Raw genomic sequence first — 72,089 nt, 5'->3', positions numbered from 1 at the left:
TGCGAACTAGAGCAGTGGGTGGGTGCTGAATCCAGGGCTTGGGAGGACAGTGTGGCCAGATCCACTGTAGATTCTAGTGTGGCATTAAGCGCCTGGAAGGAACTACATGGAGTATGTTTCACCACTCCGATGATAAGCCCCTGTGAACATGCCCCCCCGACTGTTACTAGAACTTAACTACCACAATGGCACCTGAAGTGAGATGCGCATGGAGTCCAGGTTAGGCCCTCCTGCTGTCCCTTCCCCCTTACCACTCACACTCCCCCTCACGTTAAAATCTGCTTGCGATAAATCATTTGCCCAAACTTGGAGACAGTTGTTGTTGTTTTTATTTTGAAATGTTGATACTCTGTTATATGTTGCTGGCAGAATTACAAACAACAGTATGCTAATTATGACAATAAAGTTGTAATTATGACGAAATGCCAATAAAGAAATTTAAACATAAATACATGGAAGAGGAGGACATTCCCATCTCACAAGTCTAATCCTACAAAGATGAAACAGTGATGGCTATGAGAGCACAGCTACAACATATACTGATGTTGGGGTATGATTTAGATGTTATATCCAGTGTAGCCAAGCCTTTGACTTAACAAAGGAGAAAGAAGGATAGGAATACAATCATCAAATCTCACGAATTAAAGATATCAGCTAATTATCCCAAATCCAACATACAACAATTTGTGAAATGGATAGCCAGCATGATACCGCAGGAACCATTGAAGCAAGTCTGAGAACTAATTATAGTCATATGGAATCCAGGAGATTCGAGACATTAGCTAGCCAAAGGGGGCTCATTTAAGTTACCTGAGCTGTATGACATTCTGTTATTGCAAGAGACTTGGCCAGTGACAAATGCATATATGGATGGATACAGGGTGTGTCAGCAACTGGCAAATAAAGGCCCTTTAGGAAGACCAGGGGGTGGTGTGTTGGTGGACAATAAATGTCACGATTACTAGTCCCCCCGGTGGTAAACACTAACTTTATATCTGTAGATATACAGTTGACAATTGATGGCCTTAGTAGAAGAACATTGGTCATAAATATGTATAAACCCTGCAACGGCTCTGAGACGGAGGACACCATTGATGAGATACATACTCTGTTATCTGAATGGATATTTGATGTTAATACGGACACAATTTTATTTGCAGGTGATTTAAACACTTATTGTTTAGATGAGGAACTAAGGGAGACCACAGGGATACAAAGAATACATTCAGTGTTACAACCTGGGAAAATGAATAGTAGGGGGAATGCCTGGGCAACTGCCTTCAAAGATTGGGGCCTGATCATGTTAAATGTCACAACGCCCAGTGATATACCATGGAAAGTGATATGGACAAATGGCAAGAGGTATTCTACCCTAGATTATATTTCGGTTGATGCCGGTTTTACAGGCGAGATGTCTAAGATGAAGGTTGCACAGACAATACATAGTGACCATGCATTGATTACATTAAGACTGAGTGGGATGTTAATGTCAATGCCTCTAATTACTGAATCTCATGGACTGAAAGGAATATAAGGCACATGAAAGAATACACTTCAAAATGTAATTATATGAAGTGGGATGTTATTGAAAATAAATCCCATCACGAAATTGATATATGGATTGGTGAGTTAACCAATACTTGGGGTTCAGAAAGTTAGGTATGCTTACATGGAGACAAATGCAATCTACAAGAGCTATGATTCCGAGATTAGAGACACAAAGAGAGTAATGAGAAGTGTAGGGTGTCCTGACCCACGTTTAAGCTACCCTGCTACAACATTTGGTGCTGTGGGCTTAGGAAATTCAAGATGGCGGAAAACCCGCATGTGCGCCGAAATCCAGGAAAGCTGCGCAGTTGTGCGCACACCAAAATGGTTACCTAACTTGCCACCCACCAGGGTAAAGAAAGGTCTTTGTTAACAAAATCCACTTTTACTGATGTCAAAAAGTTGCTGAAATCGTGACTCATTGGACCACTTTAAAGATTCAACCCTTTTTGTGGGGTTCCACATAACCATCTTACTGTAAGGAGCCCCATCAAAACAATGTTAAGCAAGGATTTACTACCATGTAAGAACCATTCCTGTTTAGAATGCATTAATCCAAGAAAATCCCAAAAATGGGTGCAGTACCAGTACTCACCACTATCCAAAAGCCGGCGTTTTAAAACCCACTGTGTGTTTTTCTGAAGGCAAGCAAAATGCCTATTTCAAACCTTGCAACATGTGCAAAATATTCACTGAACACCAGCAGACATTTGGCAGAATGGAGTTTTGTGTGCCTACAAAATCTGGGAAATGAAGAGCCCAAAAACAATGCTTATAACAAAAATGCTATGGAGTCAGCAGCTTAAGCCTAACTGCAACTGGATTTAAAACCACCAAAATCGAAAATGTTAAATTAAATGAGTGACCTATGTTTGGTGTCACATGCCTTTGTAACTGTTGAAATGTCATAGTTTTGCACTTAGAATCAGCATTCTAGCTGCATGTGTAAAATTACAAGTTATTTTAAAAGCAACAAAAAGTTAGCTGAAGGTCTGGCTTAAGGAACTTGATTTTGCCTAGCAACGGATCCCATCAGGAGTGAAACTTGAGTCACAACTATGTTCCCAGGCCAATGTTCCTTTTGCTGCCCACACTAAGGATATGCCATCTATCTGATAATTGAATTTCCTGTGCTCTGCCAGAGAGTGAACAAAGCCCTCTCCACTCAGGCAAAGGTTTTTATTACAGACGTCGTAAAAAGTGGCTTCCTCCTGGAGAAGCTGGGAGGGGCACTGCCTGTGAGAAGCAAGCTGGCTTGGCAGAAACTGGAAAGACTGGTTTCTGTACCATGTGACCTGAAAAGACACACCCCTGCAGCAAGGATATGGTTTTATAAAAAGGGGGATAATTCATAGTGCGGACATGTGAAAATTTTATAAATGATACCATAATTCTTGTGATTTTTCTGCCCACAGTTTAAGACGTGGTAGGAACCGGTGGTATGTTCAGGGGGGTTTTAGCGGAAAAGTGGATATTACTCTAAATGTGTGCATGTTAAAAATCTGAAACTTCATCAGTTAATGTCCCTACCCCCTGCACACATGTATGTAAAGTTGGGTCCATGTCGGAAATTGAAAAAGCAGTTAAAAAGTCAATTATGTACACTCTTTGAATGCAAGCTCCGAGAATGAGCAGATTTGGACATAGACATGGCTAAATTCAGCCACACCATGTATATGTAATTTCAAACAACTGTGTAACTCTGAAGTATGGATTTTGATCATATATATATTTGGGTGCACAGATGATAAGGGAGGTTGTTTCAAGAGATCATAAAATGACATCAATCTGACTCACAGTTCAGTTTGCCAATCAAGCGGAGGAATGGAAGCCTGACCAATGACGAATGAGAGGGGCAAGTCTAGTGATGCAACACACACACCCATTCTCAAGAAACAGATAAAAGCAGAGAGTCAGGACACATAGAGACATTCAATTTCATCTGCCGCTGGAAGCCCTGCCGGAAAAATCCATACTTACCTCCATCAAACTCCAGAAAGCCAAACTAGAGACTTCAATCTATCCAGAGAGAAAGCAGTGCTGTGCCTAGCAGAGACCAGACCAGAGAGAAAGCAGTGCTGTGCCTAGCAGAGACCAGACCAGAGAGAAAGCAGTGCTGTGCCTAGCCGAGACCAGACCAGGCGCTGTGAGCAGAATCCGGAAAGACCTGACCAGACTGAAGATCGTGACCAAGTCGCTTTCCTGTTCAAAATCTCTTGTGAGTACTTAGCAAAACTCAGAACACATCTCTTAGTTTAAATTCATCTAATTCAATCTATTTAACCTAAGTAGAACTGCCTCCTATCTGTCACCTGTCATTTCTAGTAAAATTTGTCATTTTGAAAAAGTGTGCGTTTAAAATTTACAAAACCAAAAACGACCTTTACTAAATTACTCATATCTCCGCAACCGTTTGGGCTAGAGACTTGCAATAACTTTCATTTGGAAGCTGAGATCCCAGGCTTTCCTAGGACCCCAAAACGGTAGAGATAGTCCTTGCGGTTCCTTTGTAATAGCGCTCGGCGCATCCGCGAATTTTGCCGCGATTTGCAATTTCTTCACATGTAAAAAAACTGCTGCTGCCTGATTTCATTTGCCAGAAATTCGTTTAACCTGCTAACTATCCCTGCATCATTGCTAGTGTGAGCCTGGACTAATATTAACTAGATACCACTCATCCTGAACCTCTAAAAGGGAATTAAGAGCGTTTCCAGCATATTTCTCATTCATTGCTAGCACCTATCAAAGCATTTGCCTGTGTTTTCAAACTTCTGTTTAAGCTTGCTGGATTGAACTGAATTACAGTTGATTGCATTTCTGAGAACTGTGTGTTTTCCTTCCATTTCCTTGCCTTGCATCAAGGGGGGGAGGGGAGTAGCCAGAGAAAAGTGATTACATTGTTTGGTTGAAATCATATTGCGTATTTTCTGTACTGCATTCATTGAATATTGCATCCACCTGAGCCTACATAAGCATCCTCTACCACATTATACTTTTGTTCCTATTTACCAGTGTGCTACCTTATCCATTTCATGTCAACTCATTAGTGATTAAAGAAGTGTGCTAGTGCCAGATTCTCCGTTGTTAATATTTACCATATCAGATTAAGTGTGATATTCAATTATTAATTTATTAAAAAGTGTGATATATATTTTAATTTATCAAATAAACCTTTTAAACTTGCAAAACAGAATTACTTCTTGGCTCAGTGGGGTCAGGGGGATTCCAAGAGAGGGGTGTTATACAAGGGTAGTCATCCAGAACGCATGAACTGGACCTAAAGATATATCAATAAGGGTTTTCATTCAGTATTCTAGACTAGGCGTTAACTTGGCTGTAGTGCTGAATTGAATCCTCTTACAAAGTGGGGGCTCGAGCCGAGACGTTGGGTTAGATTTACCAGTTGTGCAGCTTAATACAGTGTGCTAACTGACGGGATACATACACCCGGTCGGATCACCACGCTGCATTACGCTGTGAAGCATTCCTCAAAAGGGACACTCCAAGAAAAGTTCTGTTCTGCAAAAATAAAATACTAACTTCTGTAAGTCAGGACAGAGACCAATCTCTAGAATGACGACCTTAGTAGACATGAAAATAGCCAGAGAGCACCTCTTGCATAAGCTATTTGTGAGAGGTGAATGGACCGAACAGGGCCAGGATGTGTGGTTGCAGGCCATCACACAACAGGTCACTGAAACAGGGTCAGATATATATAGAGATCAGGGTCCCTTACATGTGGCCCTGAGTGAACTATATATGGCTCCTAAAGCCAAAGAGGAACACAATAAGATCGCCAGGATAGCAGCATACCTGTACCTATATATGGGAGACATGCAGGATAGATGTGCTGAAAGCCAAAATCTGGCAAATAGGCAACAGATGGCATTACAGAAGGTCCAATCTGATCTGGACTCTTCTGAGCAGAGGCTGCAGAGGAGCCAGGAGTCAGAAAATGACAGCAGACTGTACATTACTAAAATAAAGGAGGATATGGATGTGCTGCAAAAGGAAAAGTCAGAACAGGATACTAGATTTCTGGCCCTGCAGAAGGAGCACCAAGACAGTTTGGACTCCTTACTGCAGAGCCAGAAAAAGCTGGAGCAACAGATCAATTTCAACAGGGCATGCACAGAGCAGGTAGCCACCCTGCAAATCCAACTAGACAGAGAGAAAGAGGAGAGCAATAAACTGATCCTGAAAGACCTGGATACCCAGGCAGAGTTTGATCAGGAGCGCCAGAAAGCTGGTGCCTTCCAAAGGCAAAGGGACGACCTGGCGGCACAAATGCAGGCTCTTAGTCAGGAAAGAGATGCCTTAGGCCAGGAAGTCTGCCATTTAAAAAGGAAAATGGAAGAAAATCACCTGGCCCACCAGGGACTGGGTGACCTCCAAAAAGAAAACCAGAACTTGCTAGAGCACACCAGGAGGGTGGAGGATGCTCTAGCAAGAAAGGAGCAGGCCAATAGGGACACAGCTCAGGAGGTAACCCTCCTGCAGCAAAGACTGGCCCAGTTCTCCAGGACCAACCAGGAAGCACAGAGGGAAAATGAGGCCCTCTGTCAACACAATGATAGGCTCCAACAGCAGGTAGCGATGCAGGAGAGACTGATAGAGTCGAGTAAGGCCTTAACTGAGGAACTGAAGGCACAAATGCAGGCTCTTGCATTGCAACAGGGAGCAGGGGCGGATAGAGATGAAGTTCGCTGGGAAATGGAAACTCCGGAGCATAACCTCAGGAGCCCTAGTACCAGAGGCCCTCATACCTCTCAGTCCCTGGACTCTGCCACCCCCATGTCCCCTGGCGCACATGAGCACAGGGCCACAGGGATGGCAGATTACTATCCAGCCAGAAGCATGGGGCTCATAGGCCAGTACCATCCAGGAATGGAGGGGTGGGCATCCGGGTATGGGCACCCAAGTACAATACAGTTCAGTGGGGAACCCCAGGAGAGTAGGCCCATTAAGGGCATCCTGAAAACCTCTGCCCAGTTAGGTCAGTGGAGGGGGTACCCATCAAATCCTGACAGCAAGGAGGAATCTGAAGACTCCTCTGAACTGCGCAGGACACAGGAGACCAGGTCCCCACATTCTGCCAGCCATTCCCAGGCTCGCAGAATCCGGGAAAACCTGGAAGAACAGACGGGAACCTCTGGGAGCAGTGCCTCTGAGTCCGACGAAGAATGGACAAGGGTTACCCGAACCAAAAAGGCCAATAAGGCAAAAAGGGCCTTGCTCAAGGACCCCTTAAAACAGATTAAGGCGATCAGGAGCGTCATCACGCCTTACCATAAGAACGCTAAGTATTCTGTTTGGGAGCACTTAGAGTTGTTTGAACAAATGATGGAGACTTTCCATTTGAAGGACAGCCAAAGCTGCATTCAATATGTAAAGTGGACCTTCTCCCCGGAATACTCCAGTTTCTTTGCGGGGCTGGAGGACCAAAATCATTTAAGATGGTCCACCTATAAGGCGGCCATCCTGAAACATTTTTCTGTTCACAGAAATCCTCAAGAGGCTCGCAAGGCAGCCTACAATTTGCAATGTGGGGAGGATCAGGCCCCACAAGAATTTGTGCAGGAGTTAAAGCGGGCTTTTGCACAGACCACAAGAAGGGTGCGCACGGATAGCCGTGAATTTATAAACACGTTTTTCCATGCCTTGCCCAAATATATCATGACCCAGCTCGTGAGGGATTTTCACGAGAAAAGATCTTTAGACTGGGTCATTGAACAGGCTACCCGCATCTATGAGGTGCAGAAGCCCATAGAAAATAAAAGCAATGCCCAGAAAAACCCCAAAGCCAACAGCACCCCTGCTGCTGCCAAGGTGGCAGAGGTAAAGGTCACCCCCGTTTTGGATTTGGAGATGGGGGGGCCTAAAAACCTACCTGCACCTAATAATGCTAGGCCCAGAAGGTCCTCGGGCCAGTCGCAGACAGGGAGCCAGGGAGGCAGCCCCACAAATGGGGTCCCTCGCTCTCCTGACTATGTAAGTCCTCGCTACAAAGGTAACAGACCCATCCTGGGTTATGTGTGGACTCCTCCAGCCCAAGGGGGGGGATCCAGACAAGCACCTAACCCAGGGAACTTCCCTCCAAACTTCCCACAGGAGTGCAGAAATTTACCAAACCCTGGGCAGAACTTTTTCCCCAGATATCCACCCGACTTCCAACCCCAAAATCATCCATCCTTCTTTCCTCAATTCCCTGAGCCCAGACCACTGAATCCGGGAGAGGGGAGGCCAAGGGTGGAGGGGTACCAAAATCTTCCCAACCAGGGGTACTACCAGAGGAGGGACAGCTACCCTTCCCGGGATCAGCCCAGGGGAGAAAACAGGGCCCCGTATCAGCCTGAGCGGGTTTCCCAGTTAGAGCGCCAGGTTCAAAACATGGCGCGGGATATGGGTCATATACTGAGGGCACAGCAGAACCCTCAGATCAGCATGCCGGCGCAGAACGCACCCAACTCTGGACCTGGTGCTCCAGAACAATGACGGGGGCAGCACCCCGATAAATCACCGGTTCCCAGGGAGGAGGCACAAAGGGAAGGGGGGTGTAAAGCCTTGGAGGAAGCTTCCTTCCTCACTTGTAAACAGCCCCTGGAAACCCAGGAACCGGAAACAAAATCTCTTGCCCCTGAAAGTCTGCCTCCTAAGGAGCAGAGGGGGGGTAGGAGAAACAAAAGACCCAAACAGACTCAGTTTGAGGAGGAGGTACAGATCTTCCAATTTGAGGGAGAGGGATCCTCAGAGGATCCTGGGAAAAGGATCTTCTCCTTCAGAGAGGGGGGAACTCCTCCCAAAGAAAAATGGGTCCCTAGGGATGCAAATCCAGACTGGGGAGATGTGGAGACTGAGCTACCGCCGCCCACCATCTCATCCCAGAACCAACAGCAAGAAAATCCCCTGGTTCAAACCCATCCTGGCGACTGCCTCCAAAAAGGGGGGGGCGGCCCAGAAACGGAGCCAGGGGAACCCACAATGGCTCTGATCTCCAGTTGCAAATTTTTTTTTCAGATTCCCAAGACTCTCCACAGAATTCTGCCCAAATCTCCTCGCTAGCGATGTCCAAAACCAGAAAATTAGCCCACCAGTTGTCCAAAAATGTACATTATCTGTGCCCCCTTGAGGAGAAGGAGGGAAGATATTATGCCCCGGTACAAGTACAGGGGCAGGGTACAATCTCAGCACTGGTGGACACTGGATCTCAAGCTACCCTTCTGTCCAGAAGGGCCTTTGACGAACTGAATGCAGGAAGGGGAGAGAATTACCAAATTCCTCTCACCTCTCTTCCTGGACACCTGCAGAACTTTGACGGGAAGGAAATTCCCGTCGAGGGGACGGCAGACTTGGACATTAAGATCGGGCGACATAAGTTGAAACACCCGGTCATAGTTGTGACCCCAGAGGGCACCCCTTGTTTACTAGGGAATGACCTCCTGAGAAGGTTGTCACCCCTAATAGATTGCGTAAACAAGGTCCTCTGGACTCAGACTAGCCGACCCATAAAATTAAAACAGAGTGTCAACCATGTTAGTTTAAACGGCACATGCCACATGGTTGAACAAAAATCTGACCAAGTAGAATTTCACTTCCAGAACAACCAAATTCCAGACGTGACGGTAATAGCAGTAGGACAACAGACTGGTGATGGGGGGTCCTCTCTATTTCTGAAAATCAACCTTCCTTCCAGTCTAAAGTGGTATTCCACGCTGGAAGGAAACACTCTGAAATTCTATACTAATCCACAATCAGAAACCCCCACTCCTATAGTCCAGAAAGATGTGAAATCAGCTCAAAGCCTGGCTGATATTCAGCAAATTGGAGAGCAGTTGTTCATCCCTGTTCAGTTAAATGATGGGAAGGACTCTGTTCTCGCTCGAGTGTGTGTGAACAACGGTAAGAGCTTCATCAGCGAAGCCATGTTCCGCCAACTCCCAAAAGATCCAGCCATTCCCACCTTCAAACTGATAGACAAATGGGAAATGGACCTGGAAGCACCTGACTCCAAACATCTCCTGCCAAGCAGGTGTATGCTCAAAATCTCCATTGGCAACAAGAGCATAGTCCATAATTGTTGGGTCGTGCGAGACGTCACTGCCGCCTTTTACTTAGGCAGTGACATTCTCAATCGCTTTGCCATTAGTTTGGACCTAATAAACTTCAAAGCTTGGTCCCGATTAGCGGATAATCCCATGGGCTTTGATGATCCAGAAAAAGCATTTAGGTCAGCTCAATTGCTACCTTATGCAGTTGAAATTCAGGTTAAAGAGGAAGTCACCATCCCAGAAAGGACCCGACAATTCTCCCTGGAAGTGAAAGTTAAAAGGGGACAAGAGTTGAAAAACCCTGATGCTTACATACATCTAAATGCTTCTCTCCAACAGCAAGGGTTGGGGGTAAACCCGACTCCATTAGTCAACATAGAACATGACCCCATTCTAATAGAGGTGGATAACAGCGACTTAAAGAGTATTACTCTAGCCGCAGGCACCATTATTGGAATGGCGGTTGATGACCGACATTTCTCCATTGATCTTGTAAATGAACTGTTAGGACCCATCCCCAAGGACTGTTTTGACAGTGACAGTGATGACAACGCAACACCAGACAGGATTTTTACCCGGCATGGGGGGAACTTCCTGGTGTACACTTCCTGCCCCTATGGTAAGGAAGATGTGACCTGTGACTTCAGGAGGGATGAGGTGATTTTCCAGGTCCATGAGGGCTGCCTTTCCCACCTGAAGCCTCCGGTCCAAATCAGCACTCTGACCAGGGACTTCTCCACCCAGCTGGAGGAGGCCGCGGAGATAGCCAAACCAGAAGTCTTTCCAGGCTTCAGGCAGATGGTGGAAGAGAGAGTCAACCTAGCTGATGCCTGTGTGACTCTGGAACAAAAGCAAAAGTTGAAACAAGTTTTCTTGGATTTCCAAGATCTCTTTGCGGTAGACTCATATGACTGTGGTCGCACCGACATCCACACCACAACAATCCCCACGGACCCTGGCATGACTCCAGTGTTTGTGAAGCAATATCGCTTGCCTCTCGCATCAATGGAGTCCCTTACTGAAATAATTAAGAACCTTGAGTCCCGGGGAATAATCCGTCCAGTCCACAGCACCTTCAATAATCCGGTGCTGGGAATATTGAAGCCAAACGGCCAGTGGAGACTCTGCGCTGACCTCAGGGAGCTCAACAAACGGGTCCACACTTCCCGATGGCCTCTTCCCTACATTGACCAAGGGCTGGCCCAGATTCAGGGGTCACAGGTATTCACTGCAATAGACCTGACCAATGGATACTGGACCGTGCCTGTCAGTAGGGAGGACCAATACAAGCTGGCTTTTACCTTTGGGGGCCAGCAGTACACATGGACCCGGACTCCCTTCGGATACCTTAACTCCGGTAATGAGTTCAATATTTTCCTACATAAGGCCATGCCCGACCTGGGTACGAGGGGTAACCTGGCTTATGTAGATGATGTCCTCATCAAAAGTTCATCTGTGGAGGAACACATAGCAGAGATCCGTTATTTTCTGACACAGTTGAGGGCCGCCGGAGCAAAACTTTCCTTTCAGAAAGCACAGTGGTGTAGAACCCGTGTTAATTTCTTGGGGCATGAGATTACTCCTCAGGGTCTTTGTCCCCAGGAAAAGAAAGTGGAAGCACTTCAGAAACTGAAAGACCCCACAACTCTGCGGGAACTAAGGAGCCTCCTTGGACTGACTAATTACAGCAGAAAGTTCATTGAGGGCTACGCAGAGATCACCAGACCCCTGATTCATCTCCTGAAGGGGGGGGTCAAGTGGGAATGGGGTCCAGAACAAGCCGAGGCAGTAAAACAACTCAAAAGAAGCCTCTCACAAGCGCCTTGCCTAGCTTACCCTGTCAGAAACAAGGAGTTCTTCCTGGAGACGGGGTTCTCTAATACGTGCTTGACGGCAGTATTATATCAAAAGCATGACAAGGTCAATAAAGTAATCTCCTATGCGAGCAAAACTTTATCCTCTGTGGAGGAAAAATTCAACGATTGTGAGAAGGCACTCCTGGCAACGGTGTGGGCATTGAAGAATTACCGCCCGTTTATCCAGGGGGAACACATCATAGTGGAGACTCCACACCAGCCTCTGCAATATCTCCAAAGTGACAGAATCCGGGCCGGAAATGTGAGTAATTCCCGAATTACTTCCTGGATTCTGTCAATGCAAGGCTTTCCTGTGGAGGTCAGATATGGCCAAAACAAGAAGAGTCCCCTCGCGCAAGGTCTGGCGACTTGCATGATTGTGCCAGAGAAAACTGTCTCGAGGACGAAAGTCTAAAAATAAAGGACAACATGGAGGCATACCTTAATTCCCCCCACAAAGTCTTTGAAGAAGACAAGTGTGAGGGAATGCCCACTGTGTATGTGGATGGATGCTCTTACCATGTCGACAACAACGGGGAGAAAGAACTGGTGGCCGGCGTAGGGAATGCATGGGTGAATGAGTCCCCAGAACCCTCCGCTGGATACAAAATTGGTCCCCGAAGTAGTCAGGTGGCAGAATTGATGGCTGTGCATCAGGCCATCCTCACTGCTGTCCAGCATCAACTCCACGAACTGGTCATAATCACAGATTCGGATTATGTACGGAACGGGTTCGTGGAGCACCTGGTTAATTGGAAGACCAGAGGCATGGTATGTGCTAACAACAAACCCTTGAAACATGGGAAGTTGATCCAAAACATTGATGATCTGGTCACCTCGAATGGGATGACCATCTATTGGAAGAAGATCAAGGGTCATTCCAAAGTAGAGGGACCAGACAAAACTGGAAATGACTTAGCTGATCAGCTGGCCAAAACCGGGGCCATCCAAGGGGATCTAATTGAGATTGAGTCCCTGTTGGGGGAAATCCAGGTCACTGCCATCACTAGGTCCCAGACAAATGCTCACAACGACCTCTCAATTGCACAATGGAGTAAGGAGACCCCTGATGCTGATTTGATTACTGCTCAGAAGGGGGATCCAATAATTGGTAAATTTTACCAGCACCTTGAGGACCCTGAGAACTTTCCCCTGACGGATACCGATTACATTGGGAAAGAGGACCTAAGAGTGTTGATGAAATGTCCCAAAATGTTCCGGATCCAAGACGGTTTGTTGGTAAGGAAATCCAAAGCTGGCCACGATCAGTGGGTGGTTCCTACCTCATTCCGAAGCCTGATGTTAAGTCACGCCCATGATGCGGCCACTGCCGGTCATAGGGGGTTTCACACAACATTGGAAATCCTAAGAGAGGTTGCATACTGGCCACACATGGGGCAGGACCTCGACCAGTACCTGAAGGGTTGCCTTGTGTGTGCACAATTTCAGCCATCATCCCTCACACACCGGGCGCCTTTACAAAAGAGGGGAATGACACTGCCATGGTCAGATTTACAAATCGACTTTGTAGGCCCTGTGATTCGCTCGGCTAGGGGGAATAAGTACATGTTGACCGTGACATGCTTGTTTACCAAGTGGGTGGAATGTCTCCCAGCCCCAAATTGCAAGGCAGAAACTGCAGCGGCCTTGATGATTAACCACATCTTTTCCCGTTTTGGTCTACCTCAAAGGATTGAGTCAGACAGAGGTAGCCACTTCACCAGTGAAGTAATGACAAAGATGTGGGAGATACTGGGGGTCAAGAGAAAGCTGCATATTGCTTATAGACCAGCTTCTTCTGGGGCAGTAGAGAGATATAACCGGACAATTGTGAGCATATTAAAGAAGTTTGTGGCAGATTCTGGGCCAAGTTGGGATATCCGATTACCTCTGGTCCTAATGGCCATCAGATCTACCCCTTCATCTGCAACCAAAATGTCACCATTTGAGTTGATGACTGGGCGCAAGATGGTGCTTCCGCAGCATTTGCTCTACAGGACCCAAGAGCAGACACTGATAAATGCCTCCACTACTCATGAGTATGTAGAGAATTTAAGGAAACACCTCCAACATGCTTTTGCTTATGCTCAGCGGAATCTAGAAAGATCGACTGATAGCATGAAGACCCATTATGACCTGAAAACTTCCAGGAAGGAATATCAGGTGGGAGACAGGGTCTATCTATACAACTTCCAAAGGAACCAGGCCAAGCAGCGCAAATTTTTGCCTACATGGAAGGGACCCTTTGAGATCGTCGATAAGATCTCCCCTGTGGCCTACAAGATCCGCATCCCCAAAGGTGGTTCGGCAGAGGGGGAAGACAAGTGGGTCCACATAAACCAGTTGAAATGTTGCCATCCCAGGCACACTCTGCAACAACTGGAGGAATCCTCTGGAATCCTAGCGGGTACTGTATCAGACTAATTCAGTTCCAATCATAAAACCTACCACATCTAGTCTCTAAAATATTGTGATTTACATGAAACTGTCTCTAGTGATGCTGGTTTTTTTTTCAAAATAAGAATGTAATATTTCGTTACGATGAAATGCATATGCTGCCCCACTATCTCAACAGTGGTGGAAAAAAAAATCGTCTATGAGTAGATATTGCCGCTCTTCCTTTATCATCCTAGGAGAGATGAAACCATGAAGGATGACCAAGAAGGACGATCCGGAGACCGGGAGCAAAGACACAACGGGCCCGGGGTACCGCCCAATCTTCCCATCAGGACCGGCGAGGAGAACTGATCGATCTGACCGGATGGAGAAGAAGATGCTGAACTGTGCCATCTACAGAAGAGGAAGAAGATTATGCGGACAGACCGGTGCGTGGGTCAAAACCCTTGGGCACGCGACTCCCCATCGACCCAAACTCAAAGTGCAGTCACGTGGGGGGGCTTGTAGGGTGTCCTGACCCACGTTTAAGCTACCCTGCTACAACATTTGGTGCTGTGGGCTTAGGAAATTCAAGATGGCGGAAAACCCACATGTGCGCCGAAATCCAGGAAAGCTGCGCAGTTGTGCGCACACCAAAATGGTTACCTAACTTGCCACCCACCAGGGTAAAGAAAGGTCTTTGTTAACAAAATCCACTTTTACTGATGTCAAAAAGTTGCTGAAATCGTGACTCATTGGACCACTTTAAAGATTCAACCCTTTTTGTGGGGTTCCACATAACCATCTTACTGTAAGGAGCCCCATCAAAACAATGTTAAGCAAGGATTTACTACCATGTAAGAACCATTCCTGTTTAGAATGCATTAATCCAAGAAAATCCCAAAAATGTGTGCAGTACCAGTACTCACCACTATCCAAAAGCCGGCGTTTTAAAACCCACTGTGTGTTTTTCTGAAGGCAAGCAAAATGCCTATTTCAAACCTTGCAACATGTGCAAAATATTCACTGAACACCAGCAGACATTTGGCAGAATGGAGTTTTGTGTGCCTACAAAATCTGGGAAATGAAGAGCCCAAAAACAATGCTTATAACAAAAATGCTATGGAGTCAGCAGCTTAAGCCTAACTGCAACTGGATTTAAAACCACCAAAATCGAAAATGTTAAATTAAATGAGTGACCTATGTTTGGTGTCACATGCCTTTGTAACTGTTGAAATGTCATAGTTTTGCACTTAGAATCAGCATTCTAGCTGCATGTGTAAAATTACAAGTTATTTTAAAAGCAACAAAAAGTTAGCTGAAGGTCTGGCTTAAGGAACTTGATTTTGCCTAGCAACGGATCCCATCAGGAGTGAAACTTGAGTCACAACTATGTTCCCAGGCCAATGTTCCTTTTGCTGCCCACACTAAGGATATGCCATCTATCTGATAATTGAATTTCCTGTGCTCTGCCAGAGAGTGAACAAAGCCCTCTCCACTCAGGCAAAGGTTTTTATTACAGACGTCGTAAAAAGTGGCTTCCTCCTGGAGAAGCTGGGAGGGGCACTGCCTGTGAGAAGCAAGCTGGCTTGGCAGAAACTGGAAAGACTGGTTTCTGTACCATGTGACCTGAAAAGACACACCCCTGCAGCAAGGATATGGTTTTATAAAAAGGGGGATAATTCATAGTGCGGACATGTGAAAATTTTATAAATGATACCATAATTCTTGTGATTTTTCTGCCCACAGTTTAAGACGTGGTAGGAACCGGTGGTATGTTCAGGGGGGTTTTAGCGGAAAAGTGGATATTACTCTAAATGTGTGCATGTTAAAAATCTGAAACTTCATCAGTTAATGTCCCTACCCCCTGCACACATGTATGTAAAGTTGGGTCCATTTCGGAAATTGAAAAAGCAGTTAAAAAGTCAATTATGTACACTCTTTGAATGCAAGCTCCGAGAATGAGCAGATTTGGACATAGACATGGCTAAATTCAGCCACACCATGTATATATAATTTCAAACAACTGTGTAACTCTGAAGTATGGATTTTGATCATATATATATTTGGGTGCACAGATGATAAGGGAGGTTGTTTCAAGAGATCATAAAATGACATCAATCTGACTCACAGTTCAGTTTGCCAATCAAGCGGAGGAATGGAAGCCTGACCAATGACGAATGAGAGGGGCAAGTCTAGTGATGCAACACACACACCCATTCTCAAGAAACAGATAAAAGCAGAGAGTCAGGACACATAGAGACATTCAATTTCATCTGCCGCTGGAAGCCCTGCCGGAAAAATCCATACTTACCTCCATCAAACTCCAGAAAGCCAAACTAGAGACTTCAATCTATCCAGAGAGAAAGCAGTGCTGTGCCTAGCAGAGACCAGACCAGAGAGAAAGCAGTGCTGTGCCTAGCAGAGACCAGACCAGAGAGAAAGCAGTGCTGTGCCTAGCCGAGACCAGACCAGGCGCTGTGAGCAGAATCCGGAAAGACCTGACCAGACTGAAGATCGTGACCAAGTCGCTTTCCTGTTCAAAATCTCTTGTGAGTACTTAGCAAAACTCAGAACACATCTCTTAGTTTAAATTCATCTAATTCAATCTATTTAACCTAAGTAGAACTGCCTCCAATCTGTCACCTGTCATTTCTAGTAAAATTTGTCATTTTGAAAAAGTGTGCGTTTAAAATTTACAAAACCAAAAACGACCTTTACTAAATTACTCATATCTCCGCAACCGTTTGGGCTAGAGACTTGCAATAACTTTCATTTGGAAGCTGAGATCCCAGGCTTTCCTAGGACCCCAAAACGGTAGAGATAGTCCTTGCGGTTCCTTTGTAATAGCGCTCGGCGCATCCGCGAATTTTGCCGCGATTTGCAATTTCTTCACATGTAAAAAAACTGCTGCTGCCTGATTTCATTTGCCAGAAATTCGTTTAACCTGCTAACTATCCCTGCATCATTGCTAGTGTGAGCCTGGACTAATATTAACTAGATACCACTCATCCTGAACCTCTAAAAGGGAATTAAGAGCGTTTCCAGCATATTTCTCATTCATTGCTAGCACCTATCAAAGCATTTGCCTGTGTTTTCAAACTTCTGTTTAAGCTTGCTGGATTGAACTGAATTACAGTTGATTGCATTTCTGAGAACTGTGTGTTTTCCTTCCATTTCCTTGCCTTGCATCAAGGGGGGGAGGGGAGTAGCCAGAGAAAAGTGATTACATTGTTTGGTTGAAATCATATTGCGTATTTTCTGTACTGCATTCATTGAATATTGCATCCACCTGAGCCTACATAAAGCATCCTCTACCACATTATACTTTTGTTCCTATTTACCAGTGTGCTACCTTATCCATTTCATGTCAACTCATTAGTGATTAAAGAAGTGTGCTAGTATATATTTTAATTTATCAAATAAACCTTTTAAACTTGCAAAACAGAATTACTTCTTGGCTCAGTGGGGTCAGGGGGATTCCAAGAGAGGGGTGTTATACAAGGGTAGTCATCCAGAACGCATGAACTGGACCTAAAGATATATCAATAAGGGTTTTCATTCAGTATTCTAGACTAGGCGTTAACTTGGCTGTAGTGCTGAATTGAATCCTCTTACAGAAGAGAGGTAAGATTGTTGGCAGGGTGTCCCTTAGATGAAGGTATTAAAATGGAACGAGTATAAGGTATTAAAAATCGGTACAGATATTGGGTGAGGAAAAGGTGGTACCATACAGTTAATTGTGCCTGGCAAAGCATCCAAAGGCAAGAACGGAGAAAGGATCATTAACCCCATATAAGAAAGAGAATGGCTATGTTATGTTAGCTTTGATGAGGCTCGTGATTATAAAGAGGTGCCAGATATAATGAAAAGCAAATGCAAATTGTTTACCTATGATGTGGACATTTTGTATGAGCTTATCAAAAAACTGAAAATGTCAAGGGCACCAGGGCCAAATAGTCTGGCTGATGTTGCTATTAAATCAGCGCCTGAATAATGGGCAGTAGTAACAAAAAAAAAAGTTAGATAAGGTCATTCAGACCATGCAAATCCCCAGCTCATGGTGCTCTTCTTTATCAATTCCAGTGTTTAAGGCATGTAATCACCGAGCCCCAGGTAATTACCATCTTCTCTTGATGACGGATGTAACAGCAAAGCTATTTGCCACAATACTGTTGAAGGCCGTGCAAGACGGGTCCAGTGGAAATCATGGCAGTAAAACTGGCAGGAAGCCACCAGACCCGTAAGGATTTACCACTGCCTAATTTGCCGGAATCACTGCAGGATTATGACTGCGGCATTCCAGAAAGTCAGGGGCTGGTAAATGTTAATCCCCATTCCCATTTGAGTCCCATAGAACTCAATGGAAATGGGGATCACGGAAGCACCGGCACCGTTAGTAATGGTTCTGGTGCTCCCGTGAAAGGCTGCAGGTGGGTGCCGTTCCACCTGTCAGGTCTGACCTGGCGGGCGCTACCGCACCCGCCCGCAGACTTGTAGTTTGCCGGTCCGGAAACGACAGGGCTGGTAAGTTAACCAGCACCGTTGTTTCCAGACTGGCAAACTTGTAATGAGGGCCAATGTATTGCTTATGGATTGCATTATAGGATGAGCTGTACAAAAAAATGGTGAACATGGTTTGTATGTGACATTTGTTGATCTGTGTGCCGCCTTTCACATGATAAATTGAGGCAAACTTTATACAAAAATGCCAAAATGGTGTGTACGGAGGGGCTACTCAATCTTGTGAGGAGGTTCTATACTAATACCAGTGTGAAGGTGCAGTTGAATGTTGGTGGAGCCTCCACTAAAACTAAATCTAACTGCCCACCTAAAAATGGAGGGAACCACATTGCCACTGTTTTGTATGCAGGGCTTTAGTGATTGCGAACAAAACTAAGGCTATGCAGTTTTGTAGCAGGAGGATACCTCATCCGATTTTGAGTTTAAGGGGAAATAAGCTGCACTATTTGGAGAAATATAAATATCTAGGAGTGACCTTTCAAGAAAGGAGTGGGTATGAGAACCTTGTAAGAGCTAGAAAAAGATTGGCACTCTCTTTTACAGGAAGGAATTCAAAATATGCCTGTGGTACAACTGGCTACATTATGGATGTAATAATCTGGCTATATAGAAAATGTTTGTCTCCATCTATGTTGTATGGCCTAGAGGTGCTCTCAGGCATAGACCTGAAATGAGTGAAACTTGTGAGGGCCGATTTTGGAGGAAATTGCTTTATTGACCTTCCTGTGTGCCTATCTCAATCATAAGACTTGAGGTAGGGTTGTTATCTTTGGAAGGACAGGTCACAGAAAAGAGGGCCCTATTATATACCAAGATTTTGAAAGACCCAAAAGGTACGATTCTTAGCGTGATGAGACCTTTCATAACTCAAAATGAAGTGGCAAAGGAGAAGACATTTTGGTTAGAGGCCCAGTGTATGAGACATGTGAAACACTTGGCAGGAACCTTGACTTGCACCTCGATTTAGTGTCCTTTAGTCAGAAGTGGAATAGAACACATAGAACATGGAATTGGAACATGAACTTTGAAAGACTAAGAACATTAAAAATGTTCTCTGAAATATTTGAGAGGATGCATTGATACCTAGCACCCAAGCAATATTTGATCATCTGCCCTTTTATGAAATTGAGGCGATTCATATTGTTGCTCTGTACATATCAATTGCCTGTCCTTAGCGAATAGGACCTAGATGAGAAATACAATTAAAACGTAGATCATGCTGCATGTGTCACATCCCCAGTACATTGGAAAACCCTTGACATGTGTTGGCACAATGTGTGAGCTATGGGAAACTGTATATGAGAGAGTTGAGTAAGTTTGTGTATACTACTTTTTGGAAACAGAGTTTAGTGACCAAAAATATGCATATGCGCCATGCATTTTATAGATGTGGAAGATAGTAGCTGCTAGATTGAAGATATTTTTTAGATTGTAAGTCACTTTTATGTGTTTTATGTTCTATAAGTATATAGATGATGTTATAGAGTTATTTGACTTGCATAGATCTATTTCTGTTTTAAGTATTTTGAATGTGTATATGAAATGTATGTGAAAGGTTTTTATGCAACTAAAACGCATTCAATTAAATTCATATTTTCAGTTCATAGCTTGGGACAAGGCATGAAAAAATAATTGGATGCTTCTTTACCAACACCTCCTGTCAGGTGTTCCACCCAGTTTTATTTATTGTATTTTTGGTGGGTATTCGTTGGGCATGGATATAGCTTTGAGATGCTGTGTAGCACTCTTCAACAATGGGATGCAAGTGGAAGTACAGACTATTCGTGTTGTGTCCCTCGGATTGGGGATGGCAAGGGATCCACTGGTCCCAATTATTGTGGTACTGGACCGTTCATCTTATTATTCACCCTTCCTAATACTAGATCACTGGTGCGCCATGCTCTTGAAATATCAGATATGATACTTACTTGGAATCTGGATTGTCCATTTTTGACTGAGACATGGCTATATGAGGCTGCCACACATGTAGCTCTACCTGCTACACCTATGGGTTTCAAGATCTTCAGAGCTGATCGCACCACTGCCAGAGGTGGCAGTTTTACCATTATCGCCCGAGACTCATGGAAATGGTATTTTTCTAATATTGATGAGCAGGATAGCTGCAGGTGTTTACATCTTAAGCTCAGTGTTAACCTTAACACCACTGTGACAAAGTAACAAGAACGAAGAGTGTGGAGTCACAATTGAAGTACCTGTGCGCTAGTTATCACCAATATGATATATCATCGAAAAAATATATATAGGAAGGAAGAAGTGTTAGCAGCAATCCAGTTCCCACCGGCCAATCCACACAGGCCGGTAATAAAGTAACAGTTATATAAAAAAGGGGGGGGGATAGGATTGCGCTCAACACTATTACAATTTGACAACCAGAAATCAAAATACAGTATTTTAATAAAGTTGATTGAGTAATAAAGTTGATTGAAAGATAGCCGACACGTGTTTCGACACTCGGGTCGTTTTCAAGGCTAAATGACATACATCAGTGGCATCACAAAGTCAGCATATTCAAAAAATAACAATTATACAAAATATATGTAAAAGAGTAAACAAACATACCAGGAATCAGGTAAGGAGGGTAGTACAGCAGTGGCAGATGGATATAGATAAACAAAAACAAAGGAGCATAAAATCGTAAAATGAATTCAATTAAGTCCTTGTCATTTTCTCAAGATTAATTGTGAACAGCACCCCGCGGCACAACCCCCATGCAAGCCCAAGTGCCAGCCAAAAAACTCCGGTGGTAACCAACAATTAACTTCATGAAAATTAATGATGTCCAGTAGACAAAACAGATATAGTTACAATAACCAGTTATTATTGACATCGATGAAACCACACCTCAAATAAAACTAAATAAAGCCAAAGTAAGGAGTTACTGAGTTAAAGAATTTGGTTGAAGAAAATAAGGTAGGGTAACTTACCCTTCAAAATAGTAAATAACAGCTGTTATAGCAATATCCTGTTCAAGGAAGAACTCGAATTAGAGTAAGTTATAAGCTTAAGTAAAAGTTAAACAAATTGTTATGAAGAAATATAATAATAAAACCACTCACCCCATCAGTCCGGGTGGGTTATGTATGGGTAAAAAAATATCAGAAGCCACAAATGTCCGGCGTGAAAGTAAACCTAAAAGCGAAACCATCACAAAGCATAAGCTAAAACTTGCGCTTATACAAAGAAAAAAAAAAAAGAATCCAAGGTCAAATGGGAAGAACTACTTACTCGGCTAATCGAGAAAGAATCCTAATATATCTGGACAATTCCAATCAACATGTACCAGAAAAAGCTCCGTATTAAGGACTACCGTCAAGCCGACGTGACGTTCGCACGTTACGTCGTTACAGTGACGTCTAATGTCAACAGAATAACGATCAAGAAAAAAAAAAAAAATTGGTGAATGCGGTCGCAGGTAATGACGTGCAGTATAAACAAGGCACCAAACAGGAAGCACCGTGACAGCAAGTGCCGGAAGTAACTCAGTAACATATAAAGATACAAATATGGTAAATATCTTTAATCAAAATGAGCGTGGGTAATAAAAAAGATTATTATTGAGAAGTCATGGGAAACAAAACCATTATCAATAGTACAGGGGAGACAACCCCACAACCAGCAATAAAGGAATATTTAGCATATAACAAAAAATATATATATAGGTGCTGGCACTTGAGCGCGCATTAGGGGTGCGCCACAGTGGTAACCGTCGACAAAATCATAAGTAGCAGGAAATCCTGTAATGAGGACATGAGAATATGAACTAAACATGGCACCATGCGATAGTTTTGCAGTGAAACAACTAGGTCAGATAGACTAGTAATCACAGGAAGACATGCATTTCGTGGTCAGAATTTAATCCACGTGTAGTACATCGCAACAGGCATATTAATTTGGCTTCCATTTGACGTAATTTGAGCTGGAGATTCCCGCCCCTTTTCCCCTTATGTGCTTTCAGCAATCCAATGTACCGTAAATCCGAGATTGAGTCCATTTGATGTTCCAATTGCCAATGAATCGCTAAAGGCGATTTTGGTTCACATGCTCGGAGACTGGACAAGTGTTCTCTAATGCGGAATCTGAGTTGGCGAATAGTACTCCCCACGTATAGTTTGCCACACACACATATAATGGCATAGACCACAAAAGTAGTCCTGCAGTTAATAAAATCCTTAATCGTGACTGTGGAACCAAATTTGTCAGTGAAAGTTTGACATTTAGGAGAGGCCCATGGGCACTGATTACAGTTCCCACATTTATGGAAGCCAGTAGGCTGTTGTAGCCAAGAGGAGTTAGACTTTTGATTATCAAAAAATGAGGGACTGATCTGTGACTTGATAGTGGGGGATCTCAGAAAGGTAAATTTCGGTTTAGGTGATAGATATGGTTCAAGATCCTTGTCGAGTCTCAGAATGTGCCAATGCTTGGCAACCATTTTATACAACAATGAAGAGTCAGCCGTAAACGGGGTAACCAAAGAAATATGTGGTAAAGGGTCTTTCGGTCTTGGCGTCTTAGTCAGGAGGTCTGGCTGAGTGACATTAGTAAACTTTGCATGAGCATCATTAATAACAGATGTTTTATATCCCCTATTCAGAAAGCGTTGATTTATAATGTTACATTCTTTGTCAAAGTCAACGGAACGAGTACAATTACGTCTAGCCCTATGAAATTCTCCGGTAGGAATATTGTTGATAGTAGTTCTCCTATGGTTGCTTTGTGCTGCCAATATAGAATTCACCTCAGTGGGTTTCCTATAAGTACAAGTGTAAAGTTGTTGATCCTCAATATAAAGGTGTAGGTCCAAAAAATCAATTTGTTTGCAATCACATTTACTCGTGAAATTAATACCAAATGTATTAATATTAGCAAAGGTTAGAAAGTCATTAAAGGTCTCTTCAGTACCTCTCCAAATTAAGAAGATATCATCAATAAATCTTCGCCAAGTAACAATATTGGCGGTATACTGGTTATGGTTCAAAATATGTGTTTCTTCAAAATATGCCATGAAGAGATTGGCCAAGGAGGGTGCAAATTTAGCCCCCATGGCCACCCCCTTCAATTGTAAGTAGTAATGATCATTGAAAAGAAAAAACATTATTTGCTAAGACAAATTGTAGAAATTGCTTGAGCATAGAAACATGTTCAAGGAAAGATGCCGAACTATTTCTAAACACATAGTCTAATGTAAGCAAAGCCAAGTCATGGTTAATATTGGTGTACAAAGCAACAACATCAATGGTAGCTAACATAAAGTCTGAATGCCATGTAATAGAAAAAAGGTCCTGTAGGATATGGGCACTGTCTCTAACGTAGGAATTCATTTGGGTTACAAATGGTTTAAGCGCTTCATCCAGGTATTTGGACAAGCCCTCGGTAGCCCAATTAATACCGCTCATGATGGGCCTAACCTCAGGTAGAGTATCAAAAGGTTTATGTATCTTAGGCAGAAAATACATTGTGGGCATAGTGGGGTCAGTAATTAGTAAGAAGTCCTTTTCATCATCAGTAAGATAACCTCTAGAGTGCCAGACATCGATCAATTCAATTAGATCCAGTACAACACGTTTTGTAGGATTAGATTTCAGAATCTCATAACAACCGGGGGTGTCAAGATGTTTGAGACCCATAGGAGAGGTACTGAAGAGACCTTTAATGACTTTCTAACCTTTGCTAATATTAATACATTTGGTATTAATTTCACGAGTAAATGTGATTGCAAACAAATTGATTTTTTGGACCTACACCTTTATATTGAGGATCAACAACTTTACACTTGTACTTATAGGAAACCCACTGAGGTGAATTCTATATTGGCAGCACAAAGCAACCATAGGAGAACTACTATCAACAATATTCCTACCGGAGAATTTCATAGGGCTAGACGTAATTGTACTCGTTCCGTTGACTTTGACAAAGAATGTAACATTATAAATCAACGCTTTCTGAATAGGGGATATAAAACATCTGTTATTAATGATGCTCATGCAAAGTTTACTAATGTCACTCAGCCAGACCTCCTGACTAAGACGCCAAGACCGAAAGACCCTTTACCACATATTTCTTTGGTTACCCCGTTTACGGCTGACTCTTCATTGTTGTATAAAATGGTTGCCAAGCATTGGCACATTCTGAGACTCGACAAGGATCTTGAACCATATCTATCACCTAAACCGAAATTTACCTTTCTGAGATCCCCCACTATCAAGTCACAGATCAGTCCCTCATTTTTTGATAATCAAAAGTCTAACTCCTCTTGGCTACAACAGCCTACTGGCTTCCATAAATGTGGGAACTGTAATCAGTGCCCATGGGCCTCTCCTAAATGTCAAACTTTCACTGACAAATTTGGTTCCACAGTCACGATTAAGGATTTTATTAACTGCAGGAATACTTTTGTGGTCTATGCCATTATATGTGTGTGTGGCAAACTATACGTGGGGAGTACTATTCGCCAACTCAGATTCCGCATTAGAGAACACTTGTCCAGTCTCCGAGCATGTGAACCAAAATCGCCTTTAGCGATTCATTGGCAATTGGAACATCAAATGGACTCAATCTCGGATTTACGGTACATTGGATTGCTGAAAGCACATAAGGGGAAAAGGGGCGGGAATCTCCAGCTCAAATTACGTCAAATGGAAGCCAAATTAATATGCCTGTTGCGATGTACTACACGTGGATTAAATTCTGACCACGAAATGCATGTCTTCCTGTGATTACTAGTCTATCTGACCTAGTTGTTTCACTGCAAAACTATCGCATGGTGCCATGTTTAGTTCATATTCTCATGTCCTCATTACAGGATTTCCTGCTACTTATGATTTTGTCGACGGTTACCACTGTGGCGCACCCCTAATGCGCGCTCAAGTGCCAGCACCTATATATATATTTTTTGTTATATGCTAAATATTCCTTTATTGCTGGTTGTGGGGTTGTCTCCCCTGTACTATTGATAATGGTTTTGTTTCCCATGACTTCTCAATAATAATCTTTTTTATTACCCACGCTCATTTTGATTAAAGATATTTACCATATTTGTATCTTTATATGTTACTGAGTTACTTCCGGCACTTGCTGTCACGGTGCTTCCTGTTTGGTGCCTTGTTTATACTGCACGTCATTACCTGCGACCGCATTCACCAATTTTTTTTTTTTCTTGATCGTTATTCTGTTGACATTAGACGTCACTGTAACGACGTAACGTGCGAACGTATTCACTCTGTTGACATTATACGTCATTGTAACGACGTAACGTGCGAACGTCACGTCGGCTTGACGGTAGTCCTTAATACGGAGCTTTTTCTGGTACATGTTGATTGGAATTGTCCAGATATATTAGGATTCTTTCTCGATTAGCCGAGTAAGTAGTTCTTCCCATTTGACCTTGGATTCTTTTTTTTTTTTTCTTTGTATAAGCGCAAGTTTTAGCTTATGCTTTGTGATGGTTTCGCTTTTAGGTTTACTTTCACGCCGGACATTTGTGGCTTCTGATATTTTTTTACCCATACATAACCCACCCGGACTGATGGGGTGAGTGGTTTTATTATTATATTTCTTCATAACAATTTGTTTAACTTTTACTTAAGCTTATAACTTACTCTAATTCGAGTTCTTCCTTGAACAGGATATTGCTATAACAGCTGTTATTTACTATTTTGAAGGGTAAGTTACCCTACCTTATTTTCTTCAACCAAATTCTTTAACTCAGTAACTCCTTACTTTGGCTTTATTTAGTTTTATTTGAGGTGTGGTTTCATCGATGTCAATAATAACTGGTTATTGTAACTATATCTGTTTTGTCTACTGGACATCATTAATTTTCATGAAGTTAATTGTTGGTTACCACCGGAGTTTTTTGGCTGGCACTTGGGCTTGCATGGGGGTTGTGCCGCGGGGTGCTGTTCACAATTAATCTTGAGAAAATGACAAGGACTTAATTGAATTCATTTTACGATTTTATGCTCCTTTGTTTTTGTTTATCTATATCCATCTGCCACTGCTGTACTACCCTCCTTACCTGATTCCTGGTATGTTTGTTTACTCTTTTACATATATTTTGTATAATTGTTATTTTTTGAATATGCTGACTTTGTGATGCCACTGATGTATGTCATTTAGCCTTGAAAACGACCCGAGTGTCGAAACACGTGTCGGCTATCTTTCAATCAACTTTATTACTCAATCAACTTTATTAAAATACTGTATTTTGATTTCTGGTTGTCAAATTGTAATAGTGTTGAGCGCAATCCTATCCCCCCCCCTTTTTTATATAACAATTAACACCACTGTGGGTTTCATTGTTCTGTATAGACCACCGCATAACAATCTGTGTTTTGAAGAACACATTTCGGCACTCCTTAGTGACCTATTCGAAGTCTTCTTCATATATGCTGGTTCTTGACGACTTTAACCACTGGGCTCTTACCAGCTCTGACTTGAAAATGAGTGCATTAGTGTCTGCTTTCTCTGCTTTGGGTTTTAGCCAGCATATGGACGTTCCCACACATAGCGAAAGGTTACATTTTGGATTGGGTGCTCAGACAAAATCTTTGTATGTCTACCCTCAATTGTACCACTTGTACCTGGACAGACCATGTTCTTGTTCTGCTGATCTCTCGCTGCCTAGTGCTCCTTGTTGTGTTAACTGTTATCACAGACTTACCTAGAGAGTATGTAATTTAAGTAAGGCTACTCCTGCAGCCTTTGGTAACCTCGCTGCACCATTATTTATGGGCAGGTCACCCTCTTTGAAAACCGAGGTATTAGTGAATCAATTTCAGGAGATGACTTCCACAATAATTGACACCATTGCCTCAGAAAAATATGGAACCGTGAAAAACTGACGTCAAGAATAAGACCTGGTTTAATAGCAATATTATACTGCACAGAAAAGTACAATGGTCCTGTGAACAATTATGGCATAAGGATCATTGCACAGAGACTAAGCCTGCCTATCAGCTGGCAGCTGATGCCTATAAAAAAGAGATCACACTTTCCAAGAAGGAGGCTTTCAAAAGCAGAATTGCAAATTATAAATTGGGAATCAAATAATTGTTTTCCATTCTTAAAGAGCTTGAGGGTATTAAACAAAATGACAGCAAAAATCACATGAGCGATGGCTGGTGTGAAACTATCCAGATTGGATTAGCCAGTAAAATAAAGTCCCAACATCAGAACATTAAAACTGGACAGGCCAGTCTTCAGGGCAACCCGTTGCTATCATATCTGATTATCAGATATGGTTCAAGTAAAATGGAAACTGCTACCCCTCAGTTTGACCTTTGTCAAGTTACTGAGGAAGATATCCATACGATTGTATTGGGGTTCAAGTCAACCACTTGAAAAGGTGATGCTTGCCCTGCGAGTATTATTAAGGGGTCTATTAGCTGCCTTGCTCCATGAATCCCTTGTATAGTTAACTCATATTTTGTAACTGCTAGTGTGCACATGTGTCTCAAAGAAGTATGGGTGTCTCCCTTACTCAAGAAGAAGACATTTGATCCAGGCAATTACCATCCTATAACCAAAGTCCCTTTTCTCCTAAGAATTATGTGTAGGGTGGCTTGCCTGCAGCTGCAGCAACATATGGAACATTCATTGCCTCTTTGTTCTACAGAAATCAGGCTTCAGGAAATCCCATGGAACTGAAACTGCTCTTATTGAACTCAGGGCAAGTATCACTGAGATCATAGAAAAGGGTTGCACTGCTTTATGCATGTTACTCCTCTCTCCACAGTTTTCGATCTTGTTGCTCACTCATTACTGCTAAAAAGGCTTACTGAGCTTGCCATCTGCTCTAAGTCAGTTAGAGCATGGATTAGTTCCTTTCTTGGGCAAAGAACTTCCAAGGTGCCGGCTGTGGCCTTCAAGGCATCACCTGTTTCTGTGACATGCGGGGTTCCGCAAGGATCATGTTTGTCCCCTGCACTTTTGCATCTTTATCCTCGCCCATTGTTTGATCTTCTGGATACAGCAGAGGTAAAGTTTGCCAACTACGCGGATGACAGACAGCTGAGTTTTGAACTGACTGGTGATTACGACAATGACTCCTTGGCAATCAGTCATGTCTACTCAGTTTTACAGACCTGGATGGCGGTTAACTCGACCTTAAATGACAGAAAAACTGAGCTTCACATAGTCGGGAGCCCTCCGAGATTGAAGAAACTTGAGGAAAGGTATAACCAATTTGTAATCGCTGGCTGTATTATCCCGGTGGTATCATCTGTTAAGACATTGGGAGTTGTTCAGGACTCCAATTTATCTATCAAGAGACACAATACACCTCTTAGAACTACCTATGCATATACAACTAAGCAAATCAAGCAGATTAGGCCTTATCTTTCTTTTAATGACCTGGCCTATATTGCCAGTGATTTTATCAACACCAACATCGATTACTGTATTTTGGCTGGTATCACCAAGGCTAATATAAAATCACTGCATATCATTCATAACGGAGCAGTCAGAAAAGTAAAGTATCCCAAAAGGATAGCACATCTCATCAAGGCCGGGAGAGGTCTCCATTGGCTCCCGGTGTGCCACAGAAGTTTGCACAAAATACTATCCTTGATGCATTAATGCTGCATAGGTAACGCCCCAGGTTATCTTGTGACTTGTGTAAAAAAATGCTGCAGCACCTACAGTAATCAGATCCAATGGGAAATTTAGACCCCAGAAGGCTTGCATCAAATTAAGGAACTTTGGTGAGACAAGCTTTAACTACTGAGCCCCAGAACTTTGCAATTCACTTCCTCACAACCTGTGCAATGTTATCAATTTTGGTAGCTTTTAGAAAGCTATAAAACGAAATTCTTTCACCCAAAGGATTAAGTTGTGCCGATTCTGTAATTTTTGTTAGTCTTCCCAGAGCTATGAAATCCCTTTTATTATCGATGCATTGTCCAGTTTTTTGTGCATACAGAGGTCTGAGGGTGAGTTTTGCGTTATGAGAAATATAAATAAAATAAATTAAAAATCAAACAGGAAAGGGGGCACGCACTACAGCAGAGCTGTGATACGTTACAGTTAACTCAAAGGAACAGTAATTAGTTGTGAGATGGGGTCATCTATGGGTGGGATTTGGGTTGTCTACAGGGTGTGAAGAGGTATTCCCAGAAGAAGAGGGTCTTGAGTTCCTTTCTGAATTGCAAAAGGTGGTATGCAAGTCTAATGTTGATGTGCATGGCATCCCAAATCTTGGCGATGTAGATCAAACACGCATGTTTCCTGTTTTTTAAGTGTTTTTGCATTTTTGCAGCTGTAATCTGGCCAGGGCTTGGCTTTTTGTGGAGATGGTGATCTTGTTGGCTAAATAGTAGGATGGAGCATTCATACTGCCAGCTTTGTCAGCTTTGATACAGCTTGTCTTGACGGCCATGCATCTTGTAAGGCTAACAAATGCAGTTTGACGGTCTGATGGATCCCCATGACCCAAGTCTCATGTACCAAGGATACAAATCGTAGGAATCTCTCCAATCCTGCCTATTAACAATGCAAGTCAGCATTCCTGTGGCCAAAGCTATCTTATTATATGCCAGTAGACTTGGAAAGAATCAGTTTGGGTACTACCGACCATCCTGCTGTCATTGGTAACTTGCTCTGGTTTTTCGGCCCGTGGCCTTTTTCCTAACTTGATTTTAGATTATCCTTATCTGTCTTTGGTACTGACTTCTTGATTTACATACTGTAAGTCTGCTATGTAGCCTGTTTCCCGTGTGTGGCCCTTGGAACTGCCCTATGAATCAGAAGCTTAACGGGGGAGTTTTTTGCTGCTGTGCTTTTTCTCTCCTACTGTACTTCTCAAACTGATATGGCTTACCTGATACTTGTGGTTTACAAATGGAAGATAGTCAGAGTCCTGGACATTACATGTTGAAACATCAGGTGATTTGGCTTTGGAGTTCTGTTACTGTATTTCCCATATTCTACATTGGAGAGCTCTGATTCTTGTTTATCTTTGCATAGATATTTTGAGGAGGACTTCATTCAAACCAGAGAGCACCGGTTAGGAAAGGTTTGTTTGCTAGGTGTTGTGTCAGAGTTTCTATTGCTTCTGAAAACCTACAATCTAACACTAAGACCTCCAACGCTTACCTTGTGGTTAGGCCCTCCAGTGCAACCTCCATCTCCAGCAGTATCCCTTTAGGCTCTCATGTCTGCTGGATGGCTCTGGAGTGTTGTAATTCAGAATGGATTGTGTTTTTCATAAGGACCCGCACTTCCTGTCCTGCGTGCATGCAGGAATCTTCTTCTCCGTTACTGCATGCTGACCATGACCTTTTTGCTAAGTGCCGTAATTACCACTACACCACTGCTGTCTGTAAACCAATAAACTGGAAGAAACTTTTAGGACAACTGTATTTAAAGCATGTTGTTTTTTTAACATCCTCTGGACTCACAATGGGGGCCAAAGTGTTGGTGAGTGGTCCGTTGGAAACAGAAAACAGGAAGCAGGGCTGGATTTCAAATCCACCAAGCATGCAGTGTGTGTTCAGATTCAGCTAAGTGACCAAGCAACGCAATATCAATTTGCACATTCCATTCACATGAGAAAGAATTGTGGGTTTTACAGTCAACCTGAGGCTGAATTTGAACGTCAATGGTAACATTGTAGAATGCCAAATGAGAATGCATATTGCCAGGTTATTCTCAGGTCTCACCTTCTCTTTCATCTCCTTCTCCTCTCAGCACCTCCATCTTCTCCTCTTTCTTCATGTATCGCTCTCTCTCTCTGACTCTCTCTACCAAACTCTAACTTCGCCCATCCCCTTCCAACGAGGACTCCCACGCTTCCCATAACCATTGTGTCTCTTTTACATGGGAGCAGGACTGCATGCTGACCAAATCATTGTTAAATTACTGTTACCTGGCTGTGGCTTGGATTCGGCAGCCTCTCAGATTCGCTATTTTGTGAGGCATCTCTTTTAGGTGTGTGTACTCGTGCAAGGACACGGTCCACGTCTTGATTAAGGCTTCTAATTACACTTCATGGGATAACGGGCAGCGATGAACAGTGGAGGCTGAAATGTCTACTTGCATGTACATGACTGGAAAGCTCTATTTAAGCTTTCGTGACAACATTCTATTTAGCAGGAATAGGAGACCCAAAGATTTGATTGAGTGTTTAATAAAGTTATCGGTCCCATGTCTTTGGCACCCTATATTCTAGCCCCAATGTCTTTAGTGAAGGTGTGAACCAGCTTTTGGTGGGTTCTGACCAATTTTGCCTTCAGCCACTTGATTTAGATGCACTATGTGTGTTGTTGCATCTATTTCTTACACTGAATATTTGGTAAAAACAAGCAATGTCAAAGCCATCAGTGTTGCCTCTTGTATGGGCATTAGATATGCATTTACCGGGCAGTACCACAACATGTCCAGGTACTAACACATTTGTCAGCTGCTGCTATCCAATGGCCAGGTGGGACCATTAGGCCAGTGCCCGGACAATGACTATCAGATGTTTGCACGAAAGCCACAACTTTTGGCTTGCCAATGCTTGTGTTTGCTTCTTTCTGAACTGGAAGGGTTCTGTTGTAGCAACACTGCTTGATCCTAATTGGTCCATTCCTCTGGGCCCAGCAGTCCCATCTATCTGATCCCTAGCATTTGTAGCAGAATGCTGCTGGTTTCATTTTGCAGACGGCTGTGGATCATCACGATTTTCTAATGCTTACTCTCATAGATTTCCAAGGCGCTTGAGTCCCCATGCTCAGTGTGCATTGAAAGCCAAGCGCAGCCTCTTGAAGAGTACAGTCCAGTCTACTCAGTGACAGTGTATGCTTGCGTCTATGCAGTTATATCCTAGAAATATTATCCAGGACAAAAACAAAAAAAAAAAGGAAAGAAGCAGTAACGATGAAATGCATACATCATTATTCATTTGAAAGTAGGAAACAGCATTTCAAATGAAAAATATTAAAAAAATCTAAATGCCCTATTTTACTTGTTTATTTTTCGAAAAAAATAAACCGTTCAAATATATGTATTTGTTTTTAAAATATCCTTTGGTTTATTCATTTTTTATTAATGTGGGGAGAAACCAGTAATACCCCTTTCACAATGTAGCCATGCACCCATTGCTTTGCACTTATTTATTTCCATGTGTGCAATCGTACTTTCAAAATGTTGGGAAGGCCTTCACCTTCCCCACCCCACATTCCTCAAAGCAACCTGCCTACTACAGTCTGCACTCTTCAGCTGCCCTAACCTCGCTGATACAGGTAGTAAGAGTTCTAGTGGTATGCGTTGTATCTTTTTGATAGATTAAAAACAGTTGTGCGATGCCAACCTCATACATACATGCAGAATGCATTAATAGCGCAGAATTGTATTAATAGGTGTGTGTAATGCATGTACACATATGAATGACTGGACTGTAGAAATGGGCAGAGCCTTTACGTGGCCCACAGAGAACTTCCTCCGGATGAAGTACCAATTCTGACCTAGATTTTGTATATCTACGTGTTTTAGGCAAATACAAAAGTCGGGCAGTCTTTGCTACTTACTTCTTTGCTCAGTTAGTTCAGTGAAACAGAATTAATTTTTATTTCTGTTTTGTGGTCAATTCACTCCCTACTCCAATGAGCCCACCTTGTTTTGGGTGGTCCACCAGATATCCATTTTACTAAGCATGTGCAGTTTGTAAGTGTTGCTTATTTGGCACAGTGACCACCTGTGGACTTTGTGATAGTAATGCTGCACACATAACTCAGACTGGCTGGTGTAGCAGTGATTGCCAGTGTCAGGGTCTGCAGGAATGGTACGCGGACGGGAGTCATTTAGGCGCATACGCTCTCTTATCGATTCGTGTACTTGACTTAGGCAGGTTGAGATTTCTGAGTGAATTTCAAATCCTTTTCTTCTGCAGGGCAGAGCAGGATACGTACTTCACACAGCAATGTTAAATGTTTGCTAATGTTGATCAGAGGGCGTATGCAGTGTTCCACATAAGATTTGGAAGTGGGAATATTTTACTCACTATTTTTAAAAGTTGGGAGTAAAATGATTTTGTAGGGAGTAAACATGTACATCCATTTCCCAAAGTGAGTATTTTACAAGCTAAAATATGTTTTAACTGGACAACAGATATTTTTTTGTAATAATTATTTATTTGCACCTAGTTACTCATGCACAGTAAAAGATACATGTTTATGTCTCCCTATCTGCAGTCATAATAGAAGTTTATCCCTGTAATACTACGTGAACTACTGGCCCCAACATATCCATGGAGCTGTGTGGGTGAAAGCAGGGGCACATAGTTTGGTTTCCTATTTTTTGTTGGGAATATTTCTACTTCCTATTTGAATTTTTTGGGAGTATTTGCCTATTTTTAGGGAGTAAAAGTGGTGGATACACCCATTATCTGTATGGCTGGGTGTATGCACATGCTGAACAGCTGCTAAAAGATTGTTGAGCTTTGTGGGGAACGGACAGGCAATCCCTCAGGTTTTTGACTGGTTACTATTAAGCTTATTGGTTGGGAACAGGAACAGTTTATGTATTTATGTATGTATTTGTCATTTGTAATTCGTCAATACACAAGTGTTTCGAGGCGCAGCAAGGCAGGGGTGTTGTGGGAGGGGGACAGGTAGGAGAAAGTAGCGATCCTAAGGGGTCATGTAACATTCAGATAATGCAAGTGCATTAAAGAGAAGTGCAAAGGAGAGGGGAGTAGGGAAAGTACAGGAGCAAGGAGGAAGGTCCCAAGAGAGGGAAGTGCCGGGAGGACTGGTTAACAGGGCCAGGGGAAGCAGAGGGCGAGGGGTTCCACAAATAAGTACATGCTAAGGGGCTTGGATGGCTACATGGGTTTACTTCAGTTTAGTTTAGTTTAATTTTTGTAACACGCGAAATCGCCCATGGGCCGCATAGCACACAGTAAACAAAACAAGAAGGACAAACACAAAAAACAATCCATATGAAGTAATACAGATGGAAATAGTGAACGCTTGATCTATGTGCAAGACAGTCAGGCAAGTGTAGGTGAACCCGTAGGCCCTTTTAATGAGGTAACGCTTTATTGGATGGATGGGGATGCAGAATTTACTCTTACACCAATAATAAGACAGACTCAGGATGTTGGCAAAACATAACTGTTTTATTGTCAATTGTCTAAAACAGGGAGTACAGCGGACATCAACAGACGTCTCACAGGATATCTCTCAAAGTTTTACATGAAAAATACGCTTTAATAGCAATAACTCATCATTTTTGACAACACACTACGTGGCAAACTAAGAAAACTTATCTGGATTGTGGTTGGTGTACGGGGAACATCTAGGTATAGTTTCAATGGGGGATAGGATTATGATTGGGTCTCTATAGTCAGGTGGACAGCTATGCCCACCCCTAGTGCAAGTTATCTTCATTGTCATCAAATACACAATATTTAATTGGCTCTCAAACTATAGGGTTCGTTACTTTCTCACTTCCCATTGAACTCTTTCATCTTCTTGTCTTTTCTCTTCCCTTCTTTCATTCACTCTATGCTCTTCTTGTTCCCTTGATCTTTGCATCCTTTTATTCCTTCATTTCTGTGCTATCGTCTCTTCTCTCTTCCTTTCTTGCCTATCTTGTTCTTCAATTGCTCTCTGTCTATTGCTGCATTTCCTTTGCTCTTCTGCCCTTTCTTCTTTCTTCTGCTGTCCTTCCTGATACATCTGTTCTCGCCTCTGCCTACTCTTTCTCTTTATCAAGGTGGAATGATTGTCCATGTCATAGGCAGAGGAAAGGTCAAGGAGGATGAGGACAATGGGAGAGTAAGAATTGAGCTTAGTGAGCAAGTCTTCACAGGTGTTCAGGAGGGCAGTTTCTGTGTCTATGGCAGCTCTAATGCCAGGAGAGTGGTCATGGAGACAAACAACAGATTTCGTGTGGTGGACATGCTTTCCAAGAGGTTACCCATAAAGGGGGTAGTGAAGATAGGGCAGTAGTTTTCTAGACAGGAAGGAACAGCAGAAGGTTTTTTGAGGAGAGGACGCACAAGGGAGTGCTTGAGGAGTGAGGGGAAGGATCCAGTGGCAAAGGAGTGATTGCAGAAATCGACCAAGGCTGGAGCAAGGGAGAAAATGCTGTCCTTGATAGTTCTGGAGAAACAAGGGTGCACCTGATTGGATGAAAATTTCGTAGAGCAGATTTGTCTAGAAACCCCATCAGGTGTTATGAGAGTAAAAGAGGGGAGAAGAGGGTGAGGGGGGAGAGTGGGCAAGTGAAGCCTGAATGAAGGGGAGTGAGGGATGCAGAGTAGAGGTGAGTGAGGAAAGGATGACCAGAGTTTTGGGAATTAAGTGAGCGGCCATAGAGAACCAGGGAAGGTTGAGGGTAAGTGGAGACTGCAGTCGGAATGTGGAGTTCCTTGCAAATTTTGAAAAGTTTAGACGTGTTACTAGTGGCTGCAGAGTGCAGGCTTGTATATAGGCCCTCTTCGTAGGACAGATGGCGAGTCTGTATTGCCTTTGGACAAGGAGGCAGGCCAGTTTGTCTGAGGTTGTGCTATAAAGCGGCCTCTTCTGCTCAGCCACTCTGCACATGCATTTCAAAGTGACCAGGTCATAGTCATACGAGGAGTTGCACACCGAAGCAGGATTCAAGCGGATCCTCATGGCAGGGACAAGGATGGCCAGAACATTGGAAATAGAGAGCTGAAGGTTAGAGAGGGCTATGTCAGAGTGAGAGGCAGAAGATGGGCAGGAGGGGGAATGAATGTGGTGGCAAAAGTGGCAGCTGACACTCACGTCATCGGTTGTTAGAAGGAAAAGGAGTCTGGCAGTGCAGGCAGAGGCTTAACTGGGGGAACCAGGGAGGCCCAGGTGAGAGGACAGGAGAGCATGATCAGTCCAGGAGATAGCGAAAATGAGAGGGTTGGAGGTGGGAAGGTCTGAGGAGATGAGACCATCGAAGGTGTGCCCAGCAGAGTGTGTCAGACCAGATGGAAGAATGTAGAGGGAAAGAGAGCCACAGAGGTTGTAGAAAGACTCAGAGGTTCTATGAGGGGAGTCCAGGTGAATATTGAAGTCTCCAAGAAGAGAAGCTTGGAGGAGGAGGTCAGGAGAGAAGAGGAAATGTGAGACCTGACCAGGGGGCCCGTAGAGGTTGGCCAGAGTCAGAGAATCAAGATGGTATAAAAGGCATTCGAAAGAGGAATAGTTCTGAGTGGGTATGATAGTAGCAGGGACCCTCTCAGGGAAGATGAGGGCCACTCCAGCCCCAAGCCAGTTAATCCGGGGTTTAGAGAGGATCTTGTAACCCTCAGGGAGAAGAGGGTCAAAGCTCATGACAGAGCTATCCATGAACCATGTCTCAGTGAGAGTGAGGACAGCTAGGTTGAGGTCCTCAAGTAGGTGGCAGATATCAGAGAAGTTTTTGACGGCAGAGCGAGAGGTGAGGGTGGCTAATTGGAGCAGGTTGTCAATTTTGATGGTCTTCTGACCGGGGATGGCAGAGAAGCCATAGGGATGATAGAGAGAGGGGAATGGGAGCAGGGGGGGGACTTAGTGAGAGACGGGAGATGTCTATCAAGAATGAGGAGGTTGGCCTAGAGCACTGGGCCATGACAGTGCCATTCCGATAGACATTAATGAGGGCTCTGAAGAAAAGGAAGGATACAAAGAGTACCTCCCAGCAGGTGTCATAAATAATGGGAGAGGAAGAGATCATGGAGAGTACATAGACCATTTGGAGAACCCAGAGGACTGGAGAGGGAACACAAAAGAGGATGTCAGTGAGGGTCTGCCTGGAAGAAGCAGTGACATCGGTGTCAGCAATAGGCAGGCCAAGGTTGGAGACCAGGAGATTCTTTTTTGAACTTTTTCAGTCGTCTTTGATAGAGGGGTAGGATGGGTGATAGAGAAGGAATTAGAGAAGATAGGGGAGATTGAGAGCACCATTTAGAAGGAGGGGTGGGAGAGAAACGAGGAGCTGCAGAGCACGACCAAGGTAGCCTCACAGTGATGCAGCGATCAGACAAAGAATGAAGGATGAGGGAAGGGGTACAGCAGATAGCAGAGGGCATGATCATTAGTGGTGAGAATGGATCAGAGAGAGCAGGGGAGAGGATTGGGGGAGTCAAGAAGTTAGAAAATGGCAACAATTGTAGGAGCAAACAGACAACCTTTCTAGCAGGTGAGTAAAAGCATACTTTTTCAAACAGAAAGCAGAATATAGAAGTTGGCAGATTTGAATTTCCTAAAAGGTTTTTAGAAGCATACTTTTCCAAACACAAAGTAGAATATATAAGTAGGCAGATTTGAATTTCCTAAAAGGTGGGTAGAGGCATATTTTTCCAAACACAATGTAGAATATACAAGTAGGCAGATTTGAATTTCTAAAAGTTGGGTAGAAATATACTTTTACCAACACAAAGCAGAATATACAAGTAGGCAAAGTTGAATTAACTAAGAGGTGGGCACAAACAGAGTTAAGATACAATTCATTATAGGACCTTGCCCAATATCCCCCTGTAAATGAGCACTCATTGGAATAGGCTGTGGCATGCACTTTGACCTATTCTGTTAAGCGGTTGAGAAATATCTATGTTGTCAGTTGTCTTTCATTCATTTAGCTAAGTAGACCCTCTTAATCCTCTGTTTGTGTTGGCTGTTTTTCTTGAGCGTACTCCTTCTGGATTGAAGGCTGTGTAGTAGCGTCATTTTCTCACACTGTCAGCGCAGTTGCTTCGTTATCTACCTTTCATAACTTTTGAATGTGTGCACCCTCTTTCCTTATGTTTCCACAGGGTGGATAAAGCTTTCCTTAACCATCTTTCTGCAGGGTATGGCCGTCTAATTAGTGGATGGTTGATGGCTAGGTCCATAGCAATTCATAGTGAATGGGAAGGATTGAGAATGTTGGATATCTGATGTACTATTTTGTACAGTATTCATTGATAATATTGGACACCTGTTCGTTGTCGTTGTATTGTCTTGCATTGAGAATATTGGAGGTCTGGTCTATGCCATCATATAGTCACGCATTGAGAAATTTGGCGGTTTGCTATATGTCATTGTACAGTCACACCTTAAGAATTTGTTAGCGAGGTATATGCAGTCGTATGCTCACACATTAAGAATGTTGAAAGGGCAAGGCTGTTGACACAGCATTACATTGTTGTTGCATTTGATCAAATGCATTCTGTTGCTCTCCAATTTGATAAGGGATTCATGTTTCCTGAACGCTGCTGGCTCCAATAGTACTTTGGCTCAATGAAGATGAATACATTCAGGGAGTAATTCATAGAATTCAGTGCAGAAGCAGCGCACGCGAGCAGCACAGAGAGGGAGCGTGTGCCAGCGTGCGCCAGCCGTGTGCGCTAAACAGCATTATGGGGCACCGCGTATTCATGGATTTACAAGCCATTTGGAGCCGTGGCGCAGCGAACATCCCGCAGCGCCAGTTACGCCCCCAAGAACGCCCCTTGCGCAAGTAAAAGCCCCAATACGGCACAAAGGGCAACGCTAACCCTGGACCAGTTTAAAGGGCCGCTACACTGTAATGGCGTGAAAAATGACACGTACTGTGCTCACGGCAGCCAAAACGTGTGAAAATGTACTTGCGCACCCCCTTGAATACGGGTATCCTGCTCGCAGGAGACAAAACGCGTGAAAATCTCCCCACGCACACCCTTCCATGCGCGTACCCTGCTCGTGGCTGCCAAAACGTGTGCAAATCAACTCACACACCCCCTTGAATACGCATGCTCTGCCTGTGCCAGGCAAATTGCGTGGAAGATGTCCCCACTGTGATGTGGGATGCCTGCAGGTCATGGTCTGGGGTGATGGGCTGCCTGCGGGTCGGCATGGTCTGGGGTGATGGGCTGCCTGCGGTTCATGATCTGGGGTGATGGGCTGTCTGCGGGTCATGGTCGTGGTGGATGGGCTGCCTGCGGGGCATGGGCAGGGTGGATGGGCTGCCTGCGGGTCATGGTCATGGTGGATGGGCTGCCTGCGGGACATGCGGAGGGTGGATGGGCTGCTTGCGGGTCATGGTGGATGGGCCACCTGCGGGGCATGGGGAGGGTGGATGGGCTGCTTGCACGTATTCCGGGGGTGCGCGTGGAGTTTTACATGCGATTGGCCTGGCGCGAGCGGGGTACATGTATTCCGGCGGTACGCAGGGACTTTTACACGTGATAGGCCAGGCGCGAGCGGGGTACGCATATTTCGGGGTGCGCAGGGACTTTTACATGAGATAGGCCTGCCACGAGCAGTGTATGCGTAATCCGGGGGTGCACGTGGAGTTGTACACGTGATAGGCCTGGCGCGAGCGGGGTATACGTATTTCGGGGGTATGTGTGGGGTTTTACACGCGATAGGCCTGGCGTGAGCGGAGTACACATATATCAGGGGTGCGCGGGGACTTTTACACGGGATAGGCCTGGCACGAGCGGGGTACGCATATTCCGGGGGTGTGCGTGGAGTTTTACACATAATAGGCCAGGCGCGAGCGTGGTACATGTCTTTCGGGGGTGTGCAGGGACTTTTACACCTGATAGGCCTGCTGCAAGCGGTGTATGCGTATTCCGGGGGTGCGCAGGGACTTTTACACACGATAGGCCTGGCCTGAGCGGGGTACATGTATATCGGGGGTGCGCGGGGATTTTTACATGGGATAGGCCTGGCACGAGCGGGGTATGCATATTCCGGGGGTGCGCGTGGAGTTTAACACGCGATAGGCCTGGCACGAGTGGGGTACGTTTATTTTGGGGGTGTGCAGGGACATTTACATGTGATAGGCCTGGCGCGAGGGCGGTACGCATCTTTCGGGGATGCACGTGGAATTTCCCACACAATAGGCCTGGCTCGAGCAGGGTACGCGTATTTCGAGGGTGCGCAGGGACTTTTACACGCGATAGGCCTGGCGTGAGCAGGGTACACGTATTCCGGGGGTGCGCGTGGAGTTTTACACACGATAGGCCTGGCTCAAGCCGGGGTATGCATATTTTCGGGGGTGCGCAGGGACTTTTACACACAATTGGCCTGGCACGAGTGGGGTATGTATATTCCGGGGGTGTTTTTTGCACGCAGAGACTTTTACACGCGATAGGCCTGGCGCGAGCGCGGTACGTGTTTTTCTGGGGTGCGCGGGGACTTTAACACGCAATAGGCCTGGTGTGAGCGGGGTAAGTGTATCTCGGGTGTGCGCGTGGAGCTTCACACACGATTGGCTTGGCGCAAGTGGGTTACATGTATTCCAGGGGTGTGCAGGGAGTAATACATGCAATTTGGCGTTGTGGGCCCTCCCGGGTGTACCCTTCCCCGCCTCCCCATGTCCTGCAGACAGCCCACACCACAGGGGACCACCCTACACCCCTGGGCATGCCCCGCAGGTAGCCCATGACCCCAGACCATGACCCGCAGGCAGCCCAAATGACACCATGCACTTGGGAGCACCAACACATGTCCCCCACACCACCCCCAGTGACGGGCACCTGCCAGCAGGCCCCGACTCATGTCCCCCACTCCACCCCCAGTGACGGCAACCTGCCAGCAGGCCCCGAGCATTTCCCCCACCCCACCCCCATTGACGGCAAACTGCCAGCAGGCCCCGACTCATGTCCCCCACTCCACCCCCAGTGATGGCAACCTGCCAGCAGGCCCCGAGCATTTACCCCACCCCACCCCCATTGACGGCAAACTGCCCGCAGGCCCCGACTCATGTCCCTCACCCCCATTGATAGCAATGTGCCAGCAGGCCCGACACATGTCCCCCACCCCCAGTGACGGCAACCTGCCAGCAGACCCCGACTCATGTCCCCCACCCCACCCCCATTGACGGCAACCTGCCAGCAGGCCCCGACACATGGCCCATCAAACACCATGTCATAACAAAACAGACCCATGGCCCTAATGCCAACCCAAATCCACCTCACCCCCTGGTACAAGCACACAACCATACACTGCACCCACTCCCAAATTACCCATGCCATGAGAGTCTGAAAAGAACCAACATGGCCATGAATAAATGTACAACAGAGCCACATAGTGGCAACACATGACTGAGGCAATGCTCATAGAGACATGCGCAAAACCAATGAGAGTACACGACACCAATAATGAAGAAATATGAAATGTATTAAAAGACTTAAAAAATGACATAATGAAAATCACACATTCAAATGATGAACTAATGAAAGCAATACCAAAAATAAAGTAAAATCCAATGAAAAACTAAAATCGACGACATGAAAACTGAAAAGTGGTCCATCGTCAAAGTCCATATAAAGTCAATAAAAAACAAAAGCACAAAAAACCATTGCTCCATGGAATGATGAAATAACGAAAGTATGTGCAAGCCTGGTACTATTTACACTGAAAGTCAGAAGGGTCCATGATCCCAAAACAAAAGGAAACCTACCAAAAAACCTATAAAATATACAACTATATACAAAAAGTGGAGCAAAGTCTGTGAACTCCAAATAAAAATAAAAACCAAATGAAACCTAAGCCTAAATAACCATATACAAAGGCAGCGGGCTAGTCTGACGGCTCACTTTTTGATGTTCCGGGCCAGGGCATCATCGAACTCCACGTCGATGTTCCGGAGGCGGGCCTCTTACCTGGCCTCGAGGTCTCGCAGGGATGCAGCCATCGCCTCCCCCAACTCCCTGCGAGTTGCCTCAAAGCACTCAGCCCTTCTCAACACCCAGCGCATGGAGCTCTCTGCCCTGACTATTGTGAGCCGTGCCTCCTCCGCCCACCGCTGCTTTGCATCTATCTGCTGGCCCAACCGCTGCCACACCGAAGACAATCCCAATCCTGGGTCCTCCTGCCCGATGGCCGATGCCTGCCCCTGTGATATTAATGGCCCCCGAGCCATGATCGCTCCCACGCTGAGCCTGCTGCTGCCGTGCATGTGCCCTGCCTGTTGATGCATGCACGTCCTCCTCTTGCTGGTGTCCAGTTGGTGGGGTGACCACCCCTGCTGGACCTCCGACTCCCGACTGTGGCAGGGATCTGTCCTCCACAAGCCTGGCTGCTGGCTCAGGGGCAGCTCCACAGGATGCCTAGGTGATACTTGGGCAGGAAGATAGCACAGAGTACGACTGGCGCGTAGGGGGCTCAGTTGAGGAGGGGTCGCAAGAAGTTCCAGCACATGGATGAACCGAATGCCGACGACCTGTCCTAGTAGGTCGACGTGGCCAAAGAGGGATTCGAAATGACGTTGGTGCAACGCCACCCCAGCTAGGACAGGCTCAATCCGGTCACGGATTGCAACGTCCTCGAGGAAGAGGAAGGCCAGTTGTTGTATGCACATCCCTTCCCTGGAAATGGGTCTGGACGGAGGCATCCCTGCTGGTGCCAGATGATGCAGTCACAGGATCGGGGACAGGATTACACACAGGCACTTCCGCGGCAGCCTGTGCTGCCTCCTATCCCTGACCCTGGACTGCACCACTAGCACCAGTGGAATCCCCCCTCCAGGCACCATGTTTGGCCCTTCCATGGCCTCCTCCCCAACCGAACCCCCCACCAACCTGGATGACTCCGTGCCATCTTCCTCCATAGACCCCTGTGGGTGCTCAGCTGCCCCTACTGCTGCCGGATGCGGCACCAGACTCCTCACTCCCGGAAGAGATGGGAGGTCAGCTGGGCCTTGCGTCTTCCGGCTGGCGGTGGGATCCCTGCCGCTGTGCTCCACAGCACCATCTCCGCCTTCTTCATCAGTCGATGCTGCAGACAGGGAGAGACAGAACACAGCCATCAGGGCACTGTAAAATGGTTGGATACACACATGACAGTTGCACATGAGTGGCAGTGTCAAACTTCACAGATGGCATCACACTCCCCAACACTCATATCATTTGAACCAACACAAATGCACAAATTAACAGGAATCATACAGCAGGCAGCAGCATCCATACACACACAACAGCATGAACACCCGAAGGTTGGCATGACGGCACAAGCAACATGCGGAGTGCCGAACACATGCACACACACCACCAGACAGACATGCATCTGTACATCTCCATCACCGGTCACAGGGCAATCATCGGCAACTATTTCACATCTGCCACTAGGGTTCCTACATGTCTGTGCCACATGCATGGATGGCGTATCACAGGCACACACGTCAAACACACACACGCACTTGCATGCTGTGCACATACATGAAGGTGGAACCAGCATCCATGTGTCACACCCCAACCATGCCATAGTACATACACAGAAATGCTAACATGTGTGCATATCCACATGCAGTTGTGCATCATGCTTTGGAACACATACACCATTGATGTGCATCACACATGACTGGACTTACATGAAGCACGGTCATGTCGCAAGCACGGTCATGTCGCATGCACATCCATACATGGACCTTTTCAGACATATGTCCAAGCTACATACTCCTGAAACACCTCAACATGCACTGCATACAATAATTACGCATGGACACTTACCGCTCGACTCTGGACGGATCTCCCTCTCGAGGACCTGGTGTTGAAGTGCTGGGTTAATGCATTCCAGGACCCTCATGTCGTTGGTGGTAAGGTGGACCCGGCGCCTCACTGCATCTGCTGCTTCCAAGAGGCATCGGGCCTTCCTGAGGGTCCTGGACCTGAAGTCCTCCTAGCGCTTACGAACGTGTGGTAGGTCACGGGTTGCCACCCCCTCCACGTTGATGGCAACCACGATGTCCTTCCAGATCCTCTCCCGTCCATCCTTGTCGGCGCGTGTCCTTCTCAAGAGGGCATCATAATGCACAAGGACTTGCTCCACCAGGAGGCCAACCGCTTCTGCTCTGAAGCTGGCAGCCCTCTTCCTCTCTGGCTAGGGGTTGCCAGTGGTCTCCGATGGTGTTTACCCCGACATGGCAACCCTTGAGGCGGTGTGGGTGGGCAACTGGGTCCTGGTGCTGGGCTGTGGAGCGATTGAACTGCAGTCGGGAGTCTTCTGTTCCAGCACGGGTGGTCACAGAAACTGGACCCCTGCAGATGGCTGACTTGCAGGCATCAAATAGCAGGGCATGTGGCCAGCAGGCAGGCAGCAGCAGATGGCTGGTGGGAGTCGGCTCAGGGGTCTGGGGGACAGGAAAATGGCCTTCTGGGCAGGAGCGTGGTCTTCCGTGTGTTGTCACGTGGCCAGCTTGATACGGAGTGATTTGGCACGTGAAAAGACAGCAGGTCAGCGTGTAATCGGAGGAAAGGCACTTAGCGCGTAAGCGCGTAAGTGATGTGACGCGTGTGGGCATTTCCCTCGGCACAGGTGCATAGTGAATCAGCACATGCAAAAACAGCACATCCGGGTGTCACTGCGTGTAATTGGAGGAAAGGCCCTTAGCGCGTAAGCGCGTAAGTGACGTGGCACGCATGGGAGTTTCTGTGGGCAAGGTTATAAGGTCTGCTTAGGATGCCATTTTCTTGTACGTGCTTTTTGTGGAGAGCGAGCAGGTGATTCTTGTACTTCTTGACGGTTCACACGTGATTACTTCACAATGGTTGCAGTGCGTACTCCTTGTTTACTGAGACAGCGTTCAATTCTTCTTTTGGCGGGGGTGTTGCCAACGCGCCCACGCGCGTCTTTTTCACGTTCTTTTTCCAGGCAGACTGTGGTTGTCCCCGTGTGTCGCGTACCCATTCAGAGGTCATTGTAGCCTGCGTTTAACATGCAAATGTTTTGTTTGTGTTTCTGGGTGCCACAGTGTACCGCAGGTTCTTAATTTCACGCACGTGGGCTACAGAGGGGTCGCATGCACGTTGAATTTTGTTTTTGGGGTGCCTGAGCATTGCGTGACCCGTCATCTTCCCCCAGGGGTCACAGACAGCCTTGCTAGAGCACAGGGGTACGTATTCCATCTAGTTCCCTGCCCCCTTCACCCCAATTGCCCAGGACAATTGTTTACTGCACCTCCCATTCGCACAACAACATCAGTGCCATGTTTGGGAGCCGACCAAGTGCTAAGGGAGGCAAAGGTGGCCGACCTCCAAGAGGTGTCCGCGGTAGGAGACATGGCCAGGAAGAGCAGGGTGGCCCAAGAGGCCAGTGTGTGGAGGACCAATCAAGGACACCTATGCCCCCCCAGTGGATTGGGGAGATGCAGCTTACACCATCCCAGCTCAGGCCCTGTCAAGCCGGCCCAGATTGGTCACAGAACTCGCACGGGATGACTCACAGGCCTACTTCCGTGTCACAAAGTCAAAGCCACGTGTGGCAGTGAAAGTTGCTGTCACCAGGCCACGTGGATCTGGGGCAGCAATGTCATCTGCTGCCCCAAGTAGCCAGGGTGAGGAGGCTGCAGGGGCAGTTGCAGCTCAATCCACCACGGCTCTGAGTCACCCAGCTGGGACAGTGTTGGTCCCAGACTATCACACCAAGGCAGTTGTGCTGCTTGGTCCTGGCAACAGCACCCGCAGCAAATGCCTGCATTGAGACCTTTGGTCATTGCCTGCTTGCAGTGCCCAGTCCACCTGCACTTCAGCCCCTACCGACCAGAGTGGCGTAAGCCACTCAGGGTCTGCACCACCTCTCAAGAGGAAGAAGCGTGCTCTTGCAGAACAGGCTTGGACCCTAGACATGGCCTGCCCCTCCAGCATGTCAAGGAAGCAGAGTTTCAATGATGTGGAACTAGACGCCCTTGTGGGCTATGAGGACCATGGCTGCGAGATGCTGGTGACTGCAGGGTGCAAGACTACGACTGCTCAACGTAGGGCCCACTGGCAGTGCATCGTGGACCAGATTAGATCCCTTGAATTTGTGAAGCGCACAGCTGATGATTGCTCAAAACTGTGAAATGATCTCAAACGCCAAGCAAAAAACAAGCTGGCTTCCAATTATGCCTCTACTCTGGTGACTGGCAGTGGGTCTCCACCAGAGGAGGATGAACTAACAGAGCATGAGGCAATCGCTGGAGGGTTCATCGCAGAAGATCAGATCCAAGTAGTGGGAGACCAACAACATCTTGAGGAAATGTCCCGTGAGTGGCCATGCGTGTGTGTGCAAACCATGTGTATGTTGCTTGGGTGATGTGTTCTGATTGAGTGCCAGGTCAGGCTGTGTAGTCTTGACTACTCCAAACCATCCCCCGCCCTTGGGTTTGGGTTTCACAGTATCCCTACTGACCGCAGAAAACACTTTGCACCTGATGACTGCACTTGCCCTTCAACTGGCATCATGCCACAACATTGTTAATACTGTTTTTCTGTTCATTCTGCCTGATTGATGGAATCATTTGCATGATAAACACAAATGTGTGTGCCGTTCTGGCACAAATTCTCCATACTTCAGACAGATTTCACCCCACAATGCATTTGTTGACTTTTTATGGAAATGATTTCATCAATCAGGCTGATTGACATTTGTGGCACACAGTGACTTTAGAGCCCTGTTTGATTGTTCAACATGACAATTGACTTGTGTCATGTCCAAGTGACCTACCATTGATGTATCCATGTGCCTAACTTCACTGTATTAGTAAACACTGGCGTAGTTGCAGCGTGTGACACATGTGTGTTTTGTCACACTCTTTTGCATGTTCTATTTCATGATGTGCGTCTCACATGGATGGGGGACTGTACTGATTTACTACCATCTGGGTGTCCTTGTCAATTCTGCCATGGCTATGCTACGTGCCATCTGTGTGCTGGCATGTGTCATGTTTGTGGATTGTCCATGCCACTCACAGGCTAATGCACCATGCAGCACATGTGTTGCTTTTCAATTTTGGAGTCCTCAGAGTCCGGTTTTAGGGTCCCCTTCCACTTCATTGCCAGTGCATGCATGACAGAGTTAGTGTCATGTGTGACATGTCTCATTGATGTATTCAATGTGGAGATTGTGATGCCTATGTGTGTCGGCTATGCTATTCATGCCTGTCTTCATTACTTTTGTTTTATTTTTGTGCAGGTGATGAGGCACTAGATGCTGTTGAGGTGGAGGATATGACTCAGCGACAGGAGTACTCAGAGCTCCAACCAGGCACAAGTGGAGGACGTGGGGTTGTCGTGCAGGAAAATCCATTAGTCTACAGACCATCCTGTCCACGGGTGTCTCTGGGTACACCTCCGATGACCTCTATGGCTCAGGTGCTGAATCAGACATTGAGACAAATGTCCCGTCGCAGGTGAGTGTTTCTGGCAGGGATGCTGTTCTGTCCAACACACCTGCACTGGGGGTAGACCCCTCAATGGGGCATTCAGTGTTGGAATGTCGCCTGTGGCGGTTACAAATGCAGGGTTACACTCCACTATATTTGCTCCTGTTCCTGGGCCAGCAGATCAAAGGAGGAATGCAGTCCTGCAGCCTCAGGCAGTGCCAGCACAGAAAGGTGCACAACATCTTGGCCCAAATAGGTGTGGTGCCTGACAATGCGGTGGCTGTGCACCACCAGGCAAGACTGTGTGGGAGAACTCCATGTGTACTATTGCAGCACAACAGGGGGCATCGTGTGAGATGGCTCAGGCCGTGGATAGGGTGGCCACTTCCATTATCCCCCCTGAAAGGTAGGTGGAGCTCCAGCAGCAGGCAATGGAGTCCATATGCCACTCACATAGGGAGGGCATGTTGGCGTCCAACAGGGACCGACGGGCTGAACTGGAGACTCTGCGCACAGCCATATCTGCAGAGTCACAGGCCCACAGGGATGTCCTGAGGTTAGAACACAGGTCCCTCAGAGACACTCTGGGTGCACTTGAGGTGTCCCAGAGCACAAGGTCAGAACAGCAGCTGGAGCAGCTAACACGCACAATCTCAGCTGAGTTCCAGGCTACCCGTGAGGAGATCCCCGCATCACATGAGGCCTTGCAGGCAGAAGTCTGTGCTACCGGTGAGGTGCTAAATGGGGATCTCCGGAACATCATCCTGCAGAACCAAACCTTTCAGACCTGCATGCTTGCTGCCATGGAGGAGCATGCCAGGATTTTGCGTGGTCTGCCTCCCATACCACGCACAGCTTTTAATGTACCACCAGAGGGTGATGACAGCAAAGGCTTTTCCCCCACTATAGGGAGCCCATGGAGGGTTTGTTTTTTTCTCAACATCCACGCATGTGGGTGTTGGGGTGCACCCTGTACCTTCTCCCTCCTGGGTACCTCCCCCCCTGGCCGACACATGGCCATTTTTGATTTTTATTTTTCACATTTGATTCTGATTTTTCCTTTTAAATTAGAATTTCATTTTTACATTTTCATTTATTCTTTTGATTTTTTCAGTTTATTCTTTTCATTTTCTTTTCATATTTCATTTGAATTTTTCATTTTCATTTTCTTTTTTCTTTTTCCATTTTTTCATTTTAATTAGTATTTTACATTTTCATTTTTAATTTCATTTTTTTGATTTACATTTCCTTTTTTGTTGATAACTATTTTATATCAGATTGTACATTCATCTTACAGTGTGTTGCTTTGTGTGGCTCCCGTATGCATCCACTGTGTGTCCTAGCTGGGCACATGCAGGCTTGTCCTGTGTTTGATTTTGAAACTTGGGTTCCTGACACATATGCCACTCCTGCTTCCCCTTTCCATGAGCTCGCAAGGTTGTGACCAAGTGACAGTAATTTACACAAAGGCATTGGGCTTCCATAAGTTGTGGGGGCAGTCTGTAGTCTAGCCTGCTGTTACACTTCGGGCTTCCTTGTGGAATACAACTCCTTTACAAGCTCCTCTGTGGACCTGATACAGGTTGCCATGGCGCCTGTACAAACTACGACGGAGTCCATGTCAGCTGACACATCCTGTACGTGGAAGACGTACGGCAAGACACGCCCCCTATACGGCTTTAAAACCACTGGCTTCCAAGGGGCTCGTTGCTGCTAATTAGCGTTACAAGCTACAGTGGTTACGTCTGTTTACTCCTTTGTGTCTTCTCCGCACGAATTCCTAATCTGCTTACCTGGTTTTCTGACCCTTGCCTGGCTTCTGGATTGGCTTGCCTTTTCCTTTATTCCTGTCGTGCTCGCCTGGCTTTTGACCCGGAACGTTATTGGATCCTGCTTCCTGCTGTCTCTTGCGGTACTTCATTCCAACTAGCTGCTTCTAGACGCAGAACCACTTTACCTTCCTCGCAGGTGACTTGCTATCAATCATACGGAACTTTTCTACACCTTACCTGGATGCGTGTGTACTCAGGTACATACTTATAATTGACAATTCCATCCCTGCTGTTTATTTTTTCCACAGCCTTTTTTGGATCTTCACCTTTTGTTGGATTTTGGGACATTGAGTGACTATATTGTGAACTTATCTTCAAGTGCATACAAACGCTTTGATGATACTGCACCAACCCGGCACTAGTGCCACCCTTGTGCCGTTCGGGGCTATTTCCCATACTAACATTCCTGTTTGTTATTTTCTCCTTTCGTTGTCTTCTGTTTCATGGATTACTTTCCATCCTCAAAATATCCATATTCAGGTTAGTTGTTATTGGTTCGATACTTTAAGAAGTCTCTTTAGAATTATTTCCCACTCATTGTGCTTATTCATATTTTTGTACATTCATCCCAGGGAAGCTCCACTCCAATACTTACCTAGGTATATTCCTGTAAATACTGCTGTCCTGATTACTTGATTTATTTTCAACACTGTCTAATATCTTTGTATTCCTTTGCAGCATTGGTATTGGCGGTGTGTGTTCTCCCCGCTCTTTTATTCAATTGACACCTCTGTCTGACCCAATCGAAACAGCAGAGAGGTACATTGTAGAAAAGAGACCCTCTTTGAGGAAGCCTGAGTCTTGTACTCAGGGGAGCTGGGATGGAAGGCTGAATATCGATTCTTGTACAACCATCATCTCCAAGATCACTCATCCGCATCTTGGGCCTATTTCGGAGTGGTGAGTAACACCTGTGTATACACCCCTGGTGGGGATTGGTGATGATTTCTCCACTGCATGATTGATTTGTATATTGTATTCCATACAGGCCATTATGCATATTTGCATGTAGCTTATTCATGTCTTAACTAGCCTGTCTCCATTGAAGATGCAGTTCATGGTGTATGCAGTACACTACCACATTTACCTACCAGCAACACACTGGAGATCGAAGGGTTCGATGTGCTGCCTTTGTCAGGTTGTGACACTTGCACTAATTTCATTTTTTACTGTCATACGTTGCCACTGTTGGGTCCTGTATTAATGTTTTGTCTTGCTGGTATTTCTTCATGTGTGCTGTTTCTTTTTCATTGGTGAGAGGTCATTGTCTCTGGCATGTTTCCATTTGCGACGGTGCACTTTGTCACACTTGTGTCATGTGTTGTGCATTCATTTGGTTGCTTTCACATTGCATGCCATGTCATGGTGTGTTGGGTAGCTGAGATGGGGTTAGGGAGGGGTTGGGTGACATGCCACTATTTGGGTGTACTATTTTGCAAGGTGGTAGTCCTTCATGATGCATGAATATGTGCCTTTTACTGACACAGCCTTTTACTGACACAGCATTGGGTTTGTTTAAGTAGCTAGGGATGCACAAATGTAGCACTTCCAGGAAAACAATCTCAGGGTGGTATGGTTGTGACAGTTGACTGTCCCTTTTGTCATCATCATCAATTGTCAGCTGGTGTGTGCCAGGCCTGTGTGCAATCCGCATGGGTGGGATTTTAGGTGAAGTAATTTGCCACAAGCTGGGTACGGGCTGCCTCACCACGTTCCCTTTCCCCTCTCATTCGCAGGTGCAATGCATCAGGTTGGGGATGTGGGGGTACCACCATGTCCACCGGCACGCCCAGCCGAGTTGCAACATTGTGCAGGACACATGCTGCCACTATGATCCTTTACACTACTGGGGGTGCATATAGCAGCTGCCCACCAGAGCGGTCAAGGGAGCGAAAACATGACTTGAGCACTCTGAATGTGCGCTCCACTGTGCCCCAGGTTGCAATATGGGCTGTGTTGTATCTTACCTGGGGTGGTGTGGTGGGGTTCCGTATTGGCGTCATCATGTAGGTGATCAGAGGGTAGGCACTGTCCCCTGGGGAGGTGATAATGGTTTTGATTAGTTGGGTTTCCCCATTTCTCAGTGTCTGACATGCATGCATGTGCAGAGGCATTTGTACTCACCAATGAGCCATGTGTCGCCATGCCTCCCAGCTTCCAGGTCCCGGTGTAGGTGTGACATTCTGAATATAAAACTATCAAGGCTGGACCCCGGATAGTTGGCATATACTGAGGTGATGATTCCCTTGGTATCACATACAACATGCACGTTGATGGAATGCCAGTGCTTGCGGTTTCGATAGATGTGCTCAGTGGACCTGGGAGGACGTAGAGCCACATGGGTGCAATCAATGGCACCTAGCACTTTGGGGAAGTGTGCCACCCATAAAAGTCCTGGACCACGGCTTGCCTTTCTGCAGGTGTTCTGGGCATGTATATGTGCCTGCGGACTGAGGGGCATGCAGTCATGATCGCCAACACCTGGTGTAGGCAGCATGACTGCGTGGCCTGTGAGATGCCCCCAACTATGGCACTTGTCTGCTGAAATGACCCAGTAGCCAAGAAATGCAGTACATTGAGCACCTTTTCCAAGAGACTCCGTGCTTGGGAGCACAGGGTGGGTGATGGGAGGTCATCCTCCAACTCAGCAACCAGTTCTAGGATGGTTTGGGGTGGAAACCTGTACCTCCCATACACCTGGTCATCAGGCATCCCAAAAAGGCTGGCCTGGGTAAAAAAATGCAGGGCCTGGCTATCCTCCTCCTGCGGTGTCCCACGAACACTGCTGCTAGGAACGGTATATTCATCGTAGGGTATGAGCTTGTTTGTTGTTTGCGTGCACTTTTATGCTGAGTGGGGCATCTTACGCCTGCATCCTGCAGGCGTACGTGTTTCCGGATTAGCGCGTCTTTTGTGGCGCGCGGGTTTCCACTGTTCGATTCCATGCATACGTGTTGTTAGTGCACATGTGGGCGTTGCGAGTATTTGACAGCGGTACTTTCCCCGCAACGCCCACATTTTCATGTGTTGTTCCCCATTCCGCGTGTTCTGCCCCCTTTTTAGGTGTGTGCGCTGCCCTGTGTGCGCCTTCACTGGCCGTCTCGCGCACAGCCTTCGGGATGTCGCAATGACGTGTGCGCCACACGCAGATTCAGCGCACATCTCAGGTTAGCCACGCGCATTGCATTCCATGAATCAACACATGGCTGCGTGCGTGGCTTTAGCACGCATGCACTGCAATTTTCACGCTTGCGCTCCTCTTTTCAGTGCACATTAATTCCATGATTTACCCTGTCAATGTGCCAAACGAGGTTTAAGCCACACTTCTCCACACGTTTTGCTAAAATTGTTACAATTGTTTGATCTCTTTTAAAGAACAGGTGATTATCTTACTTTGTACTCAACAGCAATATTTAGAAAAACAATATGTATTTAATAGAAAAGAATAAACTGATTAGAGCTTTCTCTACAAGTTATCTGAGCATGTTGACAATTTAATTAAAATATGTGTTCACTAAATTCAAGAACTATAAGCAAAATATTATTTTGAGAGAGATGTATTCAGCATCCTAATTGCATCTTCTAAATTGGTGAATAGCCCAATAAAGGTTTCCCATTTATTGACTTTGCACTGCTGAAAACTAACTTTGCACTACCAACAAAAACCCTGTTTCTTGGAACTGTGCAAAGTGTATTTTTGCAGTGGAAAGTCAGTGCAAAGTCATGTTGTACTGCAGAAATGACTGTGTACTGACTTTGCACTACAAAAATACACCTTTGCGCAGATCCATGAATCAGGGTTTGTGTTTGCAGTGAAAAGTCACATTTCAGCAGTGGAAAGTCGCTTTGAACCGTAAATAAAAATCCATGAATCATGCCCTAAGTGTCGTTTGGAGCACAATTGTGTATTGGTGCTTCTGTTTTTCAATCTTTATATGGGTGACCTGGATGAAGACTAAAGCACAGTTCAGCATAGACCACGGGGGTCATTATGAGTTGGGCGGTAAGGGATTACCGGCACCGGTAAGGAGACCGGTTCCGGTAATCTCCTACCGACCAATTCCGAGGTCCCTTAGCGGAAACCGTAAGGGACGTGTGGTCGGACCACACGTCCTTTACCGGTCCCGCTAAGGGACCAGGGCAGTAATAACGGGCATGCCATTCGCGAGCCCGTTATTAGCACCCTCCCCATTCCCATTGAGCCCTATGGGGGCTCAAATGGGAATGGGGAATGGTTTGTTCAATGGGGACTTACCAGTCCCTCCATGGTCGGAATGTACCAGTAAGTCCCCATTGAACAAGAGCGGTGCCGGACCTGGTATTGGAGGCAGCCATCTCGGAATGAGTCCTCATGTCTCGCGTAGGCTTGGAATCTTATTTTATTTGATCAAACCACAATAGGATTGCAACTGAGTATACAAGCAATGAAAAGATTCTGTGTAAAGATTAATTTGGAAATCAACATCAATAAAACGAGAATGTGTTGCAATTTCAAGGAATTTAATAACAGCAGTTTTACTTGGAAATAGAGAAAAAAATCAATTTGTGGTGGTCCTGTAACACTTTTATTTAAGCACCTTTCTTAATGAAAGAATCAATCTGAAAGCAGCTCGAGAAGTTTTTCACAATACTTGCTCAATTTTAGCTGTGTTAAGGGGGTTTGGAAAGATCCATGGATGTTTGTCTTTTTGTAGCATTATGAACAAAATAATATGCCTTATGGAACTGTTCTGGATCGAGTTATAATTCCACCAGGCATACCGGTGGTTAAGTAGGATAGAAAGGCAATATTGGAGGCCAATTTTGGTTATGAAGCAATGTACACAATTACTTTCATCCGACAAGAACAAGGGCCAACCTCGCTTGAAACATTAGCAAACACGAGAGAATCATGTGAGAGAATCATGATTAATGCAGATATGTATGTCCTCTAGTTAATGTGACATGCTGACAATAGTGAGAGATTCCAGAGAGAGGGGGACTTTCTCATTTAATGCATTTGCACAAGATAATGAGCATTTCTTACATCTAAATATCTCTTCAGATGGAAATTGACAAATCTGTGGATTTGGGTTTCATTGTTCTGGAAATTAAAAAAAAAAAAAAACATGTATTTGGATTGCGATCCAGAAATTAAGTGCCCGGAAGGACAAACAACGGGTACAGTAGAATCTTAAGCTCCAGCAGTGTATTCCCTTACCTCTGCCTCTTCCTCAGGAGGTGCATTTGTTGCATGCTTATAAAATTTCGATTACATTTATTGGAAACCTAGGAGCTACTCTGCCCTAGAAAGAAGGAGCAGGATGAATGCAGACATTGCAAAGACGTTAGAAAAAGGAGACACCTAAGTATTTCCTTATCACATGTGCATCTTTAAGAACTCTGAGATGCATATTTCTAATGCAATATGTTAGTGGTTGTAACGTTTTAAATACTTTTATCTTTTGGGAACATGTTATTGATAGATTTCAGGTTTCCTTGCTCTTTTTTTTAAGTGAGTTAATGAAAACATCTGGTATAACTAGAAATCACTTTGACAATTCTTTCTACCATAACCGATTAGTTATTTAGAGTTTCTTGTGGAAAGTTGAATGTGAGTAATTGCTCCACTTTATTAAGAACTGATGTTGATTGTTCATAATAGTAACTGGTTTGTAGATTTTAAGAGAGCGTGAAGGTTTAATTTAAAAGGTAAGACATTTTGAATTAAAAATATAGCATGCAATTGATACATAAACAAACACAAAAATTGCATGTGGTTTACTAGCTGGATCAACATATGAATTCAATCACACTCGGACGGTCTGTCAGCTGTGAGACATATTCTTTTCTTAACGTTCAGATGTTTCATGTATCTTTGAAAATTAAGATTACTGTATTTTTCAATAGCTTCTTTAAAACAACACTAGTTTCACAAATACATTCATAAAGACATACTGTGTAAGGCATCCTTCTTCTCGCAATTAAATAGTGCTGGAACCCCCACCCTATAGGCAGCCCCTCTATAGATCCACCAGGCCTCACCAACAACACACAGAGCAGCACTATCAAGAATGTCTGACTTCTGACCAGTGGGAGGTAAATTGGACAACCTATATCCAGGCAACTCGCAAAGTGGGCCACAAACATCTGCTGTAATTTTCAGCTGGACACGCATGCAACAGGGACTTCATCAATTCTGTTTTCCTGCTGGCCCCTACCACGAGAGAGACCCGGGACAGTTATCTCACCCAAAAGCTAAGGCTGTTGCTGGATAAAACTAGATTGGGCCTTGCCTGTGCCCCCTTGATTTACTTTGCTCTTTAATGTTTTTTTAACAGACTGTTGGCCCTGATACTCAGTGTCCACCTTATGTTTCTACGGTGTGGCTTATCATGAGATGTGTATGTTCTCACTTTAGCACTGAAACTCAGAGATGCACATATATCTGAAGTTCTGGGCGTGTACCTACAAACTTGTCAACCTCATGAAATGGGCAGATGATCATACAAAGATCTGCTCTGCATTTTGATATAGCTTTTACTAAGGGGTGAGGTCACAACATTCTGCTAGCATGTGCGTAAGTTAAAGAGAAATGCCTGTATCTCAGAAATGAGCTCCATTTTATGTTTGTAAGCTTGAAAGAAAAAAACTACTGTGTGAATGAAGTATGTTTATGCACTGAATGCATGAATCAAAAGTGAATTCCCAGGAAAACCTTTGTATGTCAAATGGCGGAGGTTACCGTAGTAGAAAGTAGTTGGACGTATTTAGATACCTCTTCCACCAGACATTGGGCCTCACTACACGTTGGGCAGTATCCCGACTGGGATACTACCCAACTATATTTGTGTTACCAGCCACTCGTCCGGCGCTATTAGCGCCGGATCAAGGGTTGGCCATTAATGGATATTTCCCATTGGGGATTCTTTTGGTGCAATTACACCCAGCGGTATTACCACATGGTAATACCATGCAGTAATTGCATCAAAATCAGCATTTTTCCAGCGCATTAGAGATTGGGGTATATGCTGCCAACTCATGTTTGGTCAGACCCTTATATGCGGCGGTAATAGCGTTACAGCCGCATTTAATGGCTACCGCCCAACTCGTGATGAGGCCCATTGTATAAAGGCATTTTACACCATCTACTATACACCACGGTTCTTCAACTATAGTGAGCACAAAGCCTTAATGACACTTCACTCTAGTGGGGAATCACACTTTGAAGTGCGTATGAGACAGAATGTGCTCTGAATGGGATGTCTTACCGATGTGAGTGCGCTGACATGTTGAGCTCTTCACATTGCTTTGTTAGGGATGAGAACATTCTTCTGCAAGTGTTGGTCTGCCAGAACCTTACATTAGGGATTGCACACACCTCTGCTTTTAGCTATCTGGTTGTGGCAGGGCCCTGCTGGCTACATACTCAGCAGGTTCCACTTTCTCCTATTAAGGCATGTCTTCTTTCGTACAAAAGCTCTGTGTATTTGCTTCAGAAAAGAAGTGTTGTCTCATGGTACACCTTACAAATTCTACCCTATTGATACTCTACTGCCTGCTTAGTCATAGGCGTGCCTGATTAATTCTAAGATTCAAATCTGAGTGGGTGGGCAATAGCGTTGGATCCAAATACTTGGGCAGGCATTGATGGCATATTTTATGCTGGCATTTCTCAGAGTAGACTATTTACCTCCACATAACAGGCACACACTGCCTTCATATGGCAACAATCCGCCTTGGTGTGGGAGTGCCAATTACTAAACATGAACTGCTGTGAGGAATTTTAGTTTCCCGATCAACAAGTTTTTACTCTGAGACTTCGCACTACCGTTAGTAATTAGGCACATAAATGCTGAATTGCAATACTATACCTATCTTTAGCATTATTTTAAGAACAGTTGAATGTATTCTGCCTTTTATCATCCACGTTTTTTTTCTAAAGTATAATGGTTTTCTTTGTGTCAAATATATGCGTTTACGGTAACCTGCTAAAATACTGTATGCTTGTTGAATTTGCATCCACCTGCTGGGTTGTGATCTGAGCAAGCCTCACCGTCTTTTGCTGAATACAGCCTGAGCGTTCAGCCTTGCTATCAAAACTGAACTATGTTTAATTGTAAAGGGTGGTCGGTCAAAATCTCGAAAAAAAAATCTCGAATGACAATAAGGTCGAAAAAATAATATCGAAAAAAAAAAGTGGAATTACTCTTTTTTTAATTATATATTTATTTTGGGGTCCGGGATTTTTTAAAAAAACCCATTTAGGATAAAAAACGGCATAAAAAAAATGCGACTTTTTTTTGTTTGACCTTTTTTTTCGACCTTTTTTTTCGAGATTTTATTTTTCGATTTTATCACTATAAACCATTGTAAAGTCTTGCTTGACTCTACATCAGGGGTCTGCAAACCTTAGCTCTCCATATGTTGGACTAAACCTCCCTACTGCCCTATCCAGCTCAATCAATGGTGAGGGATTATGGGAGTTGTAATCGTATAATCTGGAGAGTCACATGTTTCAGACCTCTTCTCTAGCTTAGTGTTTGTGTAAACATTGGGCCCAATTCATAGAATATTTTGCACGGTTCAAAGTGACTTTGCACTGCTGACACAAACCCTGATTGATGGAACTGTGCAAAGTGTATTTTTTTCAGTGCAAAGTCAGTGCAAAGTCAGTATAAACTATTATTTTTGCAGTACTATGTAGAGGAGGTCCCAAGCACGACCCACACTCCAACCGTCCATTTTGAAGTACCAGGAACGTTCATGCCAAAGAATGAGATGTATTGTGAGCAAATAAACCAGCAGAGAGCCGCAGTGGGGCTCTGTCCAATACCTATCAGAACAACACCGCCTATTGAAGTACCAACACCAAGGAAAACATGGACAGTAAGGTACCCATTGAGAAAACCATATCAACAAATGAAACAAAATGAAGATCGTCTCAGTACAGTCCCTGAAGAAGCCAAAAAGGTCTTAATGGAAGACGAATGGTGACGTCACAAGAACCCTGACTGACTCACATATAAAAGAGAGGACGACCTGAGAATGACGTAAAGAGACAGAACACCAAGGACAAGGGACATTGTGAACTGAAGATGAAAGGACAATGTCAAATGTAGGAAGCTTATGCCATGAGCATGACAAAGATATTCGACCAGTTTACGCATGTACATATGCTTGGAACCGCAAGAAAGCTAAGAAAATTGTGTGGCTTGCTATGCCTAATAGTAAGATAGATTGCGGCAAGCGTCACCTATACATATCTACCTCAAAAGAAGCATGTTATATAAGTAGACTTCCACAATGCACAATAAGCAGAATCAACCAAAGGTTACTAAAGGCCACACATGACGAGAACTTCTAATTTAACAAATAAAGAATAAAAGGCAGAAACAAAACTCAGCAGAGCCAAATCGTGCCAAAAAAGCCAAGGTTGTATCAGCTCAAATAGACAAACAGTATCTACAATTAATGAACCAAGGAACAGAATATCCTGCTCAGAAAGGCCAAGATAAGAAACCGAAGGCAGGTGGTGGGCAAAATGAAAAACAAATACACAAATTACATGGAGAAGGCGGCGAGTTCACGGTGTCTGGATCACGTGACCAGCCGAGCGAGAAGAAGTGAGACTTTCACACCTACACATGGCAGTGGGACAAGCAAAGATATCAGAACTTTTTCCAGACAGAGATGCAGTCTCGAGACAACCACAGTGAAATAATTGACACATAACCACTAAAGTGATAATTTATTGTAACAATAATTGGAGAAAGGCCGGGGGAGATGGTGGGCACTCTACACCTGGCTGACCATTCTGCATGCTGCTAGGCAAAGTGGAAAAGTATGAGTGGGGTTGGTGCCAACCCAATCATAATGGACCAAGTAATCTAGGGTCCTATAGTTAGTAGAACCAATGGGTCGTTGTTCTTTTAGTGAGGTCTGCAGTAGCCATTTTGAAGGAAGGGCTTAGATGCCCCACCTGACAACGTTTACCCAATCCCCTTAGTCGGTTACCATATACAGATAGAGTACCTATATTAAAGTTACCTTCCTAGAACCAATAGAATTGCATGTAAACCTTTAAGTGATAAACGTCAGTGATGACAAGTTTTTAGTATAAATGTTGTGTTTCTTATGAAGTTCATTGGAGTTGTGAAGCGAGAAGGAAGATCACGCATCCGCTGATATTCATGAAACTCCCTGTTTTTTTGTACTTGTTATTAAAGGGACTCCCTTTGCCAAACCGTTGAGTTGTCCTTATTGATTTGATGCTTGAGTATTAATCTGCATCCCCATCCATCTCACGGGTGCTGCTATTCCATCTTAAAGTGCTATTGGGCAAACCCCAGCTCTATGGGCCAGTTGGGGTTCCTGATGCACAACTAAATGACTTTGCACTGCAAAAATCCATTTTGCACAGTTCCATGAATCTGGGTTTGTGCAAAGTCATTTTTCAGCAGTGCAAAGTTGTAGAGGAGCAGCTGCATGCCTCTGCAGGAAATCCTGCATCCTATATGTTGGAAGTCGGACACTGTGCCATGTTTGACATCAGCAGTTGTGTCAATACCGCAGCGAGTATTTGAGAAAAGGTATCCACTGAGAAAATCCTATTGAATATATCCCCAAAGAGACGACAATCTGAGGGAGGAACTCCCTGTAGCAATATGAAAACAGTGAAAAAGAGAAGTTAGTGACATCACAAGAGACGAGCGTGACACACTGAGATGAATTTGCTGAAGAGAATGCATGGATCTTAAAAAAACTTATGAGGAAGTTAAGAATCGAGGAAACTTTCATTTGCAGAAAAGAAGATTGCACATATGTAAAGTGCTACAGAAATGCAACCGTTCAATAATTGCACAGACGCAGAAACACAAATAGATTAATTAATCATAGAAGCTGGCTATATGTAGTGAATAGACTGCAGGTGAAGGCACCATTGTATAGTAACTGGACATGAGTTTCATGAATGTAGCAAGCTCAGACCCGTGGAGAGGAAAGGCTGAGAATTGTGTTCCAGCAAGAATAAGCTGAGATCATGGAAGAGCCTGGCAAAGCTGTCTGGCCTGGCATCAAAACAGAAGCAGCCAAGGTCAGTTATCTATTCATGAAAGCAGTGAATGTGCGAAGGATGAATCACCCCTTATTAAGAGGCAAAGAAAGAACACCAAGAGTGACAAGTTTTATTCTTTTAAGACATTTAAATGCTGCTGAAAGGAGCAGAATGATGGTCTCAAGAAATTAGAGGCAGGAGCAGTGATTGATGGTGCATAATCATATTTGTTGTTTTAAAGATGTTGAAAAATGGTGATTTAAGCAGAAGTATAAAGGTTATTTCATAAATCTGGTAAGTATTGACAGTCAACTGAGAATTGTAATTATACGACATACTCCTCTGATGCACTTATATAAAACATTAGCAAAGCTTTGCTCGAAGTAAAACGCGCTAGCATGGAAGAAATAGAGCCCTACCCTTCAAAGGAGTTGAAAGCAGAGACAGGGTATAGTATTCCAATATACGAATCCCCAGCTTACAATAGTGATGGTAGTCCAGAGGAGAATAAGAGAAAAGAAGAGATCTATAAAACCATAAAAGACAAAGAAGAAAGGAGTGAGCAGTTGAAATTGTCGACAGAAATAGATAGTGAAATTAAGAGATGCAAAGCAGAGACGTATAAAGCTGATGAGATAGCGCTGTTGCAGAACGAATGGATGAGAGAAGAATAGATCTTACTTAAAAAAGATGGCAAAAGTATCGATGAAGTTAGGCAAAGAGAAGACAATGATGAACAATAAATAAAGGATAAGGAACGAGAGAAGAGATTGAGAGAAGATGAGCAGGAAAGGAAGAGCAGAGAGTGAGGAGAACTGATATATCAGGATGAACAAAAGAGAAAAGAAGAACAGGCAGAAGAACAAAGAAAATATGAAAATAGACAGAGACTAAAGGACAAAAGATTACAAAGATGGAGGGAAGAAGAGGAAAGGTGGGAAGGAATAAGCAGAAGAGAAGAACAAAGGCAAGAGGAAGAACAAATTAGACGGGATGCGAGAAAGCAAAGATAGATAGATGAGGAAAAGGAACTAAAAAGGATGCAACAAGGCCTTGATACCAGTCTCACTCATAAAGAACCAATAGGGCCAAGCCCAGAAATACAATGGGATAGAATAGTAGACTTCCAATAAAGGAAGCAACGTCAGGGGCATCTATAGTTGCATTAGACAAAGACAGATTTGAAATAGAAAGCATCGGAGAAATGATCAATAAGGTTTATAAACAGTTGAGGTGAAATAGCGAGTATGAAACTCGAGGGAACGAGGATCGATCCCCAATGCCTCGATCACAAAGAGAGGAGGGAAGCCTGTTCAGTGATGAACATCAAGCATTGTTTTAAGAAGATTGAATCTGGAAAAGGGTGAAGGGATGAATGTCACACTAGTTGGGGACAAGACATGTCAGACGAGGAAAGAGAGTCTTCCCTCAAGGTAGGAGGAGGGAGCGCATGTGCCCCTGAAGGAAGCTTGCAAATGGACAAAGAAGTAAGATCGTCTGATATAGAGCAACCTAATCATAGGACGCCAGATCCCATAGCATATTCTGAGCGAGCATCCCAGAGGACGATCATACTGTGAGAAGTGAAAGGCACCACCATATGTGAGCAGATTAAGATTGTTACCCACAAGGAGACATACAGGGACGATCATCCTTGCCAGGGATAGACTAATAGTAGGATCTGACTGTGGGGCAGGCTTTATGCAGTTTCCCTTATTGGAAGAAGGGAGAGCAAGACCACAGTATATTGCATGGCCGCAGATGGGCAAGGATAATTTAAGGTGTAAGCTCCAAAATTTGACTCTGGGAGCTGGGAAATGGATATTCGAATTAGAAAAAATAAAAGGAGGAAACAGGTTGGCCATTGGGGACATGAAAGGTCTTCTGGCAGCTATTCTTGGGGTTAGAGCTGATGACATATGGAGTAGAGTGGGATATTCAAATGCGACAGCACCGAATACAGCGCATGATTGAGAGCCATTTAATAATTGTAGAGCAGATGTTTGAGAGAACTCAGGGTACAGCATGCTGATAAATCAGATATGGGTGCAATTATGACACATAAGATGAAGGAAAAAGAAGACCCTATTGCATACATTCAGGATATTCAGGAGAAATGGCAACATGAAACTGGCGAGCTGAGGGAAAAGACAGTGGCATTACTTTACCACATTTTATATCAGGGGTTGCCTGAGCCAGTACAGAAACAGTGAAGAAACAAGTGGGAATGGAAGCAAAACCTTGGGCTGAGATACAGTTGACAATAGTACACCATTGTCGGTTATTACAAGAGAAAAATAAAAAAAAAGATTAGAATAGGAAAATTGAGGAAGCCAAATTAGTTCTGAAACAATTGTCAAAATGTGCCAAAGAAGGGGCGGTATTGAGAAGGGGAGAAGGATTGGGAATGCAGGAAGCAGTGGGTACATTGCATGTGAGTAATCTGCGCCCGATGGATCAAGGTGGATATGGGTTTGTGTCATGAGGCAGTGGTATAGGTTATAGAGGAAGAGGAGGAGGATTTCAAAAAAATTAAGGTGGGTTTCAAGGTACACAGAAGGAGAACCAGAGTACTCAAGGAGGGCTTGTCAGATGGGCACCTCCAGTAGGTTGGACTTGTGGGATGACAGGGCACATTGCACACAAATATGGGAGCCAATGGAATGTACAAAATTGCCAATTTTCAAGAAGGGGGACAGTTTATCCTCCACCATATAGCACATAGACTAGAGAAGGGTTCACCCAAGATCATACATGGTATCAGACACCAGCGCCTCGAGTGCAGAAGTTGCAACAGTAGGAATGAGTGCAAATGAATCCACCACAAGCTCAGTCGCAACAAGCCCCCATGCAGACACAGCACAATGCAAACACAGGACAAGTACTGACACCCAGGATGGGAGGTGTCACTGTGGTAGGAGGGAATCCTTTCACAGGGACGGGGATGAGCCTGTACCCAAAATGGGACAGCTCACATGGTGACTTGATGTGTTCAGTACTATCTGTGACACCAGACCCACAAGAGGAACCAAGGGTCGATGTGACGATAGAAGTAAAATCTTTTTCTTTTCTAGTAGACACTGGAGCTAATTGTTCATGTTTGTTAGGAGCCCCCCTCATTCCTGACACAGGACTGGAGCCCTCGCTCCCACCACTGCTGTAACTGCACATGGAGCCCGACTGCTGCAGGAGCAGCCAGTCACTGAAAGCGCTCACCGCCCAAGACTACGGTAATCTCAGCTGATCTGCTCATCCTCCTGCTCATTCACCAGTGTCCCTGATCCTGGGCTTCATTTTGCCCCTGTGCCATCACACATGCTGAAGCTGATGCCTCGCGTGTGTCTGAGCCTGCCTTCCACAACCTAAGATGGCCACCACCCGATCATCTAGATTTGTTTACTTCAGTTGCTAGGCAACCATCTCAAGTGCACCTATAGGCAGCGATGGCCGACCGGAAGGCGGTAGCCGGTCCCCCTGTGACTAAGGCCCCATAAGAAGAAGGCCCTCTCCTGTCTGGACTTGTATTAGGAGTTGCCCTCACCCCCGACACAGGGCTGGAGCCCTCGCTCACACCACAGCTGCAGGAGCAGCTGTAACTTCACACGGAGCCCGAATGTTGCAGAAGCAGCCAGTCACTGAAAGCACTCACCGTCGAAGAATACGGTAATCTCCGCTGATCTGCTCATCCTCCTACTCATCCACCGAAGCATCCCTGATCCTGGGCTTCATTTTGCCCTTGCGCCATCACACACGCGAAGCTGATGCCCCACATATGTCTGAGCCTGCCTTGCACAACCTAAGATGGCTGCCGCCCGATCATCTAGAATTGTTTACTTTGGTTGCTAGGCAACTATCTAAAGCATGCCTAAAGGCCGCAATGGCCAACCGGAAGGCGGTAGCCGGGCCCCCTACGACTAAGGCCCCATAAGAACAAGGCCCTCTCTGTCTGGACCTGTCCAGACTGAAACGGACGTGTACGCCATAAACGTACACCTCTTTTTGTTCACCTCGCAAGCTGTTTTCGTGTAGCACCACGGGTGAGTGCTTGGAAAGGGTTGCATCCTAACTATGTTGTGCTCCTTGTATTAATGCCTGTCTGAACCTATCCCCCTATTAGCATGCAGCGCATGTGAGTTAAATCCTGACGCACCCTCCGCAACTGTGCATGTAATCTGCCACCGCTGTGCTGCTTTATCACTCTTCACGGCCCCTACTGCCTATCGCTTTACTCAGCCTACCTCCTAACTAGGGTACCTGCATGCGCTGATACAACTATATTCAGGTTTGTTGTTGCTACCACTAGTTAGCTCCTACTCATTTGAGTCAATTCCTAGGTGCTAAGAGATCACGTGCATCACTCTAATTGCATGCCATATCCCGCATAAAACCCAGCCTTGCGATTGCCCTGCCACTGCGATATTTTGGTTCATATACTGCTTATAAGTCAATATTGTTAATTTCGATGTTTTGCTACTCTGTTAACCTGGATCATATATTGTCAGGTATTGTTTACGAATTAGCTAATTCCCTTGCCAGCTATTGTCAATACTGACCCGAGTTTCATGAACTAGCCCACTCTTACAACCTCATTAGATTGCACATATATTAATCATTTTCACTACAACCAGGTGCCACAGGTTGCTCGGTACTCTATTACCTTTGCGTATTTGGTATTTGCACATCCTGACTGTAAAGTTTAGAAAATTCCTAGTATTGTGCCTCAGCCTCTTCAGCCCTGATTGTGCCCATGTACATTGCATCTACCATGCTCAGGTCGACACTACTGTGTGTTTTGCCTGTGTCCTGTAGCAATCTATACTAGCCTCTATAGTCAAAATCAGGTGCAATGCACCATTCATTATTTACCCTTCCTTACCCCCGTTCAGCACATTTCATTCACGTAGGTCATCAGGCACTCTACATTGCCCTCTCTACCACAACGTTCATTTGTCACTGACTGCTCCCTCACATACATGGCCGCCTTCAAAAGAGTCACCCTCGCCATGGCTTCCCTTCTCCCATTGTTTCACATCATCAACCCTACTAACTTCCTCCCTCCTCTCCACCTCACTGAAAACCCTATCATGGCAGCTGGCAACCACAGGGATTCACCAAACTATCCACTTAGCCCAATCGAATGGATCCAGCACTTTGCCACTCCCCCCACTTCCCTTATCCCGTGTCCCACAGATATCAGAAACCTGAGATTAGGTTCACACTTTACTAATCACTTACTCATTTACTAAGGACGCTCCATAATGCTCCTAAACCTAGAAAGCAGCTATCACCTACAAGCTCTGTAGCCACTTTAGAACGCACCAAAACTCCAATTCCCAGCAACACCATCGCAGATCATCCACCTACTCTGCTACCTTTGCCCATGGTTGCTCAAGGCACGAATAAACCTTCAGCCAGCTCACTGCCACCCTCTATCAAAGGAACACTGATCAATGATCAATGTTGCCGAGTGTCCCACGCCCTAAATATTGCTGACCTCATCTCAGTCAACCGCCAGGACTTTTTGGCCATCGGCAAAACTTGGCTCCACCTGGCGGCGGGCCCAGCAATCTCCCTAGCCTTACCAGGGGGTTATACTATCACTAGAGCAGATTGAAGTTCAGGCAAAGTTCAGCCAAAATCGCACTCTCACCTAATCAAACCCTTCTCCTGCACATCATCAACCGTCCCCCAGACCCCAACTCCTCCTTCGAGTACGACATTACAGACCTCCTCTCCTCTAATACTGAACTTGGCTCTCAAACTATCTTACTGGGTGACTTCAACTTAGGGTTCCAGTACCCTAACAATTTGCAGGCCTTAGCCCTGGAGATCCCCATCTGCCAACTTGGCTTTAAACACAGAATCTCTGATCCCACACAGATTAAGGGCCGAACATTGGACTGGATGTGAGACATCATCTGCTCCACAACAATACTCCAAAATGAACCGGTCACCTGGTCCGACCACCATCTCTTACTGTTTACTATCCAAGGGTTAATACCTTCAACCCCTACTACTGCACCCGCTACCCGCTCTAGAAATTGCCGTAATATTACAATCTCGAGCCTTAGGCCTCTTATTAATAACATCCTGGACTCCTCCAACTATAAGAACTTAGACTCAAAAAACTTAGTTGACTTATACAATGACACATTAGAAATAGCTTTGAATATATCTGCCCCCCTCAAGCTAAAAAAAGCCAAACCTACTGCCCACCTCAACAAATGGTACGCACCCGAACCAAAAATCCTTAGGAATGCCAAAAGAATGTTGGAAACCACCTGGCGTAAATCGCCTTCCACCTTTAACAAAGGCTTGTTCACTGCAGTAGCCTCAGCCTCCAAAGCAGCTATTTTATCCACCAAAAAAGAACCCTACAATGCCAGAATTCTCAACGCTAAATCAAGCTCAAAGGAGCTCTTCAGCATACTAAATGAACTTGAATCACCAGCACCCCCAACTGAGGATTGCACAATGGATGCAGCCTGTTGGACCAAAATCCAGCAGGCACTAGCGGACAAAATAGGGCTATTACAAAGAAAAATAGAATCCAAAAGGGGAAGCCTCTCGAGTAGCCAATCTTGCAAGCCAGTGCTTGAGCAAATCTCCCCAAATACCCTCCTTTTACTTTTTCCCAAGTTACTCCAAAAGAAGCGGAAGACATCATGAAAGGTCTAAAACCATCTCGCTGTCAAGGAGACATATGTCCTGCCTCCATAATCAAGTAAGGAGCCACAGAATTGTCCCCATTCATTAGCACCTTAATCAACTCTTCATTTAAATCAAGTCTACTCCCCAATAATCTTAAGGGGCATGGGTAATGCCTCTTCAAAAAAAAATGAATCTAGACCCTAACATTCCCAACAAGTATATGCTTATCACCACCATCCCTTTCCTTTCAAACATCCTGGATAGAGTTGCATACCTGCAAATCCAGAAACACTTAGAGGCAAACAACTTACTTGGCCTCAGACAATCAGGCTTCCAGCCCAGACATGGTACGGAGACAGCACTTCTGGGCCTGAAAATCCAGATGGACGAGGCAAAGGACAAAGGCAATCTGGCGATCCTATTACTGCTAGACCTGTCTGCAGCTTTTGATTTAGTCGACCACCAAATTCTAACTGCACATCTTAACACTGCAGCGGCCTTCTCTACCAATGCCACTAATTGGATCAAATCTTTTTTAACCAATCGTACCACTAGAGTTTTCTCACCCTCAGCCTTAGCAGATCTGATCCCTAATCGCTGTGGGGTCCCTCAGGGCTCTTGCGTTTCCCCAATGTTTTATAACATATTCACATAGCTTCTCTTCGATTGCTTGGACAATATGGTTTTCATCTACACAAACTATGCAGATGACACTGAGGTCCTCATTCCGCTCACAGGCCACTACGACAAGGACTCCAAGCTAATTAATGATATCTACCTAGAAATCCAGGTCTGGATGGCCACTAATAGTCTCTGCCTTAATGACGAAAAGACGGAGCTCTTGATTGTCGGTACCCAATCACGAAGTATAAGTCCTTCAATATTGATGGAAACTTGATCAAAGTCGCCAAGGATATAAAAACCTTGGGAGTCTATCTCACTTCCACCTTATCCCTAAAGAAACAAGTCAGCGCTATTGCATCCTCTACAGCCTACACTAACAAGCTAATCTATGGTTGTAAATCCTATCCGTCGACCACCAGTTGCATAACGTTATCCAGAGCCCTAGCACTATCTAAGATTGACTACTGCAACACACTCTGCCTAGGATCCTCTGAAAAGAATCTCAATAGGCTACAGGTCCTACAAAATAATTCCCTGAGAGTGGCTATTAACATTCCAAGGCACAGTCACATCTCAACTTTCAGACGGGAAGCCACTGGCTTTCGGTTCGTGACAGAATCACTCTGCGCACTCTGGCAATCACACATAAATGCCTGTCAAACTTTTCTCCCAAATACCTTGTGGACAAATTCAGAAAACACCTGCCATCTCAGCAAACCAGATCTGCCCTCTCCCAATGCCTCTCAGTTCCAAGATTCAACCTTAAAACTGTGGGGATGAGCCCGTTTCCCAGTTCAAGCTGCCAAATGTTGGAACTCGTAGGCCCTCTCCATTAGGCTAGACCCCTCTTTTCCAGCCTTCAAAACCAGAGTAAAAGAATTGCTTAATGATAAGTCCACCAAATGAGGATTCTTCTTGTTATGCTGCTACGTCGAATGCTTTGGACCTAATTGTAACCACTGGTCTTCCTAATCTGCCTGTATTATTTATTTGTATACATGTTTCTGTCTAATGTGTTCCTCGATAGACCTAACTATAACAATGGGTCTATGTGACTGTCTGTCATCACCTGTATATTTGCCTGTAAAACTTAAGTTTTCCAGCACCTAGTTACCTCAGGGTTCGGTGCACAATACAAATAATAAACAAACACAAATACAAAACACAAATACGAGAGGGTAAATATCCAATGTCTTCAATTGCCATGAATGCTCAAGGGTTCTCTGGAGCTACAAGTTGAGTTCCTTTTTACTAATGAATTACCAGTCTTTATACGAGAGTCTGACATATCTGTTCCTTTCTTATATTCACGACAGACGCCGGTTAACATTTTAGGAAGAGATTAATGACAAACCTTAACATGATGATTTCATTCACTGATCAAGCAATAGTGTGTTTCACTCCAGGTATACACTATTTAACTGTGGGAGAACATATACTGGCATTACAGGGCAAGATCCAGAGATTTTTTGAATAGACTGAGCATTCTACTGACATGGCTACCTGGCTTAGTGGGAAAAATTGTGAGGATATGTGGCAAGTTTCTCTTTAGACCACGAATACCAATGGGCAAAGAGGGGGGACAGACTATCCCTATAGAATTGGAAGCAGCCAAAGTACGAAAGGTAATGGCAATGCTTGACTGAGTAGATGATGAGGGTAGACCATGGAGAACAGTAATAGCTCTTGAGGAAGGGTATATATTGACTGACATCACTGATGACATCATGTTCAGGGATGACCTAACAGATGATGAAGTAGTGTTTTTCATAAGCATTAAATAATGGATAAGAATAGAGAAATGGGAAGTTGCACAGCGAATGACGATAATGCAGCAACCTCCAGCATTTTTTCAGGAAGACTTGGAAAAGGTGCCAAGCGTCCTTATTGAAAGGAATAGGGGAGGTTAAAATAAAGCTTAAGCAAGGAGCGATTTTGCCTCGAGCAAAGCAGTACCCCATGTATCAAGAAGCTGATGAGGTTATATTTCAGATTATCTCAGCACTGATGAAACAAGGAAATCTGGTGCCATTAGAATTGTTGTGTAATACTGCAGTGTATCCAATTAAGAAATCTAAGGGAGGGTCATTAAGATTTATACAAGATATGAGACCGATTAACCAGATTGCAGATGCAGAGTTTCCTTTGGTTCCTAATTCTGCAATGATACTATGCAGTATCTCAGTGGAAGCTCGATATTTCACAGTGATCGATTTGAAGAATGCATTTTTCTCGATCCCGTTGGACAAGGACTCACAAGACTTGATGTCATTTACGTTCTGTCAAACCCAAATGAAACATACTCATTTGCCCCAAGGTCACTGTGAGTCCCCATCAATCTTTAATAGGGTCCTAAAGATGGAATTTGGCAATATTGATTTTAAGAGTGCGGTAATACAGTACGTAGATGACATTTTAATTTGTAGCACCACAGAAGATGAGTATAGACAATATTCTGTTCAGTTGTTGACTATTCTAGCAGACAAGAGATATAAAATAGACAAGGAGAAGTTGCAACATTGTCAAGAAGAGGTGTTATACATAGGTCAATTGCTTTGACACTTTAAAGAGCTGAGGCGATTAAGAAAACATCAAAACCAAACACAGTGAAACAGATGTGAACATTCTTTGGATTATGCAACTATGTCAGAGCCTGGGAGTTTGATTACATGACGTACTCAAGACCACTTCTGCAAGTGTTAAAGAAAACACAGGTGGAAAAAGTAAAAATAGAATGGACTGAAGAAATGGAGGAAGGGTTTGAGAAACTGAAAAAAAGCAATTTGTAAAGCCCCTCTTTTGGGAATTCCCAATTATGCTGAGGAATTTTATTTGTTTTGCACACAAATGGAACAGTTATGACAGTTATGACAGCAGGGCTTACATAGAGAACTACATTGGGGAGTAAACCTTCAGCATATTACAGTGGGATATTAGACCCAGTTATGAGAGCACACTGTCCTTACAAACAGTCATTGGCTGCTGCTGCGTTCACAATTGAGAAATCTATTAGCATTGTCATGGGCTGCTCTACAACTTCGGGATAAGGGGGGAGGGGTCCTGCATCCAAAAGAATGAATCCCAAAATCCTGTTTCCAAGTGAGAGTGTGCAGTGTGCAGAACAAAATTCCCCATTGATCCCCTTCATATTAAATCAGAAGTGTGAAGCTGTGTATTTCCTTTGCATGTGTGGTGAGAAAACAAAATTGCCCCTTTGTTCCTATTGTGCTCTGACCCAAACCACAAAGCTCTGTCTGTTCTTTTTTAGTGTGGCAAAACTAATTTTATCATTGCTTTTCTTTACCTCATATTGCAGCTGTTGCAATAAATGCAGAAAAAAAAATTCACTTGAATCTCTTTTTCCAAAGAGTGCATTTTATCAGAATCCCAAAACGATTTCCCAATTGTGTTCTCACTCTCCGCCACTAGCCTTACATTCAGAGAGGCCAAGTCTAATTGATATATGGAGGGTGGGTGATGCTGGGAGAAAAGTATTTTAACCAACTCAGCAATCACTGTGTGCTTTGAATTGTACTTTTTCTTTATTGGTGAGGGGTTTGAAAAGAAAGCTGTGGGAAATTGTGACTGCATATCTCAGTATTAGCTCTGTGTTTGTGCCCTTACGGAAGTCATTTTTGTTCTTGTGTTGCCACAGCATTGGTGGCTGATGTTAGTCTGTTTGTCAAATTTGGTTTAAATAAATTAATAAATATATATTCTTACTACACTCCGGCCTGGTTCCTAGTCCATTGTGGCACCTGTTATTTGTTGCGATTGGGTGTGAGACGGATTGGAGGCCTTACCAAACTGAACTTTAACAAAAGAAGAGTGCTTTGTTGTGCGCCACCTTGATTGGGGGGGGTGGAATTCCCTGAGTTGAGTGTGACTGCATAATAAACAGCGATAAAACTGGGGGATCGTGCCAGAATTGGTAGAGCATTTCTACTCATGACTGTGCAGTATCAGCAGACCTTTCATTTGGGTGTAATTGCATTGCAGTGGATAGAAAGTTGTGTTGCATTGTCAAGGCGCCATTTAGACCTGTACCCTGGGATTCAGGGCGGTGTGTAGATAAAACAGGGTTGATTTGAGTTGTCAATGTGAGTACAAACTAAGCAGGAACAGGGTTGAGATGTTTGCCCTTTCAAAGAGAGCATAGTAGGTGCAGGACACATTTTAGAATGAGCACCATGGAATTCAATATGGCAGGAAGCACCTTCTATCCAAATTGTTTATTAAAGGTGAATGGGTAGAACAGGAGCATGAAATGTGGCAAGCTAGAAAGATGTAGGAGTTCACCCCTGCAAATGTTGATATATGGCAAGGTAATGGGCTGCTACATCTGCCCCTGACAGACTATTATATGACACAGACCAGCAGAGATGATCACATTGAAATGGCTCAGCTCACAGCATATATATACTGCCATATAATGATCATGGAAGACAGATACCAGGATAGTATAGCCTCTGTGCAAAACCAATCTGAGCTTTTGGATCAAGGACAGATAGAGTTGAAACAATTAGAGTAACAAGCGCAATAG

The sequence above is a fragment of the Ambystoma mexicanum genome, chromosome 3q (genome assembly GCF_040938575.1).
Source record: "Ambystoma mexicanum isolate Mex_15411 chromosome 3q, UKY_AmexF1_1, whole genome shotgun sequence".
Classification (NCBI taxonomy): Eukaryota; Metazoa; Chordata; class Amphibia; order Caudata; family Ambystomatidae; genus Ambystoma; species Ambystoma mexicanum.
The sequence above is the reverse complement of the archived record's forward strand: the minus strand, read 5'-3'. Positions refer to the sequence as shown.